The sequence below is a fragment of the Calypte anna genome, chromosome 1 (assembly GCF_003957555.1).
Source record: "Calypte anna isolate BGI_N300 chromosome 1, bCalAnn1_v1.p, whole genome shotgun sequence".
NCBI lineage: Eukaryota > Metazoa > Chordata > Aves > Apodiformes > Trochilidae > Calypte > Calypte anna.
The window spans coordinates 93,323,327-93,387,198 of record NC_044244.1 but is presented as its reverse complement, the minus strand read 5'-3'; the positions used below and the strand labels follow the sequence as shown (position 1 = coordinate 93,387,198).

Here is a 63,872-nt window from a genome sequence, read left to right as displayed (position 1 = left end):
CTGTTGCCAGGTGCCGCCGGGGTGATGCTGGAGCTTTCCTCAGCCTATGGGCGTCCCGGCACGTTTCGCTACAACTTCTTCAGCCCCCAAGCCCTGAGCGATGCGCTGCCCCCGGCTCCCCTACAAGGTGTGAAGCGGTCTCTGCCGCGGCCCAGTCCCGGCGTGCAGCTTCCCCAGTGAGCACTTCAAAAAGTCCATCCTCCCCAAATTAACCAGATTAACCAAATTAACCTTGGGGATGGAATACAGACTGTTCCAATAGACTGTTCCAATTCTGAAGTTCCCTAGGGTTCCCACTTTAGCATGGGCTAATCACTGTAATTTTAGAAGAACGGGGGATATAATTTTAGATGAGGAGGTGTTCTGGCTGCTAATGATGGACAGCTGAGTTGTGGGGTGTTGAGTTTTCATGCCAAAATGATGTTGGAAGGAGATGGAAGTTTTTTGGAAGGAAGGGACCAGCCAACTAGAAATACAGCCAAAGGAGGTAACTAAGATGGATATTGCTCTGAATTTAAATGGTCCTGGCCAAAGTGGACCAAAATGTGTACATATATACATTCAAAACTTGAAACTTTTGAACTTTCTGAAGAAGCAAAATAAGTCAGTAGAATTATTTATAGGCCTAAAGCTGGCTAAATATCAGTGTGCTTTTTTTTGGTGGCTCAGCATCAAAGCACCTCCCAACATGATGCTCACCATTCGTGGTATCCAGCACAGCTTCCCTTTGCGTGTTGGTCATCTTCAGACATTTTTCTTTCCAAGGCTTAGCTAATGTTCCTAACTAATGTTTGCATTCTGCAGATATCACTGAGCCACATGGGAGATGGGAGTAGTCTTCAACTTCACATCTGGGATCAGCCAAAGAACATAAACGAGTTGGATTTTCTAACACAAAGCTGGCCTCCAGGAGGGAGCAGCTCTAGGTGTGTCCAGCTGCTGAAGGCAGCGTGCATCAGGATGCCTGCAGTAAAACTGTACAAGCCATTTGCATCCTAACACATATTTTCCAATTGCCTGTAGATTCCTTGACATTTTGCTTTTCAGACTGAATTTTTCTCTGGGCAAGATAAGCTTTTTTCAAAAGCATGAATAAAAATAGATAAAAAACTTTTGAGTGAAAAAGCAAACCAGAATGTTTGCCATGAAAAAATAGGTGTTGAAACATTTTAATTGTTTTTGAATGGTTGTAGTCCCTCTGGAAGCATAGTTAAATTGGAATTAAGCATGGAGACAATCCTGAGGCATCTAGTCTGTTTTTAAATATTTTATTCAGAGCTACTAAAAAGTAGTTTCACACAGAAGTTTATTTTTACTCAACATTACTTAAAAAAAAAATACATACACCCACTCCAGTCAGTGTCCTGATGTTCTTCTGACCTGATATACTATGAATTTAACTGCTTTGCAGTACTCGCTAAAGACCACTAAGAACTAAGACCTGGTTATGCTAAATAATAACACAAAAACAAACAAACAAACAACAACAAAAAACCACCACAAACACAAAAAAACCCACAACAAACTCTCATTAGGGTCATAACTTCAGCTGCAAGAAATGAATGTAGTTCCAGAAAACTCAGATGGAGCTACAATACTTTGCAATAGTTGAGGGGCTGCCTCACCATTGTTATATTTCTATAGGATACAATCTCTGAAGGTTTGTATGGGCTGAATTAAGACTCCTGAGAGTTGAGTACAAATCTAATATTTCTCTCCCTCTCTTGACCGTTTTTCCTGACAACCTTCAACATTTGAAGTGAAATCCTGGTGCCTTGCCTTTCTGAAAATTAATTGGCCAGGAGCCTGATCCAGAGTTTCCTGAGACTATGTTGATATTGATATTACCTCATATGTTTAACATTAGGAGCAGTACAATCCCTTGTGCCCTTATGCGTCACTGTTGTTAGCTACTCCTAGCTTCTTTTTTTTTTCTAATTCAGCTTTTGTAAATAAATTTGGTGTACGTCAGTTTTGCTAAATGTTTGACTCACAACAAAGGAAGGAAAGATTTTCAATACAAGGAAACACTATTGTTTTGCATGTAATGTTAGATTTATAGCTGCTTTGAAATTTTCATACACTCAAATTCATTATACGGTTCTTTTTCACTTAACGTGAGCTGTCATTTGTATATATGCACATATCATGGATGCCCAAGCTCTGAATAGATGTCACAGATCCCTGTAGACCTTTGATCTGAGTATTGCAACATCCAAGCTGGATTAATAGTTAATGTTGGGATGTTGTCTTTCATTTAGCCAGACCTTGGAGACACAAAGCTGCATGACTCCAGTTAGCCCCATTTCACCTTCAAACAGTCAGTAAATTCCTCTGCAAGTTGCCAGATAACTTCAAACCACATCCCAGCAGGGATTCTCCTTACCCTGAAAAACAACATACTGGTAGACTACAACCTTCATCTCCCAGTCACTTGACAGGCTTGATACCAGATAACCAAGTTCCCCATGCCTGTCTTCCATAATTTGGCCCCATGCTGAATCAAAAGAATACCATGCTACAACACTGTTTCATATAAGTGGTGCCACAGTTCTGTTTGAAGCCATTCCGTAAAACATGGGATTATGGACAAATTCAGTGGAACAATAGGAAAACAAACTTAATGTTTACTTACACTGTAGCAGCTGTTGGCTCTTTTTCTTTTCAACTACTTCATTCCTTCCTCCCTGCTTTCATCTTCCAGTACCAGTCCTCTGTGATCATTTCCTCTGTCAGCTTTTTAATAAGTAACCAGAATCTCAAATTATTTACATGAGCACATCAATCAACCACCTCAGCATCATCCCTGAAAATTCACTATGCTGCATCAGAATACTTCTCTTCATGTGTACTTTTGCACATCCATTCAGTCTCCTGGATTTCCCTTGTAGAAATTTCCATAGAAACAGTGATTTCAGCAGCTTTCTGGGTTGTCATACGAGATTCAGCCATTAGACACTGCTCTTGATTTAGTACTGAGACCAGCACATTGCAGAAGCTATTAGGTGACACATGATCAACTCGTAGTGTTTAGTCTCTTCAGAATAGTTACTAACTAAAACTTTTCTTTCTTTGATTTGTTACAGCAGAATCTCTTATAAATTGTTGAATTGTTCACAGCAAGATATTGCTGAAATATATGCACTCTCTACATGTGTTGTTTTTTCTGAGTTGCCTGGCTACAATAATACAGAGCTTTTACTTCCCATTAACATCAAGATTGAGTGATATGGATATATGAACTGTTTTGGGGTTTTTTTCTTAATCATGATGTATGTACCAATAAATGTTTTGATAGTTTAATGGAGAAATTTCCTTCACTTTTTTTTTTTCCCAATGAACCCTGGGTTCTATAATACAAATCCAGCATCAGAAAAAAAGAGAACAGGATCTTTCTACAGTATTCATTCCTCTGTAGAATTTTCCTGCACTGCTCCTGATTCTTTTTTAGAAACACTTTCAGAGGGAACTTGGGATTTTAATTTAAGTAAGTCACCAAGTACATAGTGGCAATAACATTCTGTGAAGTTATTATATAGGTGCACACTTATAAGTGAATCATCACAGCTCACAATCTTTTGTGTGTAAATATATGCAAAAATACTCAGAATAGGAGTAAGATTAATTCTGCTTACGTATCTGCAGATAACCAAGGAGATAACAAGTTGGTAAACCCTCTATGGTTTTGGCTGTATAGAAACTGCAGATAGCACAAATACCTTCAGGGAGCTGGGGTTCACAAATTGGACTTTCATGATTGTCTAACCTCTCTTTTTTAATAAAATAGGCCTCTCTTATTTAATAAAATAATAAATTTTAATAAAATAGTGTCCACACTATGTCCTGTTTGAACTACAGCATATATGGTAGAAGAAGAATCACAGAATACTTTGGGTTGGAGGGCACCTCACCCTGCTGCTAATACCATCTAACTTCAACTTCTAATACTGCCAAACTAGATGGAAAGGCTTTCTTAAGGTGTTTCTGACCAGAAGTAATGACAGACTGTGATCAAACATCCTTATCATTCTCTCTGGATGTTCAACAGATTGTTATTTTGCTATGTTCTTGAGCTAATACAAAATATGGAGAGAGCATCCTAGGCACAGTTGCCAAAATCATGAAAGCAGAAGTACTACAGCATCATCATTCCTGCTTAATATTTCTTTGTTTATCTTTCCAGAGGTCTTGCTGTTAATCATTTTGACATAGCATCACAAGGGCTACTTCTCTTTGGTGGATATCCCACTCTGTCACCTATAATCTTAATTATTTCTTCACTCTTTGTATCACAGAATCACAGAATATCGGGGGCTGGAAAGGACCTCTGAAGATTATCAAGTCATCATTTACAAGTACCTGCAATGACTGTATGTTACTTCCAAAGGTACCGACTACTGCTTACTAGTATACAGCCAAGAAACTACCTAAGAAAGATCTTGATGAAAATGTGTAATTACAATTCCTCGTTTAAAAATACATTTTGAGGTATCCTAAGCTAATGTTTTAAGTACGGACTGGGTGGTTTCTGTTATCACTCACCGTTTCCTTGATTTAGTGTTGTGTGGTCAAGTCACATGGCCCACATGTCTGAGTGCATTACCTTTAGTAACCACGCTTAATATCTCTTTGATGTATTTACATACAGAATCTATTTTCTGCAAACCTGTGTTGATTGCCATTAATTAACATAGTGTTCTTTAATTCATTATTGAAGAAACTCCTGTGTCAGTGGATGAAGCAGGGTGATATGGTTTACCCTTTGTAAAAAGGCCTCCTAACTCCTAGATGTTCAAAGTTACATTCTTAATCGTGCAGCTTAGGTATAAGGCACCTTCTACTCCTTTTACAGTTGTGCCACTGTTCAGAAAGAAACCCAAGATTCATCAAAAGGACTGAGACCAAGAGAAAGCCAACTGCTATAGCTTCCTGGTTAAATAATTTGCTGAGAGAAGGGGAAGCCTGCAGGTTCTGATCTCTGAAATGTTTATGCTTTACATATGAAACAATAATAATTACTGGACTAGAAAGGCAAAGTTCCCATTTTGTATCACTCACCAGGGAAACTGTAGATCTAAAACCTCTATAACCAGGCTGAGAATGACATGTGAAATTATGTGATAAAAGACTAACTACAAAGAAGCGCACAGAGACAATGGTATGGGAGTAGCCCAAATAACACCATGCCCTAGCTCCTCCCACACCCACCGCAAGAGGTATCAACCCATTAAAGGCCCATCTCCACAAGTCCAGAGGAGCACAGGGACACAGTATCAGATGGGAACCCAAATAAACAAAGGGAAAACCTGTCTCAGGAAAGCTTCAGCCCTAAGGTGCAGGCATGAAGCCCATTGAGATGAGTCAAAACCACATCAACTTCAGGACTGAGGGAAGTTGCTGCCCGCAGATAGAAGACACATGGGAAAATACAAGGGAAAAGCATTTCTGATTGCACAGGACTTCTTATGCAATGCTTGGGGAAGGAATCAAAAGCAAAGAAAGGGAGAGATCCAGGTGATTTGGGAAGGAATAAGTGTGAGAAAATAGAGGGATAAGGGGATTGAAAAGGCCATTTGGATGTGAATAGTTTATGGGTGAAGTTCTTGTCTGCCATGTCCTGTACCTTTTCAGCACAGCCCATTACTATCTTACTAGATTTCTTTATAACTCTTTCTGTCTAAAGGACTCTTAAGTTTTAGGTGTATATGTGTATATGGGAGTCTGAATGACTCTTGTCAAGCCATGAATTGGAGAGCCCATGTGCCTGGGTGACAGTGACTGAAAAGACAGGATCAAGTCAACTCAAGTGCTAGTAACTGGGATGGGACAGCAGGTCACAGGAGCCCCCATGTGTCCATGGGGGCATCAAGTAGAGTGAGTAAGGGTCTGGATGCCAGAAGCTGGGCTGGGACCACAGGCACCTTGGGTTTGGTTGCCAGCAGCTGGAGAGACCTGAGTGAGTGGCAAGTGCTGCCTGCTAACGTGACCAAGGGTCAGAAACCCTTATCTCAGTGGTACCAGGGGTGGGGGGAAGAGCATGTGAGTGTGTCAGGGTTACTAATGACCAAGCTGGGGTAGCTGGCTAGAAGGGCGTGTGCCCTGTGGAGAGGGACGAGCCAATGGTGTATCTGGAATGTTAGAGTGAGAACACATTCTTGACCTTTCTTTACCTGGACCTGGGAGTGTGGAGCTGCGTCAGCTTCACCTCTCTTGGGATCATGGATCTGGCCAGATTCCTCTAAAATAAACACCAAATATTTATCTTTGTGGGACAGTGCTCTTGCCCCAGACCAGCAAGTAATTGGGCAGCAGCAGATGTAGTCACTGCCATGGTTTTTAGAATAACTTTACTCCTTATTTCTGACAAACAACTGTAAGACATACCTTGGAAAGATTATAGCCATGAATCCTGAATGAATGAAAAGACATTACTGCCAGAAAAATTTCAGGGAGTTTTTCTCTCTACACTGTACTAGGGTACATAGAGCTAGCAAACTCCATGCACTGATGGGGAAACACAGGCCCCTAATTTTGGAGTCAGGTTCCCAAGGTCATGGTCAAGGAGTTTACTGTTGGCATATCAAGTTATTTAATTGAATTACGTGCTTTTAAAAAAGCCCAACAAACTAATATATAAATACTGGCACACTTGCTTTTATCCTCTATAATGGCCCCAGTGCTACAAAAGTTATTTACAAATGAGTATAAATGGTCCAGAGAGCTCCTTTGCCAACCAGCTAAGCAGCAGACAAAGAGTTAAAACAAAAGAGTTGAGAGGCACTGGGCTTGCCTCAGGGCCCTGGGGAAGAATACTGATGACAAGGTGCTCTGAAGATGTTCTGTTCCCTGTTTTTTCACTGTCCCCTGACCCATGTAGGAAGATCCTTTTCTCTCCAGTGCTTAAGTATGCTATTTTGCAACCACACCTCTAGCCCTAGGAGAGCTATTACTGCAGCCTTGTGTTTTTCAAACAGTTGATGCACTCATTATCTGAACTTCTTTAAAAGGAAGGGCTGCTAAAGGGTGGGTCCCAAAGCTGCACTCAAGAGAAAAGAACATGGTGTGAAGAAAAGTAAAACAAAAAGTAAAACAAATGTGAACAGATGTATTCCTAGCAACAACCCTTTCAGTAATATAACAGTAAACACTTGCCTGAAAAATTAAGCACTATGTGGAAGTTTGTATTTACAAGATACAAATTATTTCTTGCAATCTCAGAGATTTAGAATTTATCAGGAATGGGACTGGAATAGAAACTATTTTCCACAACTGTGAAAATGAGTTTAAAAATACTCACCTGTTCTCACTGAGTGTACATCATGATTTTATATGTTTTTAACAATGTGATTGGCTCCTCATATATGCTTAACAGCAAATTCATGAAGTGGTTCACAAACATAAAACAAACTGTATCCCTGGATTTGAGCAAGACAGAAGAGCCACCAGAAGACTAGAATGCTTTTTTAATATTCAGAGAAACCAGTCACTGGTGAGATGCAAGACTGATCTGATCTGACCTTACCTGCCAGCAGTTCCAGCAGTGACAAATGTTATTTCTAAGCCAAAGATCTAAGCCTACAGAACAGCTGCCTCCTTTGGATCTAAACAGACTTGCATTATCTAATGAGAAGATGAAAAAAGCAGCTAGCCTGGGAGCAAGAGGCAGCCTTTTCCAGTACTTTGGAAATGCATGAAGGTGTTTTATCACCGTTTTTCTCCTCAGGTTTTTATCCTTAGGTTTACACTAAATTCAAGAGGACTCTGGTACAGAGAATTGTTAAGAATCTTCTCTGAGTCTACACCATTCATTTTTACTGAGATTGCCTGAGTAACACCACAGAAGATGGCTGTGTGAGAAGCAGGATGCTAGCTCTTGTTCTGTTGCACTACACAGGCTCTGCAGAACTGCAACTGCATGCTGAAGGAGAGTACCCAAAAGACAAGGGCAACACTGAGCACTGTGGAAGACATCATGCACCAGGGACAAGCAAACTTGTCCCAGAATTTAGTCGGGGCCTATGCCAACATTTGCACTTCAGTAACCCAGTCTCAGGTAACAATTTATTCAGTAAACTGATTAAACTTTGTTTTAAATGCAATTGTTGTTATTCCTCTGCTAATTTCCTTTCTTACTGTGGGCAGTAAAGATCATTTGTTTTTGGGGAGAGATCAATAGAAAGCTTAAGGGGGGGAAGTAACTCATGCTGCTCATCAAGATAATGCAAGTCAAATTATTTCCAGTCATTATCTTATCTGATTGTGACTTACTATGCAAACTTTCAGTTAAGGAAGTTGTCAATTATGTCATGAGACAGATGAAAGGGAAAAAAAACCCAAAACACCCTACAACAACCAAAAAACCCCCAACCTAAAGCAACAAAAGAGAGTCTTGGCAGCAGCCTCGGTTTTGTAGAATGTGAGCTCTCAAGTTATTTTTAGTAAGTAAGCTTGCCTTTCCAAGCACATGAACGCCCTCTCATCTCCTACACCTTTCTGTCACATATCTCAAAACCAAATCCAGGTATCTTGAGCTGGTCATCACCTCTTTCCCCACTCCCTGCTGCACCTCCTTAGCCCCTACCCCCCCTTTTTTGTCACCCCTTATTCACACATAGGACCTCATCTCCTGGTAGCATTTTGAGCCCTGCTGGAAGATTCAGAGTTGGCATGTCACCAAGATCACCTTGCCTCATGTAGTACCAGCTCCCTGTGAGCTTGGTGTCCAGGAGCAGCAGCTGCCAGGCTGCTGCAGAGGGAGAGGAAAGCTGGGAGCCAAGGGTGCCTTTGCAGGCTGCGGGCCAGACACCCAACCCACCAGTGCCCAACCCACAAGCGAGATGCAGCAGGATGCCTGCTTTGAAGTGATGTGACCAGTAATAATGATCTTTGAATATTTTCAGAAGTACCGCATACTAGTAGATGTATTTTGGATATGGCATTTCAGTTGGTCTCTTCTGCTGTTCCTTTGTTTTGTTTGTTTATACGTATGAATGTATCTATTTGCATAAAAGAATGTAGTGACCGTCTGTAAGGATTTTGCTAAATTTAGTATATAACATTGTATATATAATACATATATAATATTGAACACAATAGGATGAGGGGTAATGGTTTTAAGCTGGAAGGGGGTAGATTTAGATTAGACATTAGAAATCAATTATTGACTGTGAGGTGGGTGAGACACTGGAAAAGGTTGCCCAGGAAAGCCGTGAATGTCTCGTCCCTGCAAGTGTTCACAGGCCAGGTTGGATAGGGCTTGGAGCAACCTGGTCTAGTGGAAGGTGTCTCCATGCAAGGGGGATTTGGAATTAGATTGTCTTTGAAGTCCCTTCTAACCCAAAGCATTGTGTGATTCTGCAGTTCAGAGCAAGAGGATGTAGATGGGTGCGACCTTTTATTGCCCTTCCGGGTGGGTGGGAAAACATCATTTTGAACGTCTCCGAGAGCTTGGTGAAAGTAATTGCTCCTGTGAGGTACTTCTTAACCTGTAGCACCCAATAAAATTAATAAACACAGAACCAACCAAGCAACCAACCAAACCCCCTCCAAAAAAAACCCAAACAAACAAAAAACCCCAAAACAAAACCAAAACGCAAGCAAACAAACAAAAACCGAACCGAACCAAACCAAACACGCCACAAGGGCCCGGGTGACCCTCACGTGTAATCGTTCTGCTCCCCTTGCCGCCAAGAGAGCGGGGCGGGCACCGCTCCTGCCCCGCCCCGTCGCCCCGAGCTCTCCCTTGGGGCCGCCCCTGCTCTCCTGCCCCGGGCACGGCGGGAGAGCCCTCGGGCGGGCGAGGCGGTGGGCGGCCATGTCGCAGCGGAGGAGTTCCAGCAGTCCTTTTTACTTCTTCGTGCGTGACCAGCTGCCCGAGCTGCAGCGCCGTGGGGTGCCCGTGACCCGCACGGTCGAAGCCTTTCCCTACTGCTCCCAGGAATGGGTGGTGAGGGCAAGGGCTCTCTCCTGCCTGCAGACCCGCGTCCCTCCGGATTCCCGCGGAGGGGAGCGGCCTCGGGTTAAGGCGGCTTAATTAACGGGAGGGCAGGGGGGCAGGTGCGGGACGCGGTCTAAATCCGGTCGCGGTGGGCTGGAGCCGTGGGCTTGATGGCAGCTCACCTGCCTCTTGCTTAGGGGGAACCGGCACCCGGCAGATGGATCTGCGTGGTGCCCCAGTGCAGGTTGTGTGGTGCCCACAGCGTGGCCTTTCTGTGTGGGTGAGCTGGGTGGCGGCGCAGCCGTCGTGTGTGGAGCTGTTGAGACGGGAATCTTGAGGGTAAAAAGCAAGCGCTGCGCTGTTCTGTCTGCAGGGCCCAGCTGTGGCCTGTGACAGTGGGCAGTAAGGGTCCCTTGTGGCAGGGGTACTTTCAGAAGACCTCTTGTTTGTGGTGATGGGGCAGTGCTGCTTTGCCCTTGTCTGAAGGTGCTTCAAAACGTGTTTCAAATCGAAGCTTCTGGCTGTGGGGGAGAAAGCTACTGGAAATGTTTGAGCCAGTCTTGGCAGTTCTCCTTTGTGTGGTAAATTTCTGACGTGGGGTTAGTTGGTTTGAGGGGCCATTAGAAGGAAGCAGTAAACATTTTAATTTTAAATTTTTTTTTTAACAATTTACTTCAAGTTGTTGAGTGAGGAAGAAAAAACTAAATACACAGAGAAAGCTCGTGCATGGAATGGGAAGAAGCACACTCTGAAGGCAGTGCAAAAGGTAAATGCTGAGAAAAGAACACCCTTCAATGCAGGTAAATAAGAGGGGGAGTAAGTGGTGTTGGGGTTTGGTGAGCTGTGATGCTATATAGAAGATCACCTGCTCTTCATAGCCTTCAGCATATGGGGGCTATGGCTGTTGTCATAGTCCATACTGTTGCGAAGGTTAAGCACAAAATTGCTGTGCTTTGAATTAAGGGTGAGAACACGCTACTACATAAACAAGCACATCTTGTTCCTTTGAGCTCTTGCCAAGTAAAATGTAGTTTTCTTAATCACTTAGTTTTATGCTTAACAATATTTTGCAGTGATTGACTTACAATGTATTTATAATACTGCATATTGGTACGATTTCTGGTCATAATTTCGTATCACTGTTGGTTTGTGGATGTCCTTAATTTAGGTGTTTCTTACCTGATGTCCTGAAGCTGCCTCTTAGATGCAGCTGATCTAGCATTCTTGAGTGGCTGTGGTGGTGGACCAAGTAAAGAAAATGTTGCAAGACTCATAAAAGGAATAATCATACCTTGCCTTCATTTTTACCTTGGCTTGATTACAGAGAGAGTAGTAATGCTGTAGTGGAAGGCAAAATTCCACAATGTAGAAGTAAGCTGAACGTGATTGTAGTCAGAAATAGGGCTGAATGGATCCCTACTACTATTTGCTGTCTTGAAAATGTGTGGGTGTCCCCTTTTCTTCTCCTCCTATCTGTCTCTCTCTCTCCCAACTGTTCCCTGAAGCATAGTTTCAGAGTTTGAATTACCTGAGGTGTCAGAAAGCTCATTTTGTTCCAGTCTTGGTGTGCGGTGTGAATACTTGTGTGTCAAAGCAAAGCGCCCGACTGAGTAAATGAATAGTACTGTGTTTACTTCTTCATTCCATATTGCTAGGTGCTGCGAATTACCAATGACTATTGAGGGTAAATTTTAGGTCTTTAAACACATGGTGCTGTAGAGAGAGTGACAGGTTGCTTGGAGTTCAGAGTAACTAGTAGATCTGCATTAGTTAATTTAGTCAGTCTATACTAGGGAGATATTAGGCAATGTTTTCTGCTTTTGGGGGGCTTACCTGTATGGAAAAGAGCTGTTTAGAGTGTGATCATCATTGAGGTATTTGAGTAGGCTTGGAGTATGTAATTAATGAATCTCCATTTCCACATATAATGGAGAGCTACATGAAATGACATAAATTGGGTTTTCTGTATATCCTTCTACAAGTAGAAGCATTTTAGAAAAATGCAATCAGCGAAATAATAATTTTACTAAAATAAAGAACAATCCTTATTGCCTGTCAGTGGAAATAGAGAAGTGTGTATGTATGAGATTGTATGTGATCTCAATTTACTAATCACACTTCAGAACACAGCCACAGTTGTTTTGTATAGTGAAAGGTTTTGGTCATCTTTTGGAGGTTACCTAAACTTACTTGGATTGGACCAATTCCTTATTTTATTTTAAATAACTCAAACTGGTAATCAACAAAGATGGTAGTTTGGAATTAGTTTACCTAGATGCAGATGTTATTCACAATTTGGGTCTTGAATGACTGAGTTCTGTAAGCCAACCTCCTGTCCTCTTAAAAGCTTACTGTTCATGCATGGGTTTGCAGTGCTTAATGAGTGTACATGGGTGCCCCTCTTACTTGCTCTGTGCCAGAACAGTCTGATGACTTCCTCAAGGTTTGTCAGCTTTTCATCAGTTCTGTGCCTAGTAAAAGGCAACTAAAGCATCTGCAAAACTATTCTGTAAGCTTTATGGAAAAAAAAAATTGAAATTCCAAGTCAAAAAGTTCCTTATCTGTGACAATGCACCAAACCCAACAATTTCTAATTTTTTTTAAATTTAGCTGTAGTTCTTTCTAGTAGTAATGAGTTGACCAAGTTAGGAATGTAGCTATCTCTCTTTTTATTAGAAGAGAAATCTTGCTGCCGTGGTTTGCAAGTACAGACACTTATATATAAACTGCAGACTTGTTCCATTTAACCATAACTGCCCTTGGATGTCATATGTTCCTCTAATAGAAGTAAGTGAAGGATATTACTGAGAGTTAGAAGACTCAATTTTTTTTCTCTTTTCCAGACTTCTAATCTTACCCATCCAGCTCCTGCTTGTCTGACCACAAAGATGAGCAGTGTTACTTCTCTTTCAGATGCCTCTGCCATATCTTGGAAGAATGATCAGGGTACAGTAATCTTAAAGTAGTTAATTCTGGTAGATGAAAGCTTGCCCTTTATAGATATTCTCTATAGCTGTACAAAGGCTGTTTACATTTTTTTGCTAATGGCTATCAGTGTCTGCTGTTTCTTTGATTTAAATTAATAACCTACTGTTATAGAAAGGTCTTTTGTAATATAAGAAGTCAGTACAAATGTCCCTGTCATGTCTTGTCTACCCTCATTCCCTGAAATAATTCTCTCCTTTGTTTTTTAGCATGATGGGAATATGGTCATTAATAGTTTCTTTAAGATTGTTTCAGTTTTGTTAAGAAAAGGTGATTCTTCAGTTTACATGTTTGAGTTACAAGGCCTAATCCAAGGAAGGAATACTTGTACCAGCTTTAAAAGTTGAAGAGTTGTTAGGTACCCAAGTTCAAATTTGTATGGTAGAGATATAGAATAAAATTATGACCTGGCCTCTGGGAGAACAACAGGAGTAGTATTTGCTTTGTCAGTGCTTTTATTACATCTTGGCTTGTTTTGTTATTGAAAGAAGTCTTGAAAATTAAACCTGTCTTATCTGTACCCCCTCTTGAAAAGGATGTTTTAGTTAAAATTGTGCAATGAACATACCTGTAATATTTTCGCCATGAATATTACATGGTTCTGAAAAATAAGTGCTTAAAAGATAAGTCAGGCAGCCTTTCAGTATAAGCTGTATGTGCTGTGTGGTTAAGTTTCAGCTCAAGTCTTTTACCTAGAAGATCAGGTCTCTTGATCTTTTTTCATATTGTCATGGTTATGGAAGGGCAGGAAAGAGTAGCTCCATGAGATGTGTCCCTGCCACAGATCATGCTTCCCTGTCATCATGATCCAAGTTTGATCAGTTTGATCGTGGTGGCTTGGGCTGACACAATTGATCTTTAAACTGAATGAGGGGGATAATGATAAGGGATAACTGAGACATGGCATTTTGCCATGCTGCTCTTTAATAATTCTCAGTAACAGTTCTGTATGGTTCCCTGTAGCTATATCCATTTTTTCATAAGGAAAGTTGCTCAAACTCAGATAGGAAAGGTATCTTTCCTATAGCTCTGCAGCTTGTGGAGTCTGAGACCCATGTAAGAGAGCACCAGCATTCAGGCTTAGGACAACTTCTGTTAAATGCCAGGAAGTGCGGCATACAGCATTGTTTCTGTGTAAAAAAAGTTAAATATCCCTATTATTTAGCAGAGGTAGGATATTTTTTTATGAGGAACAGAACTTAAGGGTGAAGATTAAATAGCTACGTTTAAGCTCTCAGCAGGAACATTATGTGACATTCATGAAGAGAAGGATTAAGGTGTATTGTGATATATTTTCATAGTTTTTTAAATCAGTAAACAATAAATTTATTTCTTAGCATTTGCCTTGGGTGTTCTTGCTACCTTCTTTGGGAGCTCATTTAGCAGAGGAAAAGCAATACTTTTAATTAGGCAGACAGCTCATCTCCTCTTACTTGAAAAGATTATTACCAGCTCATTTATCTTTTGTTACTGAATTGAGTTTGCAAGGCTGCTTTGCAGTTACTGATTTTTTTCTTATTCCCAACCTTGTTTTCCTAAACGGTGAGGAGGCCTATCATAAAAAGGAATAGTAGATCCTGTTGGATTCCAGGCCTCTTAACATACTTGTAGGTTTGGGGTTTGACTTCTTTTGGTGGTTTGTTTGTTTTTTAATTGCCTTTATTTTGATTTTTTTTTTCCCCCCCCCTATGGTCTCTACACACAGTAGCACCTATGGAAATTGTATCAGTACTCCCCATACACCCGACTCTTACATAAATAACTGAGCTGTTATCTCACATAGAGAGAAAGATCTGTGTGTTTTGCTTGGGCATTGCTCTCTATTAATAGAGAGCATCTGTCATTCGTGTATATATATTGCTTTGAGTGTATTAGCTGAGGCCAGGATGGCTTGCTGTGACCTTTGGTAGCTTTATTTTATTTTATTTAATGTATTTATTTATTTATTACTTTTAGATGTGATTGCAGACATCTTCTACTTCCTGAACATTTACAGCCACGGCAAGCTGCCGTCCCACTGCGAACAGCGCTTCCTTCCTTGTGAGATTGGGTGTGTCAAATACTCCCTGCAGGATGGCATAATGGATGATTTCCATCACTTCATAGATCCAGGTGAGTTCCAAGGAAGAAGTAGTTTGTCTTGCCTTGAAATGAGAGGGAGGGTTTCTAATGTCACTGCTGCTTTAATGAGATTTCTGGTATCAAGACAGGTTTATTTCTTTGACTGTTTTTGGACTTCTTAAATTCTTGGAGCAGTGCCAGTCATCTCTGAAGAGATTTAATCCATCATCAGACCTGCATGAAGCTTCAAAGGGGACAGAATAAATCCAGGAGGACCTTAAGATGTTTGAGCTTTGTATTTCTTGCTGAGGAATGTGTGTCTTGGTAGGATCTATAAACACACACACTATGCAACATACTTATTTTTTTAAGATGCATGTATAACTGAAAATAACTTCTTAAAAAATAGTTGTGGCACTTGTGTAAGATGAAGCTGTTCGTTTCTCTACATGAAGCTATGGCTTATGAGAGTTAAGGATGTGTCATTGAGGAAGTTGGATGGTGATTGTTCTTTTTCTTCTGTCTCCTCTTTTCTTCTGCAGAAGTACCACCACGTGGCTTTCGGTACCACTGCCAGGCTGCTGGTGAGTGTCAGGGGAAAAGAAGAATGGTATGCAAAGGTGTACAGTTTTAGACTCAGTTTATCTGATCTGTATCCAAATGTTGTTTTTAAGTCTACTGTTTCTCCTGGGAACTCACCAAGTTTTTGAAGAGAAAGGAGTGACAGAGCACCTTGTCATAGTCATCTTTTATATATTTTTTTGTACCCACAAATGGCAGAGCAGTTCATCTAAAATGGTTTTGTCAACGGCAGTTATTTGTATTCTGTCTTCCCATTTTAGTTCAGTAATAACTGCAATATGTTCTTAAACAGGACAGCTTTAAATTGCTTCAAGCCTATCTGAACATTGTCCTTCCCTTGGTAGTCCTCTCCAGCACAAAATGCCACTTTATAATATGGTAACTTAAAGATAGGTTATATATAAGCCTTAAATCTTTTGCAGCTTTACATTTATCAGCAAAGTTAAAATATTTATACCACTGTTGCCTCTGGCTTGGCCTGCCTTGTTTCCCCTGTGACTCTTACCCAGTGTTTGGAGATCCCTGTTTGTTTCCATTGGGACATTTCCTCCCGCTATGGAGAGACAAACTTGGCGCTCATTTTCCTTTGTCAAATATTTAAATAATGGCCTTTTAGAAGGGTTAAGTGTGTGTGCGCTTGTGTGTATACAGGTAGGTAAAGATTCAAAGGAGGGGGGAACTGTATTGTTTAAGGAAACAGGACTTCTCATAACTTGTGGTTCTTTTTTTCTGCCCACCTGACTCTTCACTAGGTGATGCCACTCATAAGATCCCTTTATCTGGATTTGATCTTTCACGTACTTGTTACACCGTTGTCTTAAAAGAACTTCTTGAGTTTGGCCAGCCAGCCAGAGGTGTTTGGCCTCACTTCTACTGCAAGGTATGGTCAAGCTCTAAGTAAGATGCTCTAAATCAAAACCTCTAATTTCACTTGTGTTGGATGTCTAAGGAGATGCACACTGATTAGGTTTTAGAGTGACGTAACTGAGTGGGAAGAGGCACTCTTCTCCAAAGTTTCCTGATTCTGTGCAGGAAGAAATGGCTTTTATAAGCTAACCTTTTTATAAAGTGGAGACCTGATTTTCTGCTTTCCTATTTTCAACCTGCACTTCTGGCACTAGGCTATTAATGAACATTTCACTCGGTCTCTGACATTGTTTTGACTTAGGTTAAAAGCTTTTAAGACTGAGTTAAATTGGTTGTGCTGAGTAACAGTCACACAATCCTGCTTTTCTAAGCAGAGATTTCTAAGTAAAAATTATTAATCTTAATCTTTGCTTGTTTCATTTGCCAATGACCAAATGTTAGGATTCAGAGACTTTCAAGCTTTGTGGCAGCTATATTACGATTTGACTCCTTTCAGTCCTAGTATTAATCCTTAAAAAGGCAGAAGGGTAAAGATCTTGGGCTTCATCCATAAATATAGGGCTCTGAAGACATACGCATGAACAAAATGTACCTGTAGTATGGATTAACCTTTAAAGTGTCTCCGAACATTAGTCTGGAATTTCTCTTGGGATGTGCTTGAAAAGCTTCTGTGGCATTTGGTTCCTTTTCAAGATAACTTTTGGGAAGGGTGTACATTCAGTCCCACAAACTCTGAATTTTGTTTTGGAGGCGACTTTTTCAGATGTAGTCAGAAGTCTTGCAGATGTCAGATCTACATACTGTACTTGTTCAAGATGACTGAAATTTTCTTCCCTTTAGTCCAGTGACAGGTTCCGAATTAGCTGGTGTCTCAATCGAATGGCTAGAGTAACAGGTGGGAAATGGATAATTTTTTTCTTCTCCCCTCCCCCCTGCTTTTCCCCAAGAAAGAAGAGTTATGTAATCATGGGCAGCTATATTTGTCTGAAAGTCTTCAGGTCTCAAAGGATTGATAAAACTGGTACTGATAACCAGAGCTACTTTGCAGGTTTCTCCCTCTGTTCTTTCCCATCAGTGACACTAAAACCAGCTGCATGATTGGCTCACTGGCTAATGAGCGCATCTGTAGAATAACATACACTGTTTCTTGCTCACCCAGTTAAAGGAGCACTAGAGGCAGTGTGATGACTGTGAAGGTGAGCTTTTGGTAACACATGGGAAAGCTTACAGCTTCTGAGGAGAGATGGCTCGCATGTGGATACACAATTTCTGAGGTGGGAAAAATTAAGGGACTATAGAATCACTGAATGTCAGGTTGGAAGGGACCCCAAGAATTACCTGGTCCAGCCTTTCTAATATTACTATTGATATGATACGTCTCAGCAGCCTGTCAAGCTGAGGCTTAAAACTTTCCAAAGTGAGGGAATCCGCCACTTCCCCTGGGAAACCATTCCAATGTCTGACCGTCCTCATGGTGAAAAATTTTCCTTGTGTTCAGATGGAATCTTGCCAGGAGCAACTTGTGCCTGTTGCCCTTTGTCTTGTCCATGTGACTCCTTGCAAACAGGGAGTCTCCATCTATAATATAACCCTGTTTTCTAGGAAGCCACATTTTATGAAACCCACTAGTGGAGTAACTTGTTTATAGGAGTTTGATGCTCTGCTAAGAGGCTGGGCAGTGAGCAAGGGCTGACTGAGAAGGAAGCTGAGCTGAATGTTCACTTGACACTTGTTCTGCTGACCTTGATTTTCTCTGAGCTATAGGCATTGAGAGCCATCTGGAGCTTCTTGCTGTGGAAGACCTGGTAATAGAACTATACCGGAACAAATACCAAAAGGAACCATCCAAGACTTGGGTGTGTAAAGAACTGGATGTCTCCCTGTGGGATTTCTCCAGTAATACCAGGTATGTTGGACTGTTTTTGTGGAAATGTGTATTAGCCTGCTGTGTTTTGGTGCCCTACACAGAGCTTGTATGCTGCTAGGCTTGAATGTTCTGAAAGCCTCCAAATCAGAAATGCTTCTCACATCATGAGTATGACTGGAAATGAAAATACTTTCCCAAAGTAAGTGTACAGTCAGATGGCTTTTTAATTGAGAGAGGTTCTCCTTCCCCTCTGTTCTTCCCTGCTGAGGCTGTATCTGGAATATTGTGTCCAGTTCTGGGCCCCTCGGATCCAGAAGGACAAGGAACTTCTTGAGAGAGTCCAGTGCAAAGTGACCAAGATGATGAGGGGAGTGGAACATCTCCCTTATGAGGAGAGGCTGAGGGGGCTGGGTCTGGAGAAGAGGAGAATGAGGGGTGATCTCATCGATGTTTATAAATATGTAAGGGGTGAGTGCCAGGAGGCTGGAGTCAGGCTCTTATCAGTGGTGTCCAATGATAGGACAAGGGGCAGTGGGTGCAAGCTGGAGCATAGGAAGTTCTGCATAAAAAGAAGGAAAAGCTTTTTCACTGTGAGAGTCTTGGAACACTGGCACAGGCTGCCCAGGGAGGCTGTGGAGTCTCCTTCTCTGCAGACACTGAAAACACACCTGGATGTGATCTTTAGTACTTTGTGATCATGCCCTGGTAGGGGGGGGTTGGACTCCATGGTCTCTCAAGGTACTTTCCAACTACTAACTTTCTGTGATTCTGTGAGTCCAAGGCCTAATTTAAAGCAGGGGGTAAAAAAGGAGATATTGTATATTGTGGTGTTTAATGGAAAATGAAAGAAGTGAGAAGATTCAGATTCTTAGAAGTATAATCTATATGGGACCTGGCTGTTGCTCTACATCAGATGCCTGATGCAATGTTCCTGCAATGAGGGATATGTTTGCCAGTGGTATAAATAAAGCTCTCAGGCATAAGCTTGAAGCTAGTTCCTGTTGTTTTCTTGCTAGGATGAATGTTCTTTATTTATATACTGAGAATCCTACTTACTTTGTGGAAGAGTTTTTATTTTCCTTTGTATCTTTCTTTGTCTTTAATGGTAAAGCTTTTCCTGATTTTAGATTATTCCATGTTTGTACAAAGCGTTAGGTACCTTATGGTGTTGCAGGGGAGTATTTAGTGATGACACAGTTAACTTAAAAATATATTTTAAATTTTCCTCTGCTACTGTGTTAAGTAAGAAGCAATAATTTGAGCTTAAAATTTAAGTAGATTTAAAAAAGCAAAAAAAAAAAAGATAATTCTTGGATATCTGCTTACAACATTGACTTTAAGATCTATTGGAGTAATCAGTGTCACGTTATCTTTTTAAAGTCAGGCAGTTTTCTATTTCCATTAGTATCTTCATGCTAGACCCTAGCAAGAATGGAGAAGCGTAATTTAAAACACATTTGTAAAGGAAAGTGGAGATGTTACTACTGAGAGGAAATGTTTTAAATTAATGGGAAATTTCAAGGTGTTACCTTTTAAATCCCATTTGTCTCAGGATTCTCTTTTCTCCCTTCTCCCCACCATAGTGTGAAGCAGGGTGTCTGTCAGGCTTACCTTTCAACTCTGCATAAACCTCCTAAAGCCTAGTTATTGAATGCTGGTCCTCTGTGACATTCTAAAGACACTAGGTGGTCCATGGGACAGCAAAATGCTGTCTTTAATAATGGTTTGCATTCCTTCTGACTAGATCAACTAATCATGTTGATTGAGGTAGAAGCTACTGAAATAAGCCTGATCTTCATTTCATGTAGGTGCAAGTGGCATGAAGAGAATGACATAGTCTGCTGTGCTTTGGCATCCTGTAAGAAAATAGCGTGAGTATCACTATGGTGACTTTTTGTTTTGTTACGGACTTGTTTTTTCCTCTGGCTTCTCTGACTGGAGCACTGTAGTTCTAGATACTGAGTTTTATATATTCCCTCCACCTCCAGGATTTTGTTCTGTTTGTAACTTTCATTATTGTTTGTATTGCTTAACAGTATAATATAAGTCTTTGCATTTAGATGTAGTGTGTGACAGTAATGTCCATCACTCTGAACTCATCCTTTCACTAGTTCTACTTATTATTGGAGGGTTGAGAGAAGTGTTAATTACATTAGAATTCACCATTTTTCTTCCAAGGCTTAATATATGTTGTGTATTTGAAAAATGCTTGGTATGTTGTAGTAAATTGCTACTTTGGAATCTTATACTGCCTTACACATAAGGTAAATACTTTTAAATTCTGCAGTCTTTTTGGTGTGGGGGGAAAAGGAAAATAAATAGCTAGGGAACAGGGAAAGCCTGTCAGTAGTGGTAGCACTTTGAGAGAGGTAATAATGAACAGTTTGCCATTTAAAAAAACCTCTTTGTTAAGTACTGCTGTGTCTTGCAGAAAAAAAAAAAAAAAGGCTGCTTTTCACACTTGTAAATGGCTGCATTTGATAGTGTGGGAAAGCAGTTGTTTTAATTTAACGTGTAGTTGTAGAAGAGGCTGATAGTCTTGGATGTAGAGTAACTAGCTCCTGCATTACTGTTTTTCTGCCTTCTGTCATTGGCTCTGTGCATCTCAGTCCCTGGGTGCTTTTGTTTACCAGTTGAAGAACTAAAAAAATCTGTGCTTGTGTACGTAAGTATTACATCCCTCTTAGCCAAGCTTCTTTTTTTTTTTTTCTTGGTCAAGTTACTGCATCAGTAAGTCTTTAGCTAATGTGTATGGAGTCTCACTGACAGCAGCTCACCTGCCTCTTCAAGATTCGTATTATGGTGAAGGCACAAATACCAAGATGGTGATACTGGATGCTGGACGTTTTCAGGTCAGGTTCTTTAAACTGGTATACTGTTTTATTTCTGGTTGAGTGCTCAAACTTGCCAGTTTCAGATTAGCTGTTTTCTCTTTGGATACTGTCTTTTGTGACACGTTGGGCAGCCTGATTGAAGAAGAATAATCCCTAGCTGCATCATTTTCTGTAATTTTTTTTTTTATAATTGGCAGATTTCAGGGATTATTCTAAATACAGCATTTAGAAGACGCATTATTTTTTATGTTTATTTCTTCATACAGAAAACAAGCCCTGAAGGCTCTCGAAGTGACAGACATTTTGCTTCTTCGAGTCAGGATCAAGAGTTTGTCTCTTCTAATTGTGAGTTTGAAACTTTCACTTGTTTAAGGGGAAAGAGGTATTTAAACTTAATCCAGTTGCTGTTTTTTTAAAATTTCTGGGCTTAAATGTTGCATATCAGGGTCATAAAGCTTAAACAGCTCTGAATGAGCTGTTCTTATTTCTGCATATTCCATTGCATTTCTGAAGATGTGAACATAAAGTACTGACTTTTTCTTGCTAGACACTCTTACAGTCAGAGATCTCAGAAAATTAGCTTTCCTTACAGATGTTGTTCTGATTTATAATCACCTTATTTTTCTGCTACTTGAACAGACTTGAAGTCTGTTCTCATATGCTTATGTCCTTCGAGGCTGGGCTGTCTTTAAAATACTTGCCTTGTACTTAAGTCAGTATATGTGCAGACTCAGCTGGCATTTGTAAATATGCTGTTATAATTCAGCTTATAAAGATTTCTCATTTGTAGTCTACTTTTTGGATATGAATTTTTTAAATAGAAACCACATGAGCTCAGTTTGCCTGAGAAGTTTCATGTCTGATCTTCAGAGGAAGAAAATAAAGTTAACAAGACTAATAATTGTAAAATACATGCTGAATTAAACTCTGAAACTGTTCCACTTATAAATTATGAGATCTTAATGGTGTTGGTGTTTATAGAGGACAGAACTCCCATCTTGACTTTTTGTGTCAAAGCTATTGAATAGGTTCAGATCCAAAGCATATGAAGAACAATTTTATTAATTTATGCAAGTTGCAAAGGCTGAGTTGATTTGCAAATTGTATTTAATTTAATAGGTGGTTCTCCATGTGGTGTGAAAACTTTCCTTTCTGAAACAACTACCATGCGAGGAAGAGGAATTATTCGATTACTGAAAAGTACATCTGATCTTTCCAAGACTTTTGGCAATTGAAAATCTTTTTTACATCCAGGAAAGCTATAAATCCTGATTTTTCTTGTTTCCATAATATAACCAGCAATTTCTTCAGACTGCTGTTTTTCATCTTGTATGTAACTCTTGACAGAATTCTAAAGCTGGATTTAAAGAAGACAAAAATCTTGTTTATTATGTACAGTAAGACTTACTTTGAAAAGAACTGACAGTTGCATCCTCTCTTTAAGAATGCATACCAGACTAGTTCTGTTTCTTAATGGATGGGGTGCAAATTCAGGATCGATTATTCTAATTCAATTATACTGACTAATTTTTTCAGTAGCCAGTGTGACTTTAAACAAGGGCTTTATTTCTTCTTTAATAACCTTCTTTCCCTCTTTTGCACGTGGAAGATAGGATTTCAGTGCATAACAGTCTCAAAAAGTGATGGGAAGGGGGAGCATTGGAGGTATGAAGAGCTGCACTGGGGGAATTAAAGGTGCAACAGTCTAAAAGATGTGCTTGTAATCTGGGAGCCATGAAGAATTTCAGCAGGCTTTTTGTGTCAAGGAAGAAGTATGATGGCAAATAGATCCATCTATTTATGTTCTTTTAGAGGCACAGACTATACATCAGGAACGAGTATTATATAGACTGTGTTTTTTCCTTTACATCAGTTGTATGTTTAAAAAATGCATGTCCCTCAAACAGACTGGAGATTAGTGTAGGTGTTAACTAATATATTACTTTGTAGATACAATTTCACAAGTTTAGTCAGGTTGGGGTAGATACCAGTCATAATTATTTGAGGGTGCATAAAAACTGGGAGACTGATGTATCTCCTGGAAGTTAGATGTTCCATTTTATGGAGGTGCAAGTCTTGGACTAGTCCACAGAAAGTTACCTGTTGTCTGAGCCTCATCCTTAGTCCATGTGTCTTTAATCAACTGGTTCTCAGAAGTGAGAGCTTATTTCTTTGAGCTGTTTCTGCATTTTGTTCCAACAGATACAGTTTTGAAATACTATTTCCATAGCAACTAAGTGTGAGAAGATGCTTATTTCATTCCTTGTAGGAACTGAAACTCAAAAATGGGTAGTGCATAAGAGGAAAATAAGCAAAACAGTTTAACCAAACAAAACCCAAAACCCAACCGAAGTAAGAGGTCAATACACTTATGAATAAATTCAAGCTGAATTTAGTTCTGATCAGTATGTCAAAAAAGGTGACTTGCTGCCACTACTATTAGGGTTGCTGTATGGACAGTTGAGGCCCCTCTTCCTGTGCTGCAGGATCGTGGAACCATTTTGATGCCTCCTACAAAACAGCATGCTTTTAGCGCTGAATTTTTTTGGATTACTCTGTGTTTCTTTCCTTTGAGGCTGTTGTTCTACCTGCAAACTTTCACCAGATGAGGGACAGTAAATGTCCAAGACCAAGATTTACAAGTGGAACATCTAGGAATGTTTTAACAGTGTTAAGAGTGTCTCTTTAATAGTGGTAAAGCCTTTTCTGCATTGGAATAGAGTTGCTTGGCTTTTAAGTTTCTCAGCTGATGGAGTTGCTGCATTGACATTTTGAAACAATTTGCAGTCTTTGAATTCTTTTTAGAGGTCTGTTACAATGAAAGGTTCATGTTTCAATCCTTATAAAGGAGAGAGTTAATTATTGTTGCAATTCAGTATTGGTGTGAGTACACAAACATAAAGAGTATTTTTAGTATGCTTAAGGTATTATAAATCTTAAAGACAGAGTGGTAATGGAGAATAACAGTTATGGTTCCATGGCATGTGTGTACTTTACTACCTGTAACTTAAAATAGTATATAGGCTGTAGAAGACATAGTTATATATTCTAGGCAGTGAGCTGTTAACATGGGCTGTCTTACTGTAAGAGCCAACCTATGGTGTTTTTTGTAGTGAAAGCTAAGATCTGCATAATGAGAATGAGTATACTGATTTGATATAGCCCACTTAATACTATTATTCTGTGTATATGGAGAGGGACCTCAACAGCTATCGAAGTGTGATAGAAAATTCTTCTGTTTTTGTAGCTCTGCATCCCTGGCTGTAGTGCCATTTGAAACTGATTTATTGAAAAATAAAGCCTGCTTAATAAACACAGCACAGTAATGCTTCTCTTCTTTAATGGAAAAGTGAAGATGAGGGAAATGGTGACTTAAAACCTTAGCACACTCCTAAGTGCAAGGAATGGTACTGGTAATGCACAGTCAATGAGTTGGAATCAGTAGAAAATTCTCTCCACTTGCATGACAGAATTCTCAAGGGTAAATAAAATAAAGAGTGGCTTCTGAGCAGAATTTTAGGGAGACAGCCTGGGGGCTTTAATCATGTACTTTCCACACAGTAAAAAGTAACCAACTTAACACTCTCTGCATATGCATGGAGAGGTACCATGCAAATTTAGCTGTCTTAAGAGTCCTTTTTGTAAATCAGAGATCTAATGTGTTCTTCCAGAAGTGACTTTCTGCCCATCCATTAGTGTAGCTTGCTCAGTCCTGTGACAGTAATGGGTAAAAGTCATCCTGGCTTTGCATAAGCATTAGGAAGTTAATAGGTATTTTTGTTCTTGTTAAACAAATAGATGCTAAGTGTGTGCTAGTACTCTCTGAAAGTTTTGGCTACAAGAACAGTTGTCTTGAGGGTCATAAAACCAAAATGGACTGTGGTGGCAACTTTGATCTTGTCTGTAACATTAGTATATTAACCTCTGATCACATTGTTCTGCTACATTCCACTTGAAGAGTATATAACTGGTATTGAAAAATGAAGCACCTTCACATGCAGTAAACAGCTACTGCTTGTCATGGTTTGAGCCTGGCTGATAACAAAGGACCACGTGGCCACTCCTGGTCCCCCATTTCAGGATAGCAAGGAGGAAATCCACCTAAAACCTCATGGGTCAAGACATGGACTAGGAGAGTTCCACTCACCAGTTATGGTCACAAAACAGACTCATCTTGGGGGAAAATTCAATTTAAATTTACCATTAATCATATCAAAACAGGGCGGAGAGAAAACAAAACCAAGATCTTAAATATTTACTCCACTCATTGTATCGCTACCTCCTCTGAGCAGCACAAGGGGACAGGGAGTAGGGTTTATGGTTTGTTCATCACAGGTGATTTTCTGCCACTCCTTCCTTCTCAGTCTTCCCTGACTCCACTCTGGGCTCCCTCCCATGGGGAAAAAAAATCCTTCTTGAACCCTCTCCAACTTCAGTCATTCCCAGAAGGTGCAGTCCCTCAGGAGTAAACTGCTCAAGCTCAGGCTGCCACATAGCCAGGGACCACTTTGGGAACAGTCACCTCCCCTGGCACAAGGTTCTCCGTGGCTGCTGCTCCAAATCTGCTCCACGGGCTGCAGGGGAACAGCCTGCCATCCACCATGGGATGTAGGGGAAAAAATGCTGTTCAGGGCACGTTCTGCCTTTCCTTCCTCACCGACCTTGGTCTCTCTGCTCAGGCATTGCTCTTGCCTCTGATGTGCCTCTTTCCTTCCCTCTCATCAGGGTAGTTTTATCACTGCTCCTTTCCCCTTCTTGAGCATGTTAATCACAGAGGTGCATCTATTGTCACTGATGGCCTCAACATTAGCCAGAGGTGGGGATGGACATTTTGGAGCTGGAGGAGCTTTCAGCAGCTACTTACAGGAGCCATGGCTGGGGCCCCTCCCCAACCACTGTAAAACAGCACCACATCAGCCTAGAACATTGCTTGTATGTAGTAGAAACTATGGATTTGACTGCTTCTTGAATACATCTGGCCTGACCACCTCCTTTCAATAAACTATAGAAACTTGGTATCCAGAGGAAGTTCTGCTGTCTCTGCTCCAACTAAGAATATTCTTATCACTACCTTATATTCTGATTTAACAGAAATTTTCTTGGTATATACCTACATACTGTAGATAAAGTAATACCAGGGTTTAATATCTTTAATTTAATTTGAAATTTGTTTTGAAGGCTGATCTTACCAGTAAAGGTCAAGGTGAAGAAGGCATTTAGTTCTCAACCTTCTCCTTGTCCTTTGTGATCATGTCCTCTTTCTCATTCCAATATACCTACAGAAGTTTTTGTTGCCCCTCATGTCTTTCACCACATTTAGCTCTGGGTGGGCTTTACCTTTCCCAACCCTATACCTTCACACTCTCAGCGTCTCTATATTTCTTCTAGATCACTTGTTCCTGCTTCTATCTCCTATATGTTTCCTTTTTATGTCTCAGTTTTGTCAGGAGCTCTTTGTTCAACCTCTGCTTGTTTCCTGTTTATCTTGGAGGAGAGTGTTTGCTGTATCCAAAGTAAGATTGATCTTTATTACATCTTTAGCAGTATGTCAGTCATCAACATCTTAGAAGGCAGAAGGAAGGCAGGAATTTTCTGCATGGAGGGTCTGTCCAATATTAGGTGTTAGTTTTTGCTGTCTGAGGGCATGTTGAACTGGGTGGGGGAAGCAGTGCTGTGATCCAAATGGCACAGCTGATACTTGTTTCACTGAATGTGTTCTTTGTCAGCTACCTAGGATGAGGCCCACCTGGACTTGAACCCAAGTAGAAAACTTGCTCCCATTTCAGGGACTCTGGGTCTTGAGCCATGACAGTCAAGTGGTATTGTGCAGGTCAGATTCTTCCGAATAAAAATTTGTTGGGTGACTGAAAAGAGCGTGTATTCAAGGAAGCCCTGTCTGGATTTCCTGCCAAAATATCTGTGGTTTTCTGCAAATATCTTTTTTAAAACCTGCATAATTAATTCAGAGGTACTGTGGTTTTTTGAGCTGTTAGTTGAATTAAAAAGTGCTAATCCCTTCCCCTAGTAAGAATTTCAAACTTTTTAAAAAATTTAACACTCAAGTATATGTGTAAAAATTAGTTTTTAGGTTTCAGTTGATAGAGCTATATGCAGCTGATTGCAAAGGCTTTTAAGATCTTTCCATATGACAGAGTAAATGTACAGAGTGTAAATGACAGAGTGAGGCAAGGTAATAACAAGTTTGCTACCCAGTTTCTGCCCTCTTGGTGCCTTCTGCAGGATTATCATCTCTCACTTCCACTCTAGAATGAGCTGCTAGGTGGTTTTTATTGTAATGATTCAGTAAAATGAGGAAACCAGCAAATGATTCCATTAGTCTAATCCTGTATTGTCTCGGTTCCCTCACTTTTCCTTGAGTCTGTCTTAGAAGCTCCCACAAGCTTCTCTAATTTACCATTTAAAAATAATTTCCCTCACTCCCTAGTGAACAGGTGAAAGGAAGGAGAGAGAAGTTCCCAATTCCCTTATGTTGGGCTATAATAAATTTAGTACTAGTTCTAACACATCCAGAATTAATCATAATGGTTTGTTCATTGTACTGTGAACTTCAGATAGAATACTGCCTCAGTGTCTTTCCTGGAACAGATGATACAAATAAATAGAAAAGTAGTGCTGTTACTCTAGCAACAGGAATTGTGAGATAATTAACTCTTGTCTGTCTGATCAGTTCTGAATCGTGTGCTATCCTGAATCGTGTAATAAGCAGTGACAGCTTTTATGCCTGTGTAATACCAGAAGTACTTTTCGAAATGCTGAGTTCAGTGAGGAAGGCAGTGAGAGCAGACCCCGGGGGTTATGCAGGAGAAAGTAGGGGTGGAATTCCAGGAGGGAATAAAGCTCTGAAGAATAATGGAGTTCATTAACAGCAGTGTCTTCCAAATGCAGGTACAATCCAGGAATGCAGGTAGATATCTCAGGAGATGGCCTTGTCTTTACAGGCAACTCATGGCTGCACTCTAGTCTTAGTGCTTAGTCCTTTGTTTCAGTTCTAAGGTCTCTCAGATCTCAATACTAGGAAGGGCTCAGGAAGAAGAACATTAGGAGTGCCTGAAGTTGGAGTCAACAGTTGGGAGATCTTTACCTGTGTAAGTCTATAGGGCCAAAAAGGAGTAGGAACCACACCTTTTTCAGGATGCTGAGAAGCTGTCTGCCATGGGAAGGCTCTTCTCTTACCTTTGAAAGGTTCCAGAGAGCATGGAAAGTCCACCACAATGGAAGGTAAATATTGCATCCATCTGCCAAAAGTGCCATCTAGGAAACCCTAGACTGCTGAGCTTCACTGGACTCATTGGAGAAAGTGTGGAGTGAGTCCTCTTGGAACACATTTTTGTGTGTATGAAGGAGAAAGGGACTGGATTTCTCAAGGCTGACCCTGATCAGCCTAAATGCTTTCTGTGGAAGGCTTTTCTATGTGGTCTCCCACACTGTGTTTGTATCAAGTAGAGATGTTGCAGTCTAGATGGGTGGACAGACAGATGGGTAAAAATACTCTGCATGGAGGCCTGTGCCAATTGAGCTGCCTATACTATGGCCTTTTTTAGTGTCCAAGTCCAGCAGTGCCCTGGAGGAGATGAGGGAGTTCACTTTTTCCTGCAGAAAACACTTAAGTTGGATCAACTGATACCCTTGAGGTGTGCTGGACTGCTATAGAGAAGGATCTAAAGAGGCTGGAGGGGTGGGCTAATAGGAACCTTAGGATAAGCAGCAAAATCTTCCACCTAGGAAAGTAGTACCTTGCAACAGTACAGCCAGGACTGGCAGGAGAGCAACTTTGCCAAGAAGAAAGCCCAAAAATTAGGAGGGGGGAAAAAAAATGGAAGATGATTTGGAAGGTAAAATAGGAACAAGGGTGTTGATGAGAATACTTGCCTAGCAGGGTTTGTCGGGGCACTGGGAATCCTGACTCTTCTTTATCTCTGATTCTCCTGCATTGTGCTGATCTGTCTCCAGTTAGGTCATTTAACTATTGTCTCATGGGTCTGTCTCTCATAAATGGTAGGTATTTGCTTACAACATTCAGTAGCCCTTTCAGTTTCTTGAATGATAAGTGCCTAGGTAGGAATAACTCTTAAATAACTACTATTATGAGCAAATAATGAACATATTTTTCCCCAGTAAGCCTTCAGAATGTTATTAGCAAGTAAAAATGTTACTGTGAGTGGGAACACTTGAAGCTGGGAAGTGAAGGAGCAGTGTACTGGGGAGATGTTTCCCTCATTTAAACACGAGAGAAATGTAGTACAGTCCTTGTTAATGTAATTGCTTTGAGCAGTGCAGGGTGAGCCAATTTTTCAAATTGTGTGCAAGATTTCTGTCCTGCCTACTTTTCACTGGGCTGCTAGACTGATGAAGTGGAATTCTTTGCTGCCTTCATGTTTCATTATAGAGTAAATGGCCTGCTGCAGGTTGCTGAGGTAGGGTCAGAAGGAACACTGGGTAGTTTTAAAAAAACCTTTTGATATGTGTACCAAAACAAATCTTGTCAAGCAATGACATAGCAAAATTTTACTGTAGTTGTTATTCCACTTGGGGTAACAGATCTCAGCAGACCTGCAGATGGGAAAATGGTTTGGTGAGGGCTTGAATGCTTGTGTTCTGTTTCTTCCTAGATGAATAAAGCTTATATGTGCATATTATTCCATGTGAAAATTGAACATAACTAAACAGTAATTTACTACAGGCTGTGTATAGGGTAAAGTAAGGAGTTCACTTTTCTGCCTGGTCATTCATTTTCTGCCTATGTCCTGTCTTTTGAGGGAAGTGAATATTGAGATTGGGTATACATACATATATTCTTTTAAATTAGTTAAGTACTGCTAGCCTTCCTCATCTTCCCCCCAAATACATTAGTGCTTCCTTAATTTTATTTAAAGTTGTGGGTGCACTACAGGCTCTTGGAATTATTTCTGTTTCAAAAAACACAAGATGCACAAGTGATTAATTCAGTTACAGGAAAACCTTGGAGTAAGCTAAGAATTTGAGTAAGTGTATTTGTGGCTGACTGAGTTTCAACAAATTGGCTGAGTAAAATCACATGTAGCATTCTGAAAAATACATAACTTACAAAGTTTTAGTCTCATTTAAAAAGAAGAAAAATATATAAGCAGTGGTGATATATCTCAGCTGTTTATCTGTCTTCTGTCACTTCATTTATTTCCCAGTGCAGAACTAAGCTTAGCATTGCAAAACGTAAGTAGTTTTGCTTTAGTGGTTGTCAAGTTTTACTTTCTCTTTTTCTCTGCTAGTGCTTATGGAACTTGCTTACAGAAAACTGAATTAATGTTTTGGAGTGTAATTTCTTCTCTATTTTGTCTGTTTTTTTCAGACAACTTAGTGTAGATTTGCTAATCTACATTTTTATTTACATTGTAAAATGAGCCATGTGCAAACCTTACTTCAAGACTTAATCTGACAAGTAGCAATTAAATTTCACATATTTCATGTGTCCTAAGAATGAGGAGTATGGAGTAAATGGTTTAGAGGTTGGAGCCAGTTTCTGGCCATAAATATTTCTGATAGTTGTCAAGTCCTTTTGCTAAGATCCTCAGTGAAAATCCACTCTATTTTCCCTCAGCAGAAGCCTTCTTCAGCCCCAGGGTTACAGGTGTTTGTGATGGAACATCCAAATGCTGACTAATGTCTGTAAAACTCATAAAAGAAGCAACTTTTGTTTCACAGTTAGAACTTGTTACACTGCTAATTAGTTAATTCCTACTATACTTGTGTCTTGCAAAAGAGAATAAATGCATATTTATTCTTTGTATTACTGATTCTGAGCTATGCACCTTTTTTTAATCTGCTTTCAGTGTCTGTGTGCAATATTCTTTTTTAATCATCCATTTTTGCAATGCTTGGTTATTCATCAAAACTAAGCACAAGTACAGGTCCAGAGCTGCACTGAAGATTATTCATTGCCAGAGAGATTTGGGTTTGTATGTACTTTGTAAAAAAACTGACTGTTGTTCTTTTTGGTTGTTACTAGTACAAGGGAATAACTATGTTTGAAGTACTATGTAAAACAAAAGCAGCGAGAAAGCAAGCCAGAATAACAATTCTGGTAGTCTAATTTGTGTAGGTCAAAATCTAGAAAACACTGCCCATGTGTAGGAGGATTGCTGGTTCTTCTTTAAAGTTGTGAAGTTATATTTTAGATTTTGTTACAGGTTTAAAAGTAACTACTTGGGAAAAAAGGGTATGTGGGAGCTTCTGAAACTCCTGAAGTCAAAGTTGCAGTATAGAACTTTGAAAGGATAAATATTGTAGTTTAAGTCATTTATCAAACATGTCTGTTTTTATTATTACTAAGAAGCAACACCGCCAAACAGCTCTTAATTAACTTGATTTCTGTATTGAGTCTTTTAGACAAACACAGACTGTCCATTCTCTTCCAAAGATAAGATGCTAGTGATGGGAATTCTTGACATTTGTTTGCATTTTACACATACAGTGCTTCTGTTTAAATAGCTATGATTTTGGATAAAATGGTACTTTTCTTCCTTTTTCTCCTTTTCCTCCTTTTTGTTTCCTTTTTTCTCTATTTTATTTAAAAATTTACTTGTTGTGTACATGCTCTCACACTGTCATTTTTCAGAAGCAGCAGTAGAAGCAATGGATTATGTCCGACTTGCCTGTGCAACAGGCAGGAGGAAAGGATAATGTAATGAAGATTATGAAAATAATTATTTAGGAACTCTGAGCTGGAACTTGTAAGTTCAGGAATCTTGACTGTATATAGAATCATAGAACCTTTCAGGTTGGAAAAGACCCTTGGGGTCATTGAGTCCAACCATCATCCCTACTCTGCAAAGTTCTCCCCTTAACCATATCCCCAAGACCACACCTAAATGACCCTCAAACACGTCCAGGGATGGTGACTCAACCACCTCCCTGTGCAGCCTATTCTAGTGTCTGACCACTCTCTCTGAGAAAAATTTTTTCCTAATGTCCAGTCTAAACCTACCCAGTTGCAGCCTGAATCCATTCCTTCTTGTTCTGTCACTAGTTGCTAAGTAGTTATTATATAGGCCATTAGACTGCTCTTACCAGCTGTCAATTACAAATCTATCTAGTTTCTTACTTTATCTGTTATATTAGCATACACTGTTTATTGCTTCAAACAGGGGCCTTTCACTGGTCATCTGAATTTTTTCCATATTTTTATTTATATCTGCATGTAAAATATATACAAAAAACACACTTAATAGAATGTCCTTGAAAATCAGCTTGCTTTGGTCTGCTTAAAATAATTTCTATATTGGACAATGCTGCAAGCCTTTGTTTCTTACCACCATAAACAAGACCACCATTCCTAGATAACTTGCAGTTGCTGACCTTGAGACCTTCTGCGAATCTGGGGATACAGCACAACTCTTTTCTCCAAATTGACTTGGTTGGCTTATTTTTTCAGAAAGTGGGAAGTCTAGAAGAGTGGTTAGTTTTGGATGATTGGGTAAAACAGTGCTTCATGTGTGTTTTTCTGCTATGAGGTTATGTATTAGCAGTCTTTGTATCTTAAGCACTTCTTTCCAGGGAAACAAGATTATTGTCTTCCAGAACTTGAAAGCAGAGCCATTAGCTTTCATTTTGTTATTCAAAAAACCTTCCTGTAGTAAGAAAAATGGATTGATTTCTACAGTGGTGTCTGTGCCTCAGTAAAACATGGAGATGGCTTCATGGTTCATACATGTTCAACATCCTCTTCTGCTCTCAGATTTCCTGTAGGCGTCTCCAAAGAGGGTTCATTTCTGTCTTCTTGCTCCCTAAAACATTGTTCAGGAGTGAAGATGTTAATTGAAACAAGCTAGAAATTTTCCTTAAGTCGTTTTGTGTTAGAGTGGTTTTAGACTGTTGTAACCTGACCTGGAAGTGTACCAAACTGAATTCCATCAATTAAGTCTTGCTGGTTCTGCAAGAGACATGTGATCTAATTTTGTGTTTCTGTAGCATATATGTAGAGAAAAGGTAACTGCTGTATCTTTCCTCATCCCACTTCTCTTCCAGTGGTCTGTTTTCATCATGAAAATGAAGAAAAGGTTTGACAGAAATGAAAGGTGGTAATTCTAAATGCAGAGCCTCATGGTGATTTAGGCTAGCAAGGATGGAAACAGCTGTAAGAACTCAGAGAAATGAGAAACAGTCTGGGCTTTTCTTATCAACTAGCTGTGCATGCTTGACTTAATTAGGCTTGCTAATTCAGTACCAAGGTTTGAATGTTTCCATTGTACTCTAGAGACCACAAAGGTGTCTGGTAATACTGGGCATGTTCCATGGAAGAGATAGGAGCCACTAGGGTGGAAACTGAAATAAGAAAGCAGTGCACAGTTTCCTTGATTTCTTTTTTCTCACATGCTTTCCACTCAGTATGTTGATGCTGGAGGGAGAACATAAACTCTTCTTATGTTCTGTTGACTTTTCTGGAGAAAGGTACTTACGTCATCTCATAGTTCTTGTTCTTGTCCTCCCGACAGCAGCAGCAATAGGCTAAGATACCAATAACAATAAGTGCAGCAACAGCTCCACCGATGATGCCAGCATAAAGAGCTATGTTCAGGGATGCTATACAGGAGAAAAAGAATTAACCCCTTTGCAGTGAGAATGATACCAGATGCAGTTACCAGACGTCAGATCTTCTACTGCATCCAGACTGAGTGGGAGACATTTATTTGACTACAGCAACTGCAATCAATTTTGTCCTGAGCAGGTGATAAGTCTGCAGGAGTAATTAGATAGTGATAGGGAGGAGCCTCTGGACCTGAACAGCTGATGTACTTTGTTGGTACAGTTCAGTTTTAGATGCTGAGAGCTCAGGCCTATCTCATTGTACGTTTTTTTGTCATCTGTGGACTAACCCTGGAAGTAAGTGCTCTATGGCCATGTAAACCAAGGCAGAGAATCTGACTTAAAGGTAAGTAAGTGTCCTATTTTTTGGAAACAGAGCAGAATTTTATACTTCTGTCTGCATTGCCTGCTTTGCCACATGGCTAGGGTACTTTCTCTGATACATTCTCTGATGGTTGGACTCTGATACTACTCTTTTAGTAAATAACCCCATCTCTTACGTGGCACAACGGTGACTGTCATGTTGCAAAGTTCCTTTCCCACTATATTTGTTGAAGTGCAGATGTAAAAGCCAGTGGTGTCTGCTGAGATGTTCTTCAGAGTTATTTGTCCCCCTGTTGGAAGACAAATCCAGTTCAAAAAAACAGATAAGAATTAAAGCAGAGAAGGAAGTGGGGACAGCAGCCCTTTGGTTCTGTCCCAGGGTGTTGGGAGTGATGAGGGGTTATTAAGGCTGATGGATTGCTCTGTCTCACTCGGGAGTTGCCATGCCAGTGCCTAGTTTTTTGTGTGATTTGTGGGAGGACAAACGGAAGTGTGCTGTTTTGATTACAGGGAATGTGGCATCTGAACATTCCTTTTAGAAAGAAAATTGTAGGTGGAGGGTAAAGAAATATGCATGCTTAGTGAAAGCTTGTTTTGCATTGGATTTTGTTGAGAAATACAACATGGCCCAAACCAGCATCAGTCTTTGAGAAATGGCCATCTGATGGATTTAATTGTAAAACAACAAAATGCTCTTCTGCCCTCCATCTCTTAGGATTTCACACCTGAACCGTGTAGCAGTGGGGGAAATAGCTTTCTAGACCTGGAGGGCCCATGCAGGCTGTGAAAATGTAGAAAAAGAAAAGCAGTGACATTGCATTGCTATGGTACTGATATTTTCTGTTTAATTCACTGAAGCTCAGAATGATGTACTAAAAGCTTAGCTGTCTGCTTAAAACAGTTTTTGTTGTTACATCTCCTAGTCCATGCTTTTTGCTTGCAATCTACCACTAAAGGTCGATATTCCTGCTTTAAAAGCAAAAGGCTCTGAATATTTTTCAGTGACTTGCCTGTTTTAGTTTCCCTGTGATCTTAGTTCTTTCCAGTCTGCTCGTGGGACTGAGATTCTGTGTAGTCTCTGCTGGCGCCTAGCGCCAGATAGTAAAATAGCATGATTTTTTTTTTTTCTTCTTGTAGTGTGGTGTTTATAGCTCTCAAAGTTAGTCTATTACTTGGCTGCAGATCCTCCTATTTTAAATCAAAAGTACTTGACCAACGAATCAATTTGAGAAAAATGCAGGTCAGATACTATCAATTTTGGAGTGGCTTCTGAGGGGATTCTACATGCTCTGCAGCACTGGGACTTGCTTAGCAGAGAAAGAAAAATTGCTTGTTGTGACAGTAGGGTACCCAGCCAGGCTGATGTAGAAGGGGACAGTCAGTACATCAACTGGGCATCTGTGCTCTGATGAAAATAGATATAAGGTTGAAATGGTTCAGGAGAGTTTTCTGCCTCAGTGAAGGACAGGTTGATGTCAGAAGCAGCAGCATCTGCTGTTATGAAGTGAGAAATCCTGGGATGTTCAGGGCTGTGTGTGACGCGCTGGCACCACTTAGTGGACAGTCAAATGTCCCTGGTGACATTTCAACTTTTGCATCATTCACACAACAATCAGTGAATGTGTGTTGAATATCCTATTGAGTCTGCTTATAGTTAGTTTACCTCTTTGGCAATGCTACAGTAGCTTTAACAAAAAAAAAAAAACACCAAACACAAAAACAAAAAACAAACAAACAAAATGTTCAGATACTCAGTTTTTCTGGAGCTGAATATACCAGGAGGAAATAAAGTTGTTTAAAGGAATAAATCTGAGTCCTCCATCACTCTACGCTTTAAATGGTATTAAACCCTTGTTTCTGTATGAATGCTTTTACAAAATATCCTGTCACAGAAAATCAGATACTGTTCTATTTGGGTTTTTTTCTTCCCAGATTCTGACTTGAAACTAATTAGGGCCTGTGTGACTGTCTTAAAGAATCAGAAGCCCCTTTCGTGCTCAAAGCAGGAGTAGTATAACCCTTTCTGATAACTTGCTACAGGTTAAGAACAAGTCTCTGGAAGGAAAATAGCTTCAATTGTCAGTAGTTGTGATGGAATGGCCTTTGGAGTGTTGGTTGATGAGAAGCTCAACATCAGCCAGCAGTGTGTGCTTGCAGCCCAAAGAGCCAACCATATCCTGGGCTGCATCAAATGAAGTGTGGCCAGCAGCTCAAGGGAAGTGATTCTCCCCCTCTACTGTGCTCTCACGAGATCCCACTTGAGTACTGCGTCCAGGTCCCCATGTGTAGTCCCCAACACATGAAGGACATAGAGCTGTTGGAGTGAGTTCAGAGGAGGGCCATGAAGATGATCAGAAGGCTGGGGCACTGTCCTATGAAGAAAGGCTGAAAGAGTTGGGGTTGTCCAGCCTAGAGAAGGTTCCTGGGAGACCTTATAGCATTCTTCCTTGATAGGGGCCTACACGAAAGCTGGGGAGGGACAGTTTAAGAAGGCATGTAGCCATAGGACAGGCGGTATAAGCTTTAAACTGGAAAGGGGTATATTTAGTTTAGACATAAAAAATTCTTGACTCTGAGAGTGGTGTGACACTGGCACTGAGCAACCTTGTCTAGTGGGTTATGTCCCTGACTGTGCAGGGGTGTTGGAACTAGATGATTTTTAAGGTCCCTTCCAACCCAAACCGTTCTATGATTCCAAAGCCAACTGTTGATTGCCTTCACCACAGCAAGTGATCTGGTTGTTGTGGAGCAAGCTGGGCTGTGAAGATGCACCAGTTGGAAACTTCGGTGTCATTCCTTATGAGCACCTCCTTGTGTTCAGCAAACAAGCAGTTCTTTCTGGCTGCTTCCAGAATGAGTCAGTTTCTTGTCAGGTGAGAACTTAAGTGAAAATCTTATTTTGTTAGTTCAGGTAACAGTCCTTTTCCCTCTGCTGAGTTACTAATGAGTGTGTCTTGTATCTAAAGAACAACTTTTCAAAATCCTAGTTAGGGAACTTCCTAGAAAAAGCCTTAAATGTGGTTTTGTATTTGCAGTTCAAAATGTTTCCAACCTGGATCTAGAGAAAGCTCAAAAACTTGAGGTCTTTGTATAACCCATACCTTCTGTTGTTTCCAGAGGACGGGGCTCATTTTGTACATTGAAGCTTTGCCAGGTATAGCTGGGCTTTGGGGAGCCCTCATGGGAAATACAGGTCAGATTGATTGTCTGTCCGTATTCTGCTGTGCCGTGAATCTTACATTCTGGTTTAGATGGTGCAACTGAAAGAAGAAAAAAGGAAGGAACTTAATTAGTCAGAAGTAGGGTTTTTTGTTTCAATCCATCTTCTGCACCTGCAGTCTTTATTCTTGTCAAACAGGTCTTGTATGAACCACCTTTTTTTCAAAGGAACTGGATTTTGTCTGCAATTTGGTTTACCCTTCTTGGGACTGGTCAGCCAAGAAGAAATTGTGACATGCTTTTTGAGGTACCTCTAATAGAGTTGGGTAACTCCCCCCTTGATAACTGGAGTAAGATAAGCCACAGGGGGGATGAGGAATGCCTTGTAATGAGGCAGAGGTTATTAAGTAAGTGATCTGTATAACCCTAAAGACTATTTTGTACAGTCAGGTATTAAGAGAGTTGGGTACTCTAAACCTTCCACCCTTCTTTCATAGTAGTAGGAAAAAACCAAAGATGGCATTGTGTGTGATGCTCTCTTAGAAGGTTGTTTTGGGGGTTTTTTTTGTAACAAAATCTGTTGTATAAACCAGTGTGGATGTTAGAGGAAGGATGGTGTTTTATCTGACAGGTCTGGTGTTGTCTCCATTATGCTTACCAAGGACTAAAAGAGACAGGATTGCAGTCTGTCTGGGGTAGTCATTCCGAAGACGGACGCTGCAGGCGTATGTCCCGTTGTCTTCCATGGTGGCTGCGTTGATGGTGATACTGATGTTCCCTTTGTCTACGTCACCACTAAACTGTAAACGGTTTTCATAGCCCTTGCCATACTGTACAAATCCATCAAAATACCTAGTCACAGCATCATCCTGATAGAGGGAGGGAAAGTGATCACTTAGTTTCTGCTGTATGAGTCTACAACCTAACTCAATGGATTAGCCCGCTCTTAGAGCAGCTTGCAAAAGAGGGCCTTAAGCTACCTTATTTTTCCAAAACCCCAAGCACATAGAAACTAAAAATGTTCTGGGTTTCTGTTTGGAATTCCCTTCTCCCACATTATCTGAATTCAGAGATAGCAGATTTTGCTGGGGCTTATTCATCTGTCCTCTCCATGCCAAGACACCCTAAGATTTGTCTGAGGTCCATATGTCAATCAAATTCACATATGAATACACAAATTCCCTGGCTTTCTTCCAGCAGGGACTGTCAGAGAAGAAACCCTTGGCAGTTACTGTGAGGAGTATTTCTAATTTCTAAGAAGTCAAGGAGAACTTAAAAGGTCTCCCTACCTTCAAATACTCATGTGAATGTAGAAGACCTCAAGAATTTCTCCATGTGCTGTCATAGTCAACTTTAAACTTTTTAAATATTATCAATGGGATGTATATATATGTAAATGTATATACACTTAAAATATACAAATCTTTTTAAACAGTATCTGAGTATTTTACAGATGTTAGTAGATGTAAACCCACAGCACATCCAGTGATGTATCCTCAGTAGACTGATAGAAGAACAGGGGAGAGAAAGTAGGATGGGGACTTGCCTAGTATCATGCAATAGGTCTGGGATAAATTATATCCAGAATCAGAGCTTCTGTTTGTATAGTTCTGAGATGGAAGAAAGTCTTGAAGGAATGTTTTTCTTCTTTCCTGCTTCCGTCTCTCCTCCCAACCCCCTCTTGAATGCCCTGTGTTATGTTTCTTTTTATGCAACTTGATTTACCGGGCTATTGATTTTTCTCCAGACAACAAGGTCTCCTGAGGTAACGGCAACATCAGTTTTAAAATAACAGTGGAGGGTTACGTTGTTCCCTCGTGCCACCTTTGTTTCCTTGACAGGTGCTTCCACGGTGAGAGCATGAGCAGTTGACAGAACTAGGAAGAGAATAAATTCTGCAGTCAGCAAAATTAATGACATCAGGATTCCATGTTTTGTGTCTTTGGCTTTCTCACATGCCACAATAACCCCACATCCTCTCTGTCATCCCTGGCATTCTGCGCAAGAGGTGATGCATGCTACGGCTGATTGACTATAGGAAACTGCTGCACAGGATGGCTAACAGCTAAACTCTGCTTTCTATTCCTTGCTTCCCTCTTCTTTACCTGGACATACATTGCCATTAAGTTTATAAAGATATGTGGGTTTTTTTCTGAGTCCTCTTTCAGTGTGACTGGCATCCATTGACAGTTCTAAATGTACACAGGGAGACAGATAAACTGATAATACAAGTGTATCAGCAGTCTTAAGGATTCAGGCTAAAGTAACAAATTGATACTGTGAAATTTCAGGGATGAGGGAAGCTGACAAGTAACTTGACTCAATCCAAGTCCATAGAGAAGTGACATTTTGTGCTGGGGAATCAAAACTTGTTAATGTAATTCCCTGAAAAGAGAAACATCTAGAAAAGCAAAAAGAGCTTGAAAGAAACAAGAGAAGAGTATCTATTGGATTTTAAAGATTAGCAGGGTGGTAGTCCTCTTTCCCCAAGAGGAAATGTAGCTCCTGCCTGTGGAGCATAGGAATAGCTGAGGGTTTAATAAAACAGAAATCCCTCTGTGTTTCTTGTACACTGTGTTCCGTTTGATTGATGCTTAATTCATCATACCTATGCATTAGCTAGTGGCAGGTTTTAGTTATTCTCAGAATTGGGCAGGAGTTTTACCTCTGTCCTTTCCCAGATGACCTTCATGCCTGTGGCAGCCTATGTTTAAAAACACCTGCATTGTCCTTACAGTTTGTTTGTTAATGTTTTTTTAATGACACCAGACTAAATCATTTTAAGTCTGAAACCTGCTGAAGAGTGCATGGAGACAAGAAAGGGAGTGCAGCTCAGAGGCACTCCCATAGCCATGACAAACGTGGTTCAGTATGGAGGAGAGTGGAGAAAGACAGAAATATATGCTCATCCTGAGAGGAGCACCATGTGTGTGGTGGTAAAGGTTTGTTTCTGGAAGAACCAGGTTGAGTAAGTGTTCCCTTGGGAACTTTTACAGAAAAGTTGCCATCTAGCAAGGTTTGGGTTCTCTTCCTGCCATATCTCAGTCCAGATTAGATCCATAAGGAAATGTAATGTGCAAAGTGGAGAACAAACTGCATTTAGTTTCCACCTTGAGTTGCAAATGGATTGTGAATACATGCTTATTTAGTCAGGAAAAGACCAGAGTCACATGCATTAGGTCAGTGAGTGTAAGCTGTTGCCAAGTTGAGTGCAACCAGATGATTGACTGTAAGAGCAATGAATGATAGTGACTCCAAGAAAATAACAGCATAGGGACCCAAAAGGTTTTGTAGTCATAGTACTGGGAACCTGCTGGTAGCAATTCAGGTACTTCCACAGGTTAAGATCAGACAGTTGGCATGGAGATCTGCTCCCCCTCAGCAGAGGTAAAAAATTCTGTTACAGCATCTCAGATCCAGTCTGTTGCCCATAGCAAATGGTCCTCCAAGTCTCTTCTTAGAAATGGCCTGTACTGCTGCATCTTGCCTCTATGAGAGGAGTATGATGGAAATTTTCACAGCAGCCAAATCTTTCCCTTCATTACACTGTTTTTTCCTTGCATGCAGGCAGGGATTTACTCCCTTCCATAGCTGTCTTCAGAAGCAGCTTTAGACATTTTCAGCAAGAGTATGAAGACTGCCTTCTGAGCTTGTTAGTACCCTGGGTGAGGAGAGGCAGCCACATGACTAGGGCAGGATGCTTCTAAATGAAATTCACACCTTTCTGTGTTCCCCATCCCATCACAAAGTTGTTCTGTGGTCTTGTACAGTTTGTGCATGCATTTTAGTCTCTTCCTCTGTGACATGGTTGTGGTGGATTCTGTTCTCTCAGGGATTAATTAATTTACAGCTGCTGACACCCATAAGAATGAAGCCAGCAGGGTAAACTATATTTCTATATTTCTAGCATGGTTTTATTGCAGCCACTCCCAGTTCTTTCCCAGCCCTAGAGCACCCAGTACAAAGGCCATGTTTGCCTAGCCCTAGGGCTCTTTCTGACTTGTGTTTTTAAGTTGTTCCTCTATATGAGAGACATTTAGGAAAGCTTTCTCTTGGTCTGTCATGACTGGATGGAAAAGTTTTCCAGCATTTAGTTTAAAAGTGCCACCATCTCTTCTAGGACACTTAGCACACCCCATTTTCTGTGCTTTTGTCACTTAGAAACTGGTTCTACCAGGCTTTGGTTCACTGACAGGTCACTAACTCAGCCCTAAGGCAGAGAGGAGACTGCCCAGCCCTAAGGCTTCACCCCCAAAAGTGCTTTTCCTTCCTCCAACTGGATGACTCATATACTACAATAAATGAGATTTTCTTTTTTCCAAACATGCCTTGAGTGCAGAGTTAAGGAACAACTGAACCAAACACCATGTATAGGAGACACAGACACCTAACAAGCAAGACTGCTTATTCATCTGTTCCTGCTATCCTAATATCCCAGCTGCTTCTGATGCTCTCCCATTTTTTACCCACATCTCTTTTGGGCTCCTATTTCTCCCTTGCTAGGGCTCCTTCTGGCTCTTGGGGGAGCTACACAGTTTCTTTATGAGATGCAGTTTACTCACGCCAATTTTTTTTCCTTTTCTCAGCTCATTACACTTCACAAAGTCATCAACAGCCAGCTAGTCATACTCAGTATGTCTAAAAATTGGTGTGTAAACTTCAGGGGATGGTTTTTTTCTGAAAAAAACAGAATTTTTCTGAAGTACAGCTGGGGGTAGGAGATGGCTAATTCTGAAACAACTTCAGAAAAGGAGAGAGGAGTAATAGCCTATATAGTTCTAGAGGGATGGTGTTACCTAGATTTAAGCCTTAGACTTACCTTTATTTTGCTGTTACTAATATTTTAAGAAGTTGAGAACATTTTTACTCCCTCTGTTTAACTTAAATGTTTGTACTTGTACAAAGGAAGAAGAAAATCAAAGTGACTTGCCTACTTTCACATTCCTTACTGAGTAGAGAAAACAGAATGGAGGACAATTAATGCAGCTGGAAAAAATTAGAGGAATAATTTGTATGCTGAAAAAATTGAGATTCTCATCAAGCAAAACTATTATTTCTGAATTGTCTTGCTATGTTTGGCTAGTGAGAAAAGTGGGAGAAGTGGAAATGTGTTACTTCACTCTTACGAGGAAATGGTCTGACTTCTAATTCCTCAATAATTTTATGTCAGACTGTAGATGAAATTTAATTTCAAAGTGGGAGGGGGGAAACCTCTTAAATGTGAAATTTCCATTAAAAGTAAGTATTTTCTTTGATTCCGAAGGACCATTAGGAGCTTTATGTTCAGCAGGTACACAGGACCAGTTATTCACACAATTGCAGTGAAAAGATGTACAGCCTGTGCTGAGACCCTGATGCTGCTCGTTCAGGGCAGCTCTGACATGCCAGCACTGGTCCAGGGCAGGAATCCACTATAATGTGTTCTCCACATTTTTTTTACAAGCCAGTATTTTAACACTGAATTATTACTATTTTACTGCTGCCCAAAGAGGCAAGAAAAGCTTCACCCAAAATAACTATCTGCTTACAAAAAATTTCCATCTATAATTTGGTTAGCATGAAAAGTAGGAGTAATGAAGAAGGAGAATGAATACCAATGGTATTACCATTGGTGGCATGACCCAAGTCACATTGTTGCATACGGAGCACGTTGACTTTTTCTAACTATGTTAAACGTTTTGAATTTCCTTCTTCTGGGTCCTGTTGCTGAAGTGAGGCTTTCAGGAGTTTCGGTAAATAAACCCAAGTTATTTCCATGTGCATAGCTTTGTTTGAAGCCTGAAAGAAGTATAGAAGCATTGGTATGAGAAGACAAGACAGGTCAAAATGCAGTGGCAATGAGACTGCAGGCTCTGGAAGGCAGGATGAGAAAGGGTAAGTCAGATGAATGCCGAGGGCCAGCTGGCTGGTTTATATGTCACACTACGTTTGTTGTACATCCCCTTAAGGTAAATAATATAGAGAGCTCACAGGCTGTATCAGAGTACATATAAACAGTGTGACTTAAACTTATGGAGGCATATGCTACATGCAGATTTATATAGAAAATAAAAACTAAGGACTCTTCCACTTCCAGTTGAGAAAGTTTCTTCTTCAGAAATAAACATTGTATTTAATGAGAGCCACTAAACCTGCTTTTAAAATGACCTCATGAAGGATAGCATTCTTTTCCTGTTCCTAACACTGTCTCATGGATTTACGAGATTCCTGTGAGTGTGGACGTTATTCAGCATAGAGACAGCAAACATCCTGGATGATCATAAGCATTAAGGAACTTTTGCTAAACAAAAAAGAAACGTGAAGTCCACTGGAATATTTGGATGGACTTTGTAGTGTTTCCTTCTACCCAACCCTTCACAACATAAAAGTTAGAACTTACTTGCACTGAAAACGAACAGCCAAAGTCTTTGCATTGCTATTCTCCTTATGTCTCCTTTGTTTCACCTGGAGGTGCTCTTCTTTGTAGTCACCAGGTGCCAGGGTAAGTAATTGGCTTTAGCTGAAGGGCTGCTTCACAGTGGCATCACAGATTCACTTCCTTGGTCTCTTTTAAAGCGCTCCTTCTCCAGTCTGCCACTCCCCTCCCAGGCAGAATGACAAGCCAGATCAGCTCTAGGCTTTGATATTGCTTGCTGCTCTCTGCCTAGGGGCAGAGAGACTTGTGATCTCCTTCCCCAGTTGTGAACTTTCTTCCTCAATTAAACTGCCTTTCCCAGTTTCTCCTAGCACACAGATACATAAAGCAAGAGAAGAGGCAAACCAAAGGGTGTGGTGACTGTAAGTATATAACAATTGAAGTTATGCATGTAATGATATATAACTAGGGGAGGATAAGCCTCACTCATCTTGAATATTTATTAAGGGAGTCTAGGGCCACAGTTAACAAAGGTATTGATGTGTTTCACAGAGGAGGCAGCTGCCCTCATCCAGGCTTCAAGGAACCGAGCTGCTTAACTCCACTTACCTTAAATACCTGTAAAACATGTAATTCATGAGAATTTGATGTTATCTAAATATGTCAGATGCATCTCAGCTACTGTTGCTCTTATTCTTACTGTTCAGCTGTCCCAGTGTGTGGTTTGCACAACAGCTGTGGGTATCAAAGGTGCTTTCTACCTTCCTGCTGAAGAAGGCTGTTAGGCAGACTGGTCGATGGCTTATAGCATGCTGTGCTGTCTGCTGAGACATGCACAGTGAAAGTCCAGACACTGCTCACATATTCTGGATGGGCATTTGGACAGCACAGATAACTGCTGCTATAATTGACTGAAGAATAAAAGAAGGACTGATGGCAGCTCAGGCAAATATCTGACATTATATTTAATTGAGTGCAGCTGGCTAGCATGTCTCTGAAACTCTTCACTGTAAATAGGCAGCAAGGGATGTCTTCTACTCGGAGGGATCTACACTCTATTTCTAGCTAGATGCCACGTCACTTTTAGGGCATGAGTGGTCATTTTAGGCATCTTATATGGGGACTACATGTCTTAAGACATAAGTTGCAGAGGAAGTGAATCTTATTCACAGTGCATTGATAATACTGATGAACTCTGTTTTGCCTGTTGGTGGTAACTTCAAAAGTTGGTCTCTACACCAGAGGTACCTGAGTTTACTCCAGTGCAGTGGGTCTGGATATTGATCTTGTGCTGTCCCCATGCTTGCATGGTAAGCCTGTCAAAAGCCATACTGAAGACTGCCTTCTTGTCTGCATGGCAGCTGTTCAAAGCACCTGCAGGACAGGGAAGCTTATGAATGTCTAGAGATTCAATCCCTCTGATAGAAAAGACATGATGTACTTCTATGCTTGATATATAACCTCAGTTCTCTTCACAGTCTGCTAGCACAAAGCAAATTAAAGCACATCAGAGTACAGAAACTGTATTCTTAGCAATCTTCTGAATGAGGGCAGCCAGGAGAAAAATTCAGCCTGCTGTATGCATCTCATCTTTGCAGGCACTAGGAGATGGCAAGAACCCTGCAAAGAAAGGAGACCGTTTTTCCAAAAACAGCTTGCTAACCTCTAAATGCTAGCTGCAAATGATTTAAAATGTGAACAAAAATTGAGCAAGGTCAGTAATCTCCTTTATTCTCTTTGGAGCTTGCAAGGATAAGGTTCTTAAATTTTCACCTCCTTTAAAGACTCTGAGATCTTTGTGACTTTATCCCACAGCCTCCAGGGAGAGACATGTGGGATCTTTAGCTTTCACCCTTTTAATTTTGCTCCCATTTAATATTTTAACTGAGTCTGATGAACAGAAGCAGAGACAGAAATGCAATCACTATACACCATTTGCCCGTGTTTCCTCTGATAATTCTCAGTTCTCTACATAGCAGCTTTGAGTATTCACCAAAATAACTTGGTTTCAATTCCTGACAGACCCTGTTCTAACTTGGTAAGCTTACTGTTATCCTCTTCACAGAAATAAGACTTTCACTAGCATTTATACAACTTCTCTTCCCTCTCTTCTCTCCAATAATTTCAAAACTCACTTTACTAATTTCAGATAAATTTGATAGACTGATAGTGGTTTTAAAGATGTGAAGTTCTTTTCAGTTTCATAAAAATCAACAATCCCAATCAGCTGGGATAAGAGAGAAATATAAATTAATGCTACCTCTTAGGCATTAGCCGTTGTCTTCCATTCCAAGAATCTGTAGTTTTACAGCCGACAGTCTGTCTTATCTCTTGTGCAGACAGGTAGGTAGGGAAACACAATGTAGTGAGAAATCACAGGGAGCCAGAAGAGCTGATGGCATCGTGAGGGATATTTATCGTGCTGGGGCACCCGGACTGCAAGATAAACATCCATTGGAAACCAGTCTTGTAAATCCCACTGCTTGTGGAAACACGTGGAGTTTAGTCCATTTTCTTCAGCAAATAGCTTGTAAAAAAAAAAATCGCAAACACAATACAGAGAACTTGCAGAGTTAAGCAGGAAACCATGCTGTAACAATAGCTCCTCAAATACCTAAAGCAGGCCTGAGCTTAGTAACCTTACTGTCTTAAAGATGGTGTGTAGATTAAGCACTGCATGTTTACCCAGAAACAAATGCATTATTTTCACATAAATTTGCCATTTACCTGCAAAAGTAAAAAGGTGCCTCCTCTCCAAGTGTATTGACATGTATTTAGTCCCACTGCTCTAAGAAGGAGGAACAGGCACCTCATGATCCATAACTTACACATTACTGTCCATAACTTGGACAGACTCCCTTTACTGGTGTAAATGTGGAAGTACTGTTGTGGAAACGATTAACTGTGGGAACAGCTTTATGCTGCCTCCACTAGGCATTCAGGTGCATTACAAGTAAATAAGTTGGAGCTGAGATTGGTAACATTCTGTTGTTTAGAAGGCAGCTAAATAAGACTGGTTTCCTAGGTATCATAGAGAGCATATGGTTAAACACGTGATACTTATATAAATCTGATGTTAAGACACTTGTTTAGATGCACTTAATTGCTTTGGTAAGTTATTTAGGCCTAGATTGGGAAACATACTTAAGCACTTACTTCCTGCTATGTTTCCCTGACAATTCTTGTTGAGGCGCCTCAGGAGCTATTGAGAAATTGAAAATGCAGGAGGCAAACGTGTGGTTTACTTTAAGAAGCTGGTAGAGCTGCCCAAACAGAAAAATAGGGACAGCTGGCAATTTTAAGAGATTTGTTTTGTTTGTTTTGTTTCCATGTTGACTTTCTTTCCCTATCTAGTGTGAACTTTCAAAACTCACAGGCACTGACACCACAGCTAAAAGAACTGTTTCAGATATGGGCAACACTGCCAGGACTTTTACCATAGAACTACACAGGGTAACACAGGCCTGTGTCTTAACACAGGCTGATACATACCAACTTCTTTATGACTCAGCCATGGACAAGGCAAATCCTTGAAGTTTTATTTTTGCTGATGACAGCAGCTCTGGGGAATCTTTTAACTGACATATAGGACTCTTGGGGGACATTATTAACTTACTTAAATGAAACTAGCATTGACATAGAATCATAGAATGGTTTGGGTTGGAAGGGACCTTAAAGATGATCTAGTTCCAGCACCCCTGCTTGGGCAGGGACACCTCCCACCAGATCAGGTTGCTCAAAGCCACATCCAACCTGGCTTTGAACACTTCCAGGGAGGGGGAAGCCACAACTTCCTTGAGCAGCCTGTTTCAGGTTGAACATGACATGAAAACCTTTAATACAAAACTAGGGTGGCTTCACTGTCTTGGCAAAGATGCATACTTTTATAAGGCTCACCTACCTATAAAAGTCAATGAGGATTAATGCGTAGGTAGCATAGTGCTAACGCTATAAATTATAGTAATTTCTGTTAAGACAGAGAAAGAGGAGCCTTCCATCAAGATTCTATCTCTGCAACCTGAGAGAACAGTACTTGACTATGCTCAGTTTGAGTGCACCTATGAGTAGATACATTAATTACCAATGACAGATGCTCAACCACTTACACCTTGTTACTTTGCTATGTTTGCATATGCATATATTCATTATCAAATCTTTTGTTTCCTCTATTCTACATGGTCATCTTAATCCCATAAAGTGACAAATTGTAACAGGCAGTGAGGAAGAGCTGCCAGGCTGCTAGCTGAACTCCACTGCAGGTGAGGTCTCACAGGAGCAGAGTAGAGGGGCAGAGTCACCTTCCTCAGCATGCTGGCCATGCTTCTTCTGATGCAAGCCCAGTTCTGGGCTGCAAGCGTGCATTGCTAGTCTGCGTCCAGTCTTTCATCTGCTAATATGCCCAAGTCCTTCTCTGCAGGGTTGCAGAGAATCAGTTCATCCCCCAGCCTGTACTGATTATCATAGACTGTACTGTCTATGTCATTTATGAAGATAGTGAACAGTACCAGTCTTAATACAGACCCCTGAGGCACATCACATGTTACTGATCTCCATTTGGACACTGAGCCATTGTTGCAACTAGATGCAGCCATCCAGACAATTTTTTATCCATCAAATACTCCATCTGTAAAATCCATTTCTCTCTAATTTAGAGGTGTCACAACTGGTATCAACCAGGCCTCCACTAGCTCACCTCCCATTCCTACTGTGGGACGAGGAGGAGAAAATCCACCTTAAGATTTGTTAATCAAGACAAGGGCAGGGAGGTTTGCATTCTCCAGTTATAGTAATGGGCAAAACCAGACAAACTCGGGGAAAAAAAAAAAAACAATCTACAAGCAGAAAGAGGAAACATGGCCAGATCTTGATACCTTTTCCCCACACCCGTCCCTTCTCCCTGGCCCAGATCCCTTCCCTGCTGCCTCCCCTCAGGGCACAGGGAGGGGCAGGGGGGTTTAGGGTCAGTTCCCCACACGGAGTTCCTGCCGCTCCTTCCTCCTTTAGGGGGAGGACTCCTCACACAAGGGGTCCCTCTCCCGGGAGAGTCCTTCAGGAACCCCTGGGACACGAGTCCCTCGCACAGGTGCAGTCCCTCAGGCACAGACTGCTCCCGCCTGGGCTGCACAGAGTCACGGCTGCTGCAGGAGCAGTCACCTCCTCTGACACGGGGTCCTCCATGGCTGCAGATCCACATCTGACCCTATCCATGATCCTGCACAGGCTGCTGCTTCACATCTGCCCACCTGTGACACTTCAAGGGCTACAAATCCATGTTTATCCCGCCGTGGTCCTTCAGGGACTGCTCCCCAGTGCTCCTCCATGGGCTGCAGGGGCAGAGCTGCCATCTCACCATGGGCTGTGGGGGTGCTCAGGCATCTTTTCCCCTCCTTCACTGACCTTGCTATCTTTTCTCTGGCATTGCTCTCTCACTTCATCCTCTGCTCCATGAGTCCTTTTCTTATATTTTTGCAGTTTCATTTTCCCTTTTCTTCAATATGTTACTCACAGAGGCACGTCCAGCTTCCCATATTTGCTCGACCATGGGCAGAGGTGGGGCAGGGATTGGAACCAGGGGAGCTTCCAGCAGCTTCTCACAAGTGCCACCCCTATGGCCCCCCCAGCTTCCAATACACCACTGCATTAAGCCAAGATGAGAGGTAAGCATGTTGTGGGGATCCATATCAAAGACCTTACTGAAGTCTGGGAGGTAGTTAGCAGGTAGCTTGCCTCTAGTGAGCTTGGAGTGGCTCATCCTGCACTGCATTTCCTAAGGATCATGCCAGCATGTCACATTGTACCTGGTGGGGCCCCAGTTGCCTGAAGGCTCCCTGCATGCAGAGGTCCACCTTCCCTGGCTTTGGACTCTTCTCTGAGCTCTCCCTGCATCTGGGATATGTCAGAGAAGCCTGCCCCCAGCAGGGAAGGAGTTAAGTGCCTGACCAGCTGCCATCTATGAGGCACTGAATTCTTTCCCTGTGCAATCCAGCAGCCATCGTCAGGACAACGCTATAATTAGAAAGCTGATAAGGTTTGGTGCTGACAGTTGTCCTGCCCCTTGATGAAGAAACCACAGAGAGAGTGAGAGGGGGCAGCTGGTTTCTCTCCCCCCTGATACCATTCCCCGCCAGGTTTCCTGCCCTCTTTACCAGACTCCTTCATCTTGCCTCCAGCAGGGACCCCTCAGCAGAGTCATCCAGGCAGAGGGTAAGTGCCCTTTCATTGCTCCCCTGCCTCCCCACTCACTGCCCCCTGAGCGGCCGCCACTCCTCAGCCCTGTTGGTGCCACACAGCTGTGCTCCTTCCGCCTGAGGACAGCCACTGGGACCCTTCGGAGCCACGGGTGGCTGGCGTGGCGTGACGAGGCAGGAGCCACTCTGACCAGACCCAGGGAAGGGCGAGCTGCTGTATTTTCATGCTCCAAACCGAGCTATGGCCTGCTTGCTCTCCTGAGCCCCAGGTGGGCACGGTAGACTCCCCACAAGGGATTACAAGGACAAAGTCCCAAGGCTGAAAGCACCTTGGGCTTTAGGAGGGTTTCATTATGGGGAGGCAAGGTCTCATGTTTCTTGCCCCCGATGCTCCTTCCAGTCGGGCTCTGGCTGTGTACAGCTCCTTCCAGCCACCACACATGGGCTGAGAGCTGGCCAGGGAGGAGATAGAGTTTCTGCCCTGCCACCCCTTCCTCCCTGGCCTCCCTGGGCACTTAATCACAGGCAAGAAGGGCATGGGCACTTGCTGGGCAGCAGCCAGGGAGCTGCACGAGGCCCTAGGAACAGCAGGTACCCCAGCAGAGTTGCCAGTGCAGCTGACATGCAGAAAAGGCTGCTCACAGGGATGTGGGAGCTTCTTCTGCCATACTTCCCCCTGCCACCACGTGGGGGGATGGCGTTTCACGTGGACCGCCGTAACAGCCCCCCCTCTGCCCTGCTCCCCTTGCAGTGAGTCCTCTTAGAGCTGCCATGGCCAGCAGCAGAGACTCGGACAGCGAGCAGGTGGTGCCCGGTGAGGAGGATGAAGGACCAGATGTGAAAGCTGTACAGGCCCACTATCTCCGCAGCCCTTCGCCTAGCCGGTGAGTATGTTTGCAGCAGGGGCCACCGAGTAACATAGGGTAAATCATCTTGCCTTCCCTCCTCTTCCTCTACCTCCTCTCAGCACAGGCACTTGGATCAAGCATGGAGCCCAAGGCTTCCCTCCCTGAGGCAGGGGTTAGTGTGCCAGTGGGAATAGAGATTGCAGAGACAGGAATCCTCAGGAATTAATCCGTTCCACTGACAGCATATGTGCATGCGGGGCAGGATAAATTACGGAAAACATTTCTGCGGTCTGGTATCGTTGCTCTTCTCCATCTCATCCTCTCACATGCACCCTCAAGCTGAAACTTGTGGTCTGGATTTCAACTTTTCCAAATTCAGTGCTGTCTTTATTTTGATTATATGGATCTGCAGATTTTTTTTATGTTAATGTTAGCCTTTCCCTTCCCTGCAAAGACCACAGGTCTTTGGATTTGGTTTTTGTTACTGAGGTACAGGCTTCAGGCACCAAACAGGAGGCTGTCACAGTGCAAGCAGAAATTGAGTTACCTCAAGCTAAACAAGCATGATTAGATGTGTTTCCTCCTAATACAAGGAAAAATACATCCCTTTGTACTCTCTTCCTAGAGCAAAATGCTCCACAGGGCTTTCTGTACAATTTGAGATCCTTTAGGTGAAGGCAGGGAGTAGGGATTGAGTTTGAAAAGAACCTGGCCCAATGGCCTTCAACAAGTAGGAGGTTATGAAATGTTTCCATTAACTGTGGGACACTGCAGAAAAATATAGACAGAGTGCTTATTTCAGTTAACTACATGCATGTAGGAGGTTCACTGAGCTCACATAAAGTAAATTTATGTATTAAACTTGGTAAATCACTCTCCCACTGCTCATCAGTCACTCAAAACAATCAGAAGCACCTTTCCAAATGTTCCCTTCCTTTCCCATCAGTCCAAATCCGTTCCTCTTTTTTCATTTTTTTTCTCCTTGTTGACTGTGCCAAAAGCCACGATGAAAATAGGAAGGTCCTTTCCAACCAGAAGGAGGCCCTTGAAGCATCCAGGCTTGGTCAGTTCTGCATCTGTGTGCTTCATGGATGCTCAGGGCAGCTCCAGGTAAAATGTGTTGAGGCTGTTATCTTTTTATTGAGCTGGGAGGCAACCTTTACAGCAAAAGGAACTGAAGCCAGGGTATAGCTGCAAATTTGTGTGAGTTTCTGTAAATTAGACCGAGGCTCTTCTTGCTCATCTCATAAAATCCTTCAAAGAGCTGGAAAAGGATTACTTCCAGTCACGGTTGACAAGTGCTGGGACCTAACTAAATGACCTAGACAAGCCCATTAAACCGTTTCCAATGGCTGTTCCCTCCATTTTGATTCTGGAGAATTAAAGCAGTTTCGCTCTCCAGACACTTTGCAGCATCCTGACTGCACATTAATCACCTTCCCTCTCCTGCTTTAATTAAACAAAAACAAACAATGTGTTTTAAGTATTGCAAGTCTTTGTTGCCAGATAACTTCTGTGATGGCAACAAAGTTGTCCTACCTAATGATCTGTACCACTTCTTTGGAAGGAAATGTAGTGAGTGTGTATCAGGAAAAATGCTACATATTTTAAGATGGTCTCAATAAGAAGAGAAGATTTGCTTGGACTGTACAGATGGGCCCAGATGGAAATATATTTGTGTCCAAGATTGTGGCCCCTTTCTGCTTAAAAAATGTGTATGTAAATCAGGCCCTGTGTGAAATAACTCCCTTCGAAGGTGTTTATGGGTTTCATAGTTGTTTCTGACATACAGTTAGACAACAAGACATGAGTGGAAAAACTGACCACAAATTCATGCTGTGAAGTGACAAGTGCACTGAGTACTTAGGCTTCAGTTCAGAGGCTTCAATCTTAATGCTTGTGTTGCAGTTTCAGTCATCAAAGGATGCTTGTAGGCAATTAGGTAACAGCATTAAAAAAAAAACAAAACAACAACACAACAGTTTTCTGGCATGGTCTGTTTTGAATTGTTCCATAAATTCTTGTCAGGACCATGATTATGTCTGCCTGCCTAAGGGGGAGCTACTTGTGAAAATATTCCTTGTACTCCATCTTTCACTCAGTCTCAAACCAGACACTGATGTTCTCTACCCAAAAACTCCTCCATCACACTTGCACTCCCAGCCCACTGCAGCTCCACATCATGGGACCTTTCTGCAACCTGCAAACACTGTGTGCCAAGGTGTATTTGGAGCCTGTAGTGCTACACTGCTGAGCCAGGGTGGGAGGGAAGGATGGGAGAAAACCTAGGGCTTCCATGAAAGGATCCTCACTGCTCCAGTTCCCTGCTTCTGTCGTATGGGATGGGTGAAAAAGATTTAAGTCACAGAGATGAGATCCCAGGGAAGGGCATTTGCCTAATAGGCAGTATGGTTTGTTGGCAGGTATTCAGTGATATCAGATGCTGATACAGAGAGCATCTTCATGGAGCCAATCCATCTGTCATCTGCTGTGGCTGCCAAACAAATAATCAATGAAGGTAAGAAGACTTCCAGGTAAAAACTATGTAAGTTACAGAGGCTTGAGTTGGCCTTGTTTTTCCTTTCTCAGCCAGAGATCCTGAAATGATAAAAAACCCTTATGACAAAACCTCACAGGAGACGTAAGTGAAAAATACGAAGAAATTACAATTTACAAAAAGGTTTGGCAATTTCCTTTGAAGTTATGTGTTGACTCTGTGGCAGAGTCGTGTACTACAGTGGTGGATAGTTTGATAGCTGGTTGCTTGCTGCAACAAACTAGAATAGAATAGAATAGAATAGTATTTCAGTTGCAAGGGATGTACAATGGTCGTCTAGTCCAACTGCCTGACCACTTCAGGGCTGACCAAAAGTTATGTTGTTCAGGGCAAAATCAAACAGCCTCTTAAACACTGTGGGCTTGGAGCATCAACCACCTTTCTAGGAAGCCCGTTGCAGTGTTTCACCACCCACTTGGTAGAGCAGTGCTTCCGAACGTCCCATCTAAATGTCCCCTGGTGCAGCTTTGAACCATTCCCATGTGTCCTGGCACTGGATTCCAGGGAGAGGAGATCAGCATTTCCTTTTCTACTTGCCCTCCTCAGGAAGCTGCAGAGAACAACTACATTCTTCTGGGAAAAGAGTGTGCCTTTGGACAGTGTGGGTCTCTGGACTAAGAGGCCAGCGCAATACGCTCTTCCCACTACTGACTATTTACTAGATGGGCATGTACATGCACACATTGCAGACAGGACAGTGTGATGCTATTGGGAAAAAAGAGAACAAGCCACAGTGCTTGGCCCAGGAATAAAGAATGTCAGGTCATGTATTTGTGTTTTTTCTACATGCTTTTAGTTAACAATGGTCCTTTATTCCAGAGCTGAAGACAAAGGATACCAAGGTAGATTCAGGGTGTCCCAGGATGTTAGAGTCTGCGCAGCAGCTGATGGTAGAAGATCTGTACAACCGAGTTAAGGAAAAGATTGATGACACCAGCTTGTTTAACACGCCTTGTGTGATGGACTTGCAAAGGGCACTTTTGAAGGACAGGCTGGAGACCCCCAGGGATGCTGTGGATGAAGTGTGGCCTAATGTCTTCATAGCAGAAAAGTGAGTGTCAGCTTTTGTCATCAAGTTGCATGAGATTCCCAGTGAAGGGTCAGATGGAACCACTGAAGGTATAACATACATTACATGTCTACATCTAATACCTTTCATCCCTAGAGGGCCCCAAAGTGTTTTTCAGAATATGCTCACAAAGATCTCTGTGCACTGAAAAGTAAATACTTCTGTAATAGAATCAGCAGCTTTCTATGCTGTTTTGACATTTCAGCTGTTCCAGAGACATAAAGGTAAATGGGCCCAAATTACATTCTTCTGGTTGGAATTTGGCCTTCAAATTGGGACTAAATCCTTTGTTATGTAAAAGGGAATTTAAAAAAGAAATGTCATAGCAAATATCAAGTGGAAATGGTTAGGTTTTCTGTACTGTGACTCGGGTGTCTGAGACACCCGTCCAAGTGACCAGGACAGAATTAGAAGGGAATGTAGTGTGAAGCATCAATTATGGAGTGATAAAAATTGAGAAATAAGTAAACAGCCTGAGCCTAGGATGGCAGGATGAGTTGAAAATCAAGCTGGAGTGGAAACTCAGCATGCAGCTCTACTGGGGAGTGCAGGTTTCTGATTTTCTTTTAGCAGTGAGTATTGGAAAAAAACACCAGTAGAACTCTCAAAGGACATTAAAGTCTGAGTGGAGCTGCGTGTTGAGGGGTGACACAGTCTGGGAGCTCTGTAGACCTTGTTGCAGAGAGCAGCTTTCCTACCTGGAACAGGGACACTGATATCTAAAGTTTGTTTTGTTTTTTTTTTTTTTTCTTTTCTAAAGAAGTGTTGCAGTGAACAAAAGCCGTTTGAAGAGGCTGGGGATTACACATGTCTTGAATGCAGCTCATGGCACAGGTGTATACACAGGACCAGGTTTCTACAACGGTCTGAATATCCAATACCTAGGCATTGAAGTGGATGATTTTCCAGATATGGATATTTCCAAACACTTCCGCCCAGCTGCGGAGTTCCTTGATGAAGCACTGCTGACTTACAGGGGTAAGAGGAGAAGATGTGCTTCCAGAGTGCTTGGGATCAATGAGTGGATGATTTGGTCTGATGAGCAGCTGATGCCACATTTGTAACTGGGTAGAAAGCAGATACTTTGTTCTTTGCATCCAGTTACAGTGAACTACTTGACCATTTCTGCCATGCCTCATATGAAACAGGAGGGGGCAAACTACTAAGGCATCCCAGCAGCCCGTGCTGCAAGCCCAGTGTCTTCAGACTCTGTGAGCCATGTCCCCCAGCTGCTTTGAGGGTACTCTACTATTGCAGTGAAGCTAAGCCCGGCTCCAATAAATGTATTTTTTTATATTAATATGATATAATACTATATATATAGGTATATCCCTCCACACTGCAAGTTGTAGTTTTGCTAGACTGCTTACTACAAGAGGACAGGCTGGTTTACTAGAACAGTCAAAACAGTTGTGTTGAACCCCTGGATGCATACACCCAGGCTACTATATAATTTGCTGAACTTCATCCAATTCAATGGCAACTGTTACTCTGAGGACCTCCAGTGTATACTGGTGATTGTGTTGTAGCTTCAGTGGACAGTTAAAAATATTTTTACAGATTTCAGCATGAAAATCAATATCACAAATCAGTGATATCGCTGATATTCTTCATCTGTATATTCAATGCATTTAGTTTTTGTATAGAGACCACAGGTTACCTCTGACAGATTTTGATAATACTCAAGGAAAGTTGAGCCAATTTTAATAGCTCACCAACATCAACACGAGGAGGGGCACTCCACCCAGCTATGTTCTTCCTCATAACTCCCATCACTACCCTTGGCATAGTGCAGATGCTTACTGCTGCTGTCATTTATCAACCTTTAACTCACTAACTCAGCAAAAGCAGCAGCCCAGCAGGGAAGAGATGTTTTTCCATTGGGTTTTTGAGCTGAACTGGCTCATCAAAGGGATGGGTGAGTACCAGAGCTGACCGAGGAAAGGATCAGGGAGACAGAGGAGCCTTGAAAGAGAGAAGAGGAATGAGACCTCCCCCTTTTGGCGGGCTGTTAGATAGGCTTTACCTGCTGTTAAAACACTTAGAAGACAACTTTCAATACTAAAAAGGGCGTAAAAGAATACTGGGGTTTTAGGAACTACATTTACACTGGGTAAATACTTGTGGTAATTTATCAACAGTATGAAAGGTGGTGTTTAAACTGGCTTCATTAGGTTTTCTGCAAACAGTTTGATTAAACTGGAGTTTATCACATATTTAGAAGCAGTAATTTCAGTTATTTGCAGGTTAGCAGAGCCTCGCTTAAGCTCTATTGGTGCTTACAAGCTTTTCTTAAACTGTAATTCACTATAAAAGTAACTTTAAAAACAATTCTTCTGTTCCAAAGCTTAGTTTCCTGCAAGAGGTGGTTCCTGTGTAAATGCCACGAAATAAAGCAGATTCTCAGCTTTTACTATAGCTCTTGAAGTCAGTATTTACAGAACAGTGGGTCCCAGTAGTTTGAAGCAAGCTGTATCAGTTTGTCAGATTCACAGTCAGTTCTCTTCTGATAGTTGCTGGGTTCCCATGTTCTGACATATGATTCCAGCCTCCAGCCAATCTACTTGTAATTGTGTGTACCTTGCAAAACAGCAGATCTAGATTCTGGAAAAAATATAAATTAATATAAAATTGTATTTAAATCCTATAATGTGCCTTGTAAAAGTTGTTTGCTTATCCTCCTGCTATCTCCCTGGAGGCTAATACCAGTACCTCCCTTTTTACATATGGGGAAGCTGAAGCATGGAGTGTGTAAGTGTCTTACCCTCTGTCAGGCAGCAAGTCAAGAATGCGGTATCACTTATGTTTCTAATACCTATTAAAAGCTTTCTGAGTATTTGGTAAGTGTATAGGCAAAAATATGCATGTTATTTAGATTGTTTTAAAATGTGCCTGCCCACAGGTTTTGAAAATCATGCTGGTTTTACTCGTGTGTATCTAGATTTTTATTAAGACTGACCTAACAAATATCTAGCATTGGTTTCAGTCACTGAAATATATAATCCAATTTTTCTTGCTACTCAGAGAACCCTTTTGTGCTATGTATCAGAGCAAACCTCTCTATGTTGTTTCAAATAGCTGATTATTTTTTCTGTTCAATATCTGTAGGCAAAATCCTTGTCAGCAGTGAAATGGGAATCAGTCGCTCAGCTGTGCTGGTGGCTGCTTACCTGATGATCTACCACCATATGACCATTCTGGAGGCCCTGATGACTCTGAGGAAGAAGCGTGCCATTTACCCCAATGACGGCTTTCTGAAACAGCTCAGGGAGCTCAATGAGCAATTGCTGGAGGAACGAGAGTTGGAGCATAATGGAGATGAAGAAGGCACTCCTCGTCAAAGTCCTCTTGTCCATGCAGGGACTTCTTCCCGGCTCTCTAGAGCTGAGGACTCAGAAAGCATCATGGGAGCCAAAGCTCACTCCATCACAGTAGAAGAAGAGGACACCAGCAGCTTACTGGGTAGTTTCATGAGCTCTTCATCAGTGGAAAAAACTAGCTGGGTTTCCAAACACTCCACCCTCATCAGTGAGGAGGAAGAGGAACAGTTGTATGAGGAATGGAGGAAGAAACAAGGCCTGTCTGCTAAGGAACCAGGAGTTAACCGTGGAAGACAAACATCTCCAAATCTTCTGGATCAGGAAAGGGAACAGTCTGAGGAGGATGTGGAACAGAGGATTTATGACTGGCAATGCAGAAATGAGAAATATCAAAGGGAGGGTCCACCCAGGGAGGAGGATGGAGATTCTAGCATTGGAGGAAGACCTTACCTGTCAGGTGAATTCAATGATGTGGAGAGTGTAAGCAGTTTTGAGATCCGAACCCTAAAACAGCATCTGGAATCCAGTAGCTTTAGCAGGACAAGGAGGAACCGCACGGGCTCTGTGTCTTCAGAGAGCACTTGGGACATGTGGAACCAGAGGCTTCTGGAGATCGAGAAAGAAGCTGCTCAGAGGTATCGTTCTAAAAATAGAAATTATGGGGAGAGACAATCGCCAGAAACAGAAAGAGAGGAGAGGAATGTGGATGAGGAGAGTGTGTTTTCAGACAGTAGTTCCTTTTACAATTTCTGCCAGAAGAACAAAGACAAGTTGACTCCTCTAGAAAGGTGGAAGGTCAAGAGGATCCAGTTTGGCTTTCACAAGAAGGATTTAGAATCATCATCATCTTCTGCACCATCTCCAGCAGAAGATGGCTGTCAGGCAGGAGGGGAGGGGACAGAAGGGAGGAATTTGTCAGACATTAACCTGACTGCTTACCAGGCTTGGAAAATGAAGCGTCAGAAGAAGGTGGGCAGTGAAAGCAAGGAGGAATTTGTGGAGTTTGCCAAAAGTGAGGATTCTGCTTCAGTCAAAAAGAAGCAAAGGCGTGTAGAGCTCCTTGAACGTTCAAAGAAAATTTTAGAAGAAAGCCAGTCCATGTGCAGCTGGGAGACAGACAGTACAGTGAACGGGAGTATTCCACTCTCAGCTTTCTGGCCCTCAGCACCTTCTGCGAGCGGTGGTGAGGACGCAGCTTCTGCAATGAGCATGCAGACAAATCGCTCATCTTTATCGCAGACCAGGAGCAACATGGGGGCAATGCAGCCTCAGATGCCAAATATACCCCTTCCCAATCTCCCAGTTGGCCCAGGGGACACAATATCTATGGCAAGTATTCAGAACTGGATTGCTAACGTGGTCAATGAGACCATTGCTCAAAAGCAAAATGAGATCATGATGCTGTCCCGGCCAGCATCTGCAATGGCCTCCAGTGTAATGTCTGGAGACCTCGGCAGGCATGATTATGATAAAGTTTCTCTCCTCAGTTCCCAGAGTGGCTCATCTATTGCTCCTTCTCAGCTTCGCCAGCAGGAACTGTACAAGGCTGAGTCTCAGTCTGTCCTATCTTGCAATACCTCAGTAAGTACAAGGACAGAAGGGACTACTTCAGACATGAAGACAAGCAAGCCACTGTACAGCCTCTTCGCTGATGATGTTGACCTGAAGAAAATCAGTAGGAAGGAGAAGGAGATGCAAATGGAAATGAGAGAGAAAATGTCAGATTATCAAATCGAAAAGGTGATCAGAGACAATAAACGCAGCACTTTATTTAAAAAAAAAATGACCAAAGGAGAGGAAAATGAAACAGAAGATGATCAAGAGAGTACAATGAACAGTCACAGGCATCCCTTGCAAGCAGATCTTGACAGAACTGATAGAGTCTTTGATCTGTCAAACACAGGTGCACCAAGGTCAGAGGCTGGTACGGCCAGGTGGCTCAGTGGCCTGAAAGCAGAAAGAGAACCACCAGCATATTATGATCAAAGTGAGGAGGCTAGAGAGAAGTATAGGAGAGCATCCAAAGTTAGAGAGATGGATTCTGAAACATCCAGTTATAGATTCTCCAGGTCCCAAAGACAGGAGCTAGCCAGATGTTCTTCCTATGAGTCAAAAGGAGATTCTCTGAGTACCATGTCAAGATTTTCCTCTGCTTCTGCAAAAGAGGACAAAAAGATGTATAAGTTCACAAGGTCAAAGGTCAGTGAGACAAGTTCCAGAGAAGAGAGCCCAGAGCCACATTCTTTCAGCCAAAGACCTGAACCATCCTCTGACTCTGAATCCCCAGAACCATTTACACAAAGTCGAATTAGATCTCATCGTGTGGAGGCGTGTGAAGAGGAGGCCAGGTCAGACGTGTCAGAATTTGGAGCTAAGAGAAAGTTCACCCAGAGCTTTTCAAAGTCTGAAGAAGATGGAAAGAAGGAGGCAAAAGCAGAACAAAGTGAAGAAAGATTTGCTTCTAGACCAGTTCTCTCAGACAGGCGAACTGTGCGTAAGGAAGAGGAAGAAGAGATGGATGATGATGCCATCATTGCTGCTTGGAGAAGCCGACTAGAAGAAACCACGGCCAAAGCTCCGGCGGCGAAGGGAAAGAGTGACCAAAATCAGATTATAGGAACAGAAGCAGAGCCATGGAGTCCCTGATTCACTCATCATTATATTTCTGATAATCCTTTGTGGTTTGTAGGGCATTTCCTGGCAGCATAGTTTCTCTTCTTAATCAAAAGCAATAAAGGGAAGAGGTCAAGTTTTGGAAGTGTTTGTGGTCTGTCAGAGAGAAGATGCTTCAGTACTAAATGATCAATGTATGGTAGGAACAAAATGTTAGAAGCCATTAGGAGCCAGACAATGTTTCAGCAGCAAAAGCAAGTAATGGTGGCACCTCAACTGAAAAGAACCCAATGACATCCTGTTTTGGTTTATATCAATTTTCCTAGTCTTGGTTAAAGACTGGACATATTTTTTCTAGGATCTTTTTGATCATAAAATGGAAGAACCAACAGCGTTTTCTAGGAACTTGAAGAATGTTTTCTCTCCTAATCAGTTTTACTTTATACCACGTAAGAAGACATTGCCAAGTAGGCTGCACCAGTCTTACAAGTAACTGCAGAAATAAGACAGTTCAGGGGAATATATGTACTGTTTTACTTCACTAAGTAGCTGAAGCAAAATGAAATACTAGAAAAAAAAGAAGATGCCTCCTTCTTTTTCGAAGTTCAGTGCAGTAATGAATATATTCTGCGGTACTGTTGTTTTTCTATTAGATGGAGTCATCTCTGATCTAGTATGGTTGGTTCCTGCTTTGAGTCAACAAAGGAAAAATGCAGTAATATTAACAGCTGTCTAAAAAATTACATTCTGGTGTAGTTAAAGAGATAGGGCTAGGATTAGTGTTAGGTTAAGCTGGGTTTCTGAAGTTCTGACTTCAGTTTTGGTTTTCTGTATCAGCTCAGCTTTGGTCTGTAGTTTTATGTTTATAGTCAGATTGTCATGGGATTAATTTTCAACATGATTGCTTTAGAAGAAAGAGTGATACACAAACTGACCTCATAATTAAAAATGTATAACTAAAGCATTGGTATAATGTGATGTTTTGGAAGCTCCTTTTTAAGAGATGGTAGGTTTAGTTGTCATTTTACAGTTAATGTGTTTTTTGTATCATGACCTACATGAGCCCATCATTTCAGAGTGAGTAGAAAGGAGCTGTAAACTGAGTACACAGGTTTAAGAGCCTCTGTATCTCTCCATGCCCTGCAGAACCTGTGTGACATGACCTCTCAGGCCTGCCACAGCATCATTGTGTGGCTCATGTGACATCGTGGCCTTTGATGCATCAAAGCACCCAACTCCATCAGCAGTCAGCGTCCTCCACCTCTCTCTTACAAACACCTAGGCCAGTTTCTTGTGATTTTTGTGCTGGAATCATCTGTTTCCTGTACTGTACAAACTGTATTTTGAAGCAACAAAACCCTCTGTCAGAGCTGAGTACAAAACAGCAATGGGGAGAGATGTTGCAGTATTGGTCTCTCTCATATGAAGTTTTGTCATTCTTTTTCTTGTTCATGTCTTTTCCCTCCCACTGTGATGCTCAGTGCTCACTATTACTACTACGCTAGTAGCTCTCTCTATTTTAATTGTGTAACATAGACAGTAAGCTCTGAAGGGCAAGGGTCTGGTCTTTGTCCTTGTCTGTATAATGCCACACACATCAGCAATCCTATCTAAAAAATGGTTACTGATAACAAAATGCAGCTGCCAATTTTTCCTAAACTTAGAATCATTTCTGTCAACTATAACTCACTGATTAGACATTATCCCTGCTTCTCTGAAGATAAAGATGACTCTTTCTGACAGCCAGGACTAGGGTAAATGATAGCTACTTATTGTCAGGTGAATGGAGTCTCAAAATCAGGTGATTGAGCAGTAACAGGGGTAGAAAAATAAGAGAAAGAACATATTTTACTTGCGTGTGGGTTTGGGGTTTTTTTCACCAGTAAACTCAGATTCCAATTTTGAGGTACATAAGGAACCTGCTCCTGTTAACGTTTTAGGCATTCAGAAATGCTATAAGGCTTACAGAGCACTGCTACAATAATGTAATACATAGTACAGTGCATCCCTTATTTCTGTGTGCTTCCGTGAAGTAATATTTTTTTTAAATAGTGGAGTTCCAGGCTTTGATCCCATTATGAGTTTTTATTTTAATTTCTGCAATGTGTTAAGATAGGCATTCTCTTCATCCCTGATAAAGTTACTCTGTGGAAAACAACTCTGTTGCATATGCACATTTGGAGCTTGCTTTAATTTCAGTCCAGTAAAGGTCTTAAGTTTTGATGGATCCAAGTGGAAGTGTGCAATACCTTCTGGCACTGAATTTACTCTTTTTTTTTTTTTTTTTTTTTTTTTTTGTTAAATCAAATGCTGGTTCCTTCAGAAAATTCTCCCTGGCTTTTTATGTCTGTCTGCTGTTCTCCACAGAAATGCCTGTCCTCTGCAGTACTGTAGGGGGCATCTTGCACTGTGAAAGATGAGCATGATATGGTGTAGTAATTGGTTTCATTTTACACTGTATAGCACAGCCTTTGTTTGGGTAGCATTTTGATTTAAACAGTAATCTAGGTCTGCTGCACAAATAAATTATTCAAGACCAAGGGGCAGAATATGATTCTGTAACAAGCCTGAGCCAAACCATCCTGATGGTGAGTTTTGACCCTTCTGGGAAAGGGTTAAGTGGGTTCTGCTGACTCACTGAGGTAGGTGGCTTATTAGTTCACTTGTGTAAAAGGGAGATAAAAATGGTTTGCTGGGGAGAGGCCATCTAAGATGCTGGCTGAGCAGTCATGAGGGAGAAGCCTTAGAAATAGCTGAACTTTTCTTATTGCTTATATCCTTGTTAATAAAGCCAAACCCCAAAGCAATAAGGGGGTGGGGATCATTTCAGACTCTGCTCAGTGTATGGCCTGTGCTTAAAAGCGAGATGGGAAAGGCTCCAGCTCACAGGTATAAATTACATGAAACAGTGACATAAAGACCTTGCATGGTGAAAATATTAAAGCATTCAGTCATAAGACCAATAACCAGGAGAGACAGAAATGGAGAGGTTGAAGACAGGCTAAAAAGTCTGATTTTAAGATAAGAATATAGAAGGAGATAAGCAATTGGTAAAAAGGGAGAGATCTGCACAGATTGTTTCAGGTGACCAGAACTGCAGTAAGTGGTTTTTCAGCAGTGACACTGGTCTGACACTGAATTAAAAGAGTAAGTATCCGTATTTGTCTAGGAAGGATTTTTTAGCAGAGACACACTGGGACTGGTGTTTTTGCTCAGCCTCTGCTTGCTGAGCAGCATTCTTTCAGGTAGGGAGGGTTTTTGTGGCATTGTATAGTGGAAGGTGGAAGTGCAAGGAGCATCATACAGTCAGTTAGGAATATAAACACAGGAACATCAAGAAAGGCTATGTGGGGTCAGACTAAAGGTCCTGGCTCAATATCCTGTCTCTGACAGAGAACAACAGTAAATATCTAGGGAAGATATAAGAGCAATGATATAAGGATATTTTCTCCAGTATGATCTTCCAGATTCTGATCATTTGCAACTTAAGGACTTCTGAGCAAATGGCTTTTGTATTTAACAGCCCTGGATAGATTTTCCTTCTATGGAGGTGCCTAGTCATTTTTGAGTTGTAGCAGTTATAGCCTTGTACCCACTAACCTCTCATCTCCTGTGGCAAGAAGTCCCACATATTACACCAAGTGCTAAGCCATCTCCTTTTGTCTGTTCTGAACCTGCTTTATTTGATATCTCCATGCCCCACAAGATTTTACCCACCTCTATTGTT

The 63,872-nt window shown here is 41.5% G+C and overlaps 3 protein-coding genes across 3 annotated transcripts; 2 read left to right on the top strand and 1 right to left on the bottom strand.

The window, feature by feature from the left end:
- Positions 1–9,747: 9,747 nt before the first annotated feature.
- MAEL (maelstrom spermatogenic transposon silencer) lies at positions 9,748–22,368 on the top strand. Its single transcript, XM_030462677.1, has 12 exons — positions 9,748–9,946; positions 10,617–10,703; positions 12,781–12,883; positions 14,879–15,034; positions 15,526–15,567; positions 16,318–16,445; positions 17,273–17,327; positions 18,197–18,338; positions 20,108–20,170; positions 21,019–21,151; positions 21,400–21,478; positions 22,253–22,368. Exons 1-12 carry the CDS (start codon positions 9,815–9,817, stop codon positions 22,366–22,368), a joined length of 1,236 nt encoding a protein of 411 aa, XP_030318537.1. The 5' UTR covers positions 9,748–9,814.
- Positions 22,369–32,831: 10,463 nt separating this feature from the next.
- Positions 32,832–43,617, bottom strand: GPA33 (glycoprotein A33). The gene is made up of 7 exons (XM_008503473.2): positions 43,575–43,617; positions 38,921–39,072; positions 37,854–38,064; positions 37,138–37,296; positions 34,213–34,326; positions 33,586–33,709; positions 32,832–32,913 (listed from the first exon to the last, which is right to left on the bottom strand). The coding sequence occupies exons 1-7, from the start codon at positions 43,606–43,608 to the stop codon at positions 32,832–32,834; spliced, it is 876 nt and encodes a 291-aa protein (XP_008501695.1). The 5' UTR covers positions 43,609–43,617.
- Positions 43,618–49,609: 5,992 nt separating this feature from the next.
- On the top strand, positions 49,610–60,715 carry DUSP27 (dual specificity phosphatase 27, atypical). The gene is made up of 6 exons (XM_008503106.2): positions 49,610–49,754; positions 50,490–50,622; positions 53,010–53,104; positions 53,963–54,194; positions 54,973–55,190; positions 57,321–60,715. The coding sequence occupies exons 2-6, from the start codon at positions 50,510–50,512 to the stop codon at positions 60,176–60,178; spliced, it is 3,516 nt and encodes a 1,171-aa protein (XP_008501328.2). The 5' UTR covers positions 49,610–49,754; positions 50,490–50,509; the 3' UTR covers positions 60,179–60,715.
- Positions 60,716–63,872: the final 3,157 nt, after the last annotated feature.

What these genes read in the sequence shown, in the direction of transcription:
- GPA33 (XM_008503473.2), bottom strand. Translation starts at nt 43,608, where the DNA reads ATGCAAAGACTTTGGCTGTTCGTTTTCAGTGCAA. An exon ending in GGAGAAAAATCAATAGCCCG is followed by an intron (nt 38,065 to 38,920) that starts GTAAATCAAGTT and finishes TCCCTCTATCAG; the next exon opens with GATGATGCTGTGACTAGGTA. An exon ending in GACAGTCACCGTTGTGCCAC is followed by an intron (nt 33,710 to 34,212) that starts GTAAGAGATGGG and finishes TCTCCTGTATAG; the next exon opens with CATCCCTGAACATAGCTCTT.
- MAEL (XM_030462677.1), top strand. Translation starts at nt 9,815, where the DNA reads ATGTCGCAGCGGAGGAGTTCCAGCAGTCCTTTTTACTTCTTCGTGCGT. An exon ending in ATCTTGGAAGAATGATCAGG is followed by an intron (nt 12,884 to 14,878) that starts GTACAGTAATCT and finishes TATTACTTTTAG; the next exon opens with ATGTGATTGCAGACATCTTC. An exon ending in AGAGTTTGTCTCTTCTAATT is followed by an intron (nt 21,479 to 22,252) that starts GTGAGTTTGAAA and finishes TTAATTTAATAG; the next exon opens with GTGGTTCTCCATGTGGTGTG.
- DUSP27 (XM_008503106.2), top strand. Translation starts at nt 50,510, where the DNA reads ATGGCCAGCAGCAGAGACTCGGACAGCGAGCAGGTGGTGCCCGGTGAG. An exon ending in CGCAGCCCTTCGCCTAGCCG is followed by an intron (nt 50,623 to 53,009) that starts GTGAGTATGTTT and finishes GTTTGTTGGCAG; the next exon opens with GTATTCAGTGATATCAGATG. An exon ending in CAAACAAATAATCAATGAAG is followed by an intron (nt 53,105 to 53,962) that starts GTAAGAAGACTT and finishes CCTTTATTCCAG; the next exon opens with AGCTGAAGACAAAGGATACC.